At 40.0% G+C, this 70,958-nt stretch overlaps 1 protein-coding gene and 1 pseudogene across 1 annotated transcript; both read right to left on the reverse strand.

The window, feature by feature from the left end:
* Positions 1 to 15,765: 15,765 nt before the first annotated feature.
* On the reverse strand, positions 15,766 to 16,350 carry LOC100349973 (protein LSM12 pseudogene; annotated as a pseudogene).
* A 6,171-nt stretch (positions 16,351 to 22,521) lies between these two features.
* LOC100350461 (vomeronasal type-2 receptor 116-like) lies at positions 22,522 to 50,943 on the reverse strand. The gene is made up of 7 exons (XM_089315565.1): positions 50,877 to 50,943; positions 45,658 to 45,821; positions 38,178 to 38,368; positions 33,804 to 34,095; positions 32,195 to 32,581; positions 26,322 to 26,445; positions 22,522 to 23,435 (listed from the first exon to the last, which is right to left on the reverse strand). The coding sequence occupies exons 1-7, from the start codon at positions 50,941 to 50,943 to the stop codon at positions 22,522 to 22,524; spliced, it is 2,139 nt and encodes a 712-aa protein (XP_089171691.1).
* Between the last annotated feature and the right edge of the window lie 20,015 nt (positions 50,944 to 70,958).

The following is a 70,958-nucleotide window of genomic DNA, read 5'->3' on the forward strand; positions in this document are numbered from 1 at the left end:
AACTTCTGCCCCATCCCAGAACTCATGGCATCACCTGAGGCTATGCACCTGCCACTCTCCACTGTGGGAAAAACAGCTTTGGAAAAACATGCTTTGGACTCTATTTTGTCCCTGGAGCATTGTGGGATATAGCTCTGTAAACCTGTGTGCATAGGGGCCAAGCATTGTTAGGTCAGTCGCCTGTTTTTGGGATTTGGTAATTGTAGAAAAATTAGTGTTGGAATTAAAAAAAAAACACAATCAGTTTCACTATTTCACATGATTCTTCATAGAGAAGACCAAAGGTCACATTCACCACTGATGACCCTATGTGTATAATAGAAAGTCTCTTCATGGCTGTGCCTAATGTCTCTCCCAGGCCTGCAGTATTCAAATGGAGAAATGGGATTCATGATTTGCCAATGAGTATGCATATCCAGAGAAGGGCAGAAGTTCATCCCCAAACCGACCCCTCCACAAAGTTAATCCACTTACACATCTTCTTGTGTAATCTGCTTGAGTCCATAGTGCATCAAAATACAGTAATGATTCTCACCATATATGATTAAGCATTTCAGAATGTGTACAGGAAAATATGTAGCATCTATGTGTTTGTGTGTGTGCCTCTGTCTGCTTAATTTGCTTTTTTCTTCATGTTCCTATCATTCTCTCCACTGCTGATACCACCTTCCATGTCTAATAGACACTGGCTGAGGACATGTGTGAGAAACTTCATATTTTATGCATACATGTGAAGTGAGAATTAAATGCATATTTCAAAGTTTCACACTTCAACTCCTCTCACCTTCCTCTGTTTCTAATTCTTCATGAAGCCACACTTTCTTGAATGCAGTAGGCCGTTCTATCATCTCTTCACTGGTGACCAAGGCTTGGTCATGTGCACTCTTTCAGGGAAACTCTCCAATTTTAACCAACAACCCAAGACCCAGAGGAAAATCCACACACTGTGGATATCATCGTGTTCCAAATGGTGCCTTGGTCATGGAATGATATGTCATCCCAAGCACTGTTTGCAAATTGGATTTCCATTGGAAGTCACTGAAGCTGTAGGACAGGCATAATTGGAAAGAGAGAGCAGTGCAATGAGTGGTGAGAGGTGCATGTGTACTCAAAAGTCCTATTCTCAAGGTTTCTTTTTGGTTGAAGTGTAGTTTTTTTTTTTTTTTTTTTTTTTTTTTTTTTTTTTTTTTTGTATATTTGAGGCCACCATTTCATGAGTTTAAATTGTGAGAAATTGATTGTTCATGCACCCTTGCAACAAACTGGGAATTGTTTTAACTCAATCAAGAAAAGTGTATGGGCCAGTGCTGCGACTCAATAGGCTAATCCTCTGCCTGAGGTGCCAGCACCCCGGGTTCTAGTCCCAGTCAGGGTGTGGGATTCTGTGCTGGTTGCTCCTCTTCCAGTCCAGCTCTCTGTTGTGGCCTGGGAGGGAAGTGGAGGATGGCCCAGGTCCTTGGGCCCTGCACCTGCATGGGAGACCAGGGAAAGCACCTGGCTCCTGGCTTCGGATCAGTGCAGTGCGCAGGCCTCAGCAGCCATTGGGGGGTGAACCAACGGAAAAGGAAGACCTTTCTCTCTGTCTCTCTTTCTCTCTCACTGTCTACTCTTCCTGTCCAAAGAAAAAAGTGTATGAAGTAAATGCAAGGGTGGTTAGGGTATGAGTTGTTGTAGAGTCCATTCCACAAAGCTTTGGTTGCAACTTTATGGAAGCTAATTTAGTACTTCAATAACATAAGCAAAACATGGATGGAGATATTAATATTAATTTGTGTAGCTCACACAAGTGTGAACATACAGGATTAGGTTTTTTAAAATAATTTCATTTTAGTTCAGAATTGAAATTCAAGATGTTTTTTGTTCAACAATTACAAATAAATCCAGGGATTTTTTTCAGATTTCACAATTCCTGTTTATAGACACCTTGTATTACCTGGTAGGCTCAAAGTTACAAAAATGTAAAAATGCAATTTTATGTATACATATCATATTATATAGATTATTTTCTGTCTCTATCATTGGACTATTTATTGAGTGTGATTTTCTTTGATATTATGGGAATCTGGGTATGACCAAAAAGAAAACTTCCAAGTCTTCTGACTATATTGAAATTATCTATACTGTGAATTAACCCTTTTCTTCTGGATCACATGATGCCTGATGTAGGATATATTAGGAATATATCATTTGAATCCTTTGACAAATTCACTTCTTTTCTAAGGACTAAATAAGAACACAGAGTATTTGAAATAATATTATTATAAGTGCAAATAGACATTAGATGGTGAAATAAACTTTCTGAGGTTAAATTTTACATCTGGGTATTTGCATTTTCCCTAGACTTTAATTCATTTAATTAATTATATAATAATTATATAATAATATGTATATTATATATTATATTATAATGTATATATTATATAGTATACATAATATATATTAATTATATAATATATAATATATATTATATTAATTCAATAGAAGCATATATAATCTATAGAAGCATTGATCTTCTATAGAATTTTCTTTAAGATATTATTATATAAATATATTTATTATTTATTATTTATACAATATATAAATATATAAATATTGTATAATTAGTATGTATTATATTAATATCAATGTATTAATTAATGCATTATATAATTAATGTAATATTAATATAATATATAATAATTATATAATATATATTATTATATTATTATATGAATATGTAAATAATTATATAAATATAGAGATATAATAATAAATTAATTATATATAAATAAAATTAAATATATTTCTTAAATATATTCTACACATAAGCGATGGATTCAAATAATAAAGGTATAAATTTCATAAAAATCCATCTATAACTCCTGGAAAAAAAGGCATCCAGATATTGTAGTGATATTGCTTTCAAGATGAGCATGAGCATGTCTTCTACATATATGCACATACTACATAGTGATGTGAATAATCTTGTCATTGTACACATTGTGGAAAAATGCTTCTGCACATTGGGAAGATGTAGATCGTGGCAGCACCGTGGGGCATTGTTGTGGGTGAGGCAGTCCCCATGCTGTTCTACATCATTGTGAGCACAGATAAGATCACATTTCACATGCCCAGTGCTTTAGGAAGAGTGACTCCCCACTCATAGCATGAAAGAAAAAATGCACCATCACCGAGGCTGTGTATGTTTTACAATTCCAACTGAGGAAGACATGAACATTGGATGTAGCATCATCAGGACAGTGGTCTTTCCCTTATTTTCTCCTCTTGTTTTTGGGGAGCACAACCCCCTCTCTCAGCAACTACTGTTATATGTTCACTCCATGACTAATGTAAATCTTTACTGCATTAATGTCTTACAACTTTGGGGTTCATGTGTCACCACAGCATAACCTGAGTTACCTTTTGAAAAACAATCAATTTCTAGCCCAGAACCCTCCAAAGCTACTGTATTCTGTGTTTGGCAGTTATATGTCCTGACTGTGGCATGTTTGAAATGGTTCTTCCATTAAGAATCTCTGAGCTGCTAATGCAGACCATTGGAGTCAGCAGAAATGGCCCATGTAGTTGGATTCCTAACACCTACATTGGAGACTTCTATTGAGTGCCTGGCTCTTGGTTTCTTACCAGAGCCAGATGGGCTTCTGCCATTGATGTGTGCTTTTAGTGAGAAAACAGCAGATAGGAGCTCTCTGTCTTTCTCTCCCTGTTTCTCTGCCTCTCAAACAAAACAGTAAGAGGTTGTAATGGGAATGTTCACTGGGTGTGCTTTGATGAAATCTGCTTTTGTGGAAGAGATTGTGGCAGGCTTGGGCTTGGGCAGATGAGTGTGTGAATTCCAGTGTAACTGTAACTGAGCCTTAAATGCTCTTTGGGAAATCTTCAGGACTAGCACGGCCCTCAGCTTCATCTGAAGTGGAAACCAGATGTCCAGGTCTTTACCTCTACACATCGAACAGCCCTTGGTCCCTGGATGCCTTCTAAGAGAGTCTTGTCTTAGGACAAGACATTTTTGTGTGCTGTAAATATTGCTTATGAACCACAGTTCTGTGATTAGTCAATAGCCAATATTCACAGAAGGTGCAAATAGGTATATTATCCCCAGACAGGAATAAGAATGGGGTCTCTCAGGTTGCACTGCTTCCTACCTGTATTACTTCTTCCACTTGTCAATATTCTCAGAATCCAGCCAACTCTCTGGGATATGTTTTATGCCATGGTAGGATACCCATCCTTGGCTTCTACATTTCCCTTTCATCAGATGCAAGAGAATGGTGTGGGTGGAGATTCACATATGGCTCTTTAGAATTAGGAATCCATTTGCCGTTGGGGTTTTTAGAGTTCCAACGTGTTCTGGTCTAGGCAGAAACTGCTGACAGGGTTCCAGCAACGACAGCAAGTGCTTTGTATTGTGTATGGCAGTTATAGTTAGGGGAAGTAAATGCTCTTTGTAAAGAAAATGCAAAACATTCCTAAGGATGAATTGGTCCATGACAAAGGTATTGAGATTTGGAATCACATGGATAGATTGGGGCGGTATTGGCGGTCCTTATTGATCTCCTGGATGGCAAAATAAAAGGCCAACATGTTTGGGCAGTTCTTCCCTAACCACCTAAATGAAGTAGCAGATTTAGAGAGAAGGGTGATAGCCTGTCTTTCAGTGCAGTTTCACAGCCAAACCCTGAGGTAGCCAAGTCTGGATTCAGGGTGTTAGTGATGCTTCAGGGTCCCTGGAGGATCGTGGAATGTCCCTCTGACTTCTCGGAGGCAAACTGTGTCCGTGCACCACTTCATCTTCATGAGCCCTTTGGGAAAGCTTTGGTAGACTCCCATGTGATAGGTCATTTTTGCGTAAGAACAGAAACCAAGGTTCATCTCTGTTTCCTGTAAGTTCTGGAATAGTTTGAATAGAACCTTGTTTGCCACTTGTTCATATATGTGAGAGTATTATCATCTCTGACCATATTCACCAGTGTGATTTTCCCAGCCTTTTTGATAACTTTCTACTCTTGTATATCAACTCTTGTCAAATAGGTTTATTAAGTTATATTTTCAGTGAAACAAATGCATCCAATTCAGGACTTCTGGTATCAGAGAATTTACAGTGTTTACTTTGCTTCTATTGATTGATTTCCTGGATACTGAATTTACCTTTGTCTTTTCACATTTGGCAATTGAACGTTCTCTGTATTTTCCCACATTTCCTGCCTGAAAATATGAGTTCTTGGAATTTAAGATGGGTTTATGTTATTGTGAATAAGAAAACAGTTGTTCTGTTTTCTCACTATGAGTTGTTTTGCTCAGCTTTCCTTGGAATTCTGGACTTTACCTTATTTCCTACATTTTATCCACAATTTGAATGTCAGGAAAATTGTTACTTGTTAATTATATGGGAAGAAATATATTTATCCAATCATTTCTTCAGTTGGAATACATTATTTTTTAGTTTTTAATATTGAATTAACTAATAAAGTGCCATTTCAGTTTTGTTCCTTCATATGAAGTATTTTCAGTTTCAAGTTTGCAGTGTTTCATCTTTAGTATAAAGGTACTTTTCTATTTTGTCACACTGTGTTGTATGTATTATCTTTACACATGAATTTAAAATTTTCTCCTGTGGTCTAAAAGGTGTTGCTTTCCCATACACCCCTGACTAAAATTGGATTTCTGATCACAGAGAGTATTCACCTGTGGGACACTAATAGATCTGGTACAAAAATTACTTTGCGGATGTCTTCTATTGAGTCATTTTATGTATTTTTTAGACAAGTTTTATTTAATAAATATAAATTTCCAAAGTACAACTTTTGGATTATAGTGGTTTTTCCACCATAACCACCCTCCCACTCACAAACCATCCCATCTCCTACTCCCTCTCCCATCACATTCTTCATTAAGATTCATTTTATTTTATTTTATTGACAGGGAGAGTTAATGAGAGAGAGAGAGAGAGAGAGAGAGAGGTCTTCGTTTTCCGTTGGTTCACCCCCCAAATGGCTGGCATGCTGTGCCAATCTGAAGCCAGGAGCCAGGTGCTTCCTGCTGGTCTCCCATGTGGGTGCAAGGCCCAAGCACTTGGGCCATCCTCCACTGCCTTCGTGGGCCACAGCAGAGAGCTGGACTGGGAAAGAAGGAATCAGGACAGAACCGCCACCCCAACCAGGACTAGACCCCGGGGTGCCAGCACCACAGGTGGAGGATTAGCCTAGTGAGTCACAGCACTGGCCCAGATTCATTTTAAATTATTTTTATATACAGAAGATCAGCTTAGTATATACTACATAAAGATTTCAACAGTTTGCACCCACACAGGCACACAAAATACAAAGTACTATTTTAGTACTAGTTTTACCATTAATTCTCGTAGTACAACACATTAAGGACAGAAATTCTACATGGGGAGCAAGTGCACAGTGACTCCTGTTGTTGATTTAGCAATTGGCACTCTTATTTATGACGTGAGTGATCACCCAAGGCTCTTGTCGTGAGCTGCCAAGGCAATGGAAGCCTCTTGAGTTCAAAAACCCTGACCTTATTTAGACAAGGCCATAATCAAAGTGGAAGTTCTCTCCTCCCTTCAGAGAAAGGTACCTTCTTCTTTGATGGCTCGTTCTTTTCACTGGAATCTCACTCACAGAAATCTTTCATTTGGGTCATTTTTTGCCAAGGTGTCTTGGCTTTCCATGCCTGAGAAACTCTCCTGGGCTTTTTAGCCAGATCTGAATGAGTTAAGGGCTGATTCTGAGGCCAGAGTGCTGTTTAGAGCATTTGCCATTATATGAGTTTGCTGTGTATCCTGTTTCCCATGTTGGATCATATCTATTAAGTTCTGTACTATGACAAAGTTAGTAGAAAACTTGAAGACTGATGAATATATACTTGTAAAATTCCCATCTTATTATAAGCAACTGGAAATATACTAATGCAAAAAGTCTGAGTAAATGTTATGAGAAAAGTGTATTTCACACTGATACAGGGTATAACCTGTGTAAAACATTGAAATATTGGGCAGGGAATGAAGCTCATCACAAAGGGTGACAAAGTGAAATAGAGATTCTTGTCTTCCCATAAGAACTGAATGTCAGACATAAGATGGAACTGTGATAAGCAAGGCAGCAACATTGAATGAGGTAGTGCACGCATCAGAATAGATAGGCACCTCTCTAGACAGATCTGGACACTGGAAGTCATGGTCCTGTGTTCCAACAGTCTCTTCCAGGCCAAGGCCCCCAGAACTGTATCAGGGGATGTGCTTATGGGGTAGGCACAAAAATCTTGGTGCTTGTCCTCTGCCTTTGAAAGGCCTGGGAGCAAATGCAAAAGTCTATGGAAAGCAAAACAAGGGTGGGGACTTCAGATTTCATGATCTTCTTTCCTCCTATACATTTCAGAATTGTCAATAGGGACAGAACATGCGCAGGCACAAACATACACTGACATGCAGTCACAGTTGTACCTAACACATACACACAACCTTGAGCTTACAAGATTTCTGGCTTGAACATAAGAGTCTGGTTGTGTCTCTTTCTGTAGACTTTCTCTGTGGACATTTAGTTTGGCAGCTACTGACATATTTTCCAGTGAAGTGTGCAAGGGAAGCAGAAGTAGGCAGAGAAAAATCAGAGATGATGGCATGTCAAAATCTCCCCAACATAGAGTCAGAGACCAGAGTCTCAGCTGAAATGGGGATAACATGGGGTAGATGCTACCTGCAGTCCACCCTCTACAGGGAGAGCTGATCTCTGTGTAGGGCACAGCCAAATCCCAGGATTTCTGTGTCCTCAGCCTATAGAATATGCATGACAGTCTAGTGAACCAGCCAAAAACACAGCTAAAAGACAAAGAGAGACATTTCTAAGTCACAGTACTGAGACCTTGCCTTTTTGTCACTGTGGTGAGAACAGGTCTGACCTCTTAGTCATTTTATTGCTTTCTCCCTCTCTGTCCCAGGAACTCATGGAAGCACCCTGCGCTGATGCTCTGCACCTATCACCTACATTTTGTTGAAAAAACTGTTTAGAAAAATATATATTTTGACTGGCTCTCCTCCCTGCCCTCTATAATTTCATCATGATTCAATAAGTGTTTAGGGACCACAGAACCCTCAGAAAGAAGCAAGCAGCTCTGCAAACTGTGTGCACAGAGCTCCTAAGGCTGTTGTTTCAGTAGAATGTTCATGGTATTTGCATAGTTTGAAAGAATTGATAATGTAATCAACAAATACCCAATTATAGCATTCCATATGAAGCCTTATCAAGAAGATGAAGTGAGAACATCAAGGTGCACCCCAGGAACTCTATCCACTATTGTCTCCTATCACTTCCAGGTTTACACTACCCTGCTGGATTTATAAACGGCAGAGCACGTTCCAGATAAAGGTACACTTTCATCTTTCTCACCTGCCCCTGCACAGAATTAATCCACTCACTCATTATCCTGATTCTTTATTGATGGTCAGTATTCTTCACTGCAAAATTTAGCAGGTTATCTTAAATTTTAAGCAAACTAGAAATTTCTAATGTTTTAACTGGGAGAAAATGCATCTCCTTAATGTTTTGAATGCTCACTTGAGTGTCCTTTTAAAGAATAGCTGTAGTTTTTCTGATTATTGTAGTAGCTGTGTAAATGTGAAGAGTTTGGGATGAGTGTACTCATCAGCAAAGCACTTAAACTGCTAGAGTATTTTTTCATCATTTACTACTATTAAACATCATAACCAAGTTTCAGAAAACATGTATTTTTAAAAATTGATATAAATAATTAAATGAATATGAAATAGATGTTTAAGAAAATAGTCATTAAAAAGCAACATAAGGAAAAAGTCATATGTTAAACATACTTTACTGGCTATAGCTTTGTAAGTTATATGTGCCCAGAAATTTAACTCCACATATTTATATTTAAGTATTTTGTTATTTGTATAGTAGGGTCTTGCTTCTTCAGTATCTCCACTATTTTCAAAAACTTTTCCTTTGATTGTCACTTATTTTGGGGAGTGTCTTTTTTCCCTAAGTTTCAGAAAGTTGACTAAACATGAGTAAATAAAGGCTAAAAATTTTTACTAAAATAAACATATATATTCACTACAGTTTCCTAAGAACCACTCTGCACTCAGAAGAGCTGAAGGTACCTAGCCAAACATATATTTTTACAAGAATGCTCAGAACAATCTGTTCATAACACTGAAAGTGTGGAGACAACAGAAATAGACATTTGTGAATGAATAAATTGAGTGTGGGAAATCCGTAATAATGTTATACAGCTATAAAAATAACGAAGGATACCTACTATAAATTGGATGAATTGAAAATGCAATGCCATCTAAAAGAATTTAGATCTAAGAGGTCATATGTTATCTCATTCCATTGCTAGGAACTGTCCAGAATAGGTAAACCCATAGCAACTAAAAGAGATGAATGGTTGCATGAACCACATTCATGGAAGCTTGCAAGCAGCTGCTTGGTGGAGAAATGCTTTGAAAATGGATGATGTAAAGGGCTTCAATCTACACAGACATGAAAATTGCAAAAACTTGTGAATATATTTTATGCAAAATCATTGTAGAATGTGATTGTGGAAGTATTATAATACCACTTTCTTATACAATACTTCATTGATTCATATTGGGTATATGAATTTCAGCAAAATAGAAACATCATTCTTTTTTTGTTAATAAACTTCATACTTTATTGATATTTCCTCAGTTGTAACCAAGTATCATTTTCTTTTTTTTTTTTTTTTTTGGTGATTATTGGGCTTTTTTTATAACTTTTACTCAATGCATATAGATTTCCAAAGTACAGCTTATGGATTACATTGGCTTCCCCCGCCAATGACTTCCCTACCACCCGCAATCCTCCCCTTTCCCGTTCTCTCTCCCCTTCCATTCATATCAAAATTCATTTTCAATTTTCTATATATACAGAAGATGACTTCAGTATACATTAAGTAAAGATTTCAACAGTTTGCACCCACACAGAAACATAAAATGAAAAATACTGTTTGAGTACTCATTATAGTATTAAATCTCAATGTACAGCACATTAAGGACAGAGATCCTACATGAGGAGTAAGTGCACAGTGACTCCTGTTGTTGACTTCACAAATTGACACTCTTGTTTATGGCCTCAGTAATCACCCTAGCCTCTTGTCATGACCTGCCAAGGCTATGGAAGCCCCCTGAGTTCACTTACTCTGATCACATTTAGACAAGGCCATGGTCAAAGTGGAAGTTCTCTCCTCCCTTCAGAGAAAGGTACCTCCTTCTTTGATGACCTGTCCTTTCCACTGGGATCTCACTCACAGAGATCTTTCATTTAGGTCCTTTTTTTCCAGAGTGTCTTGGCTTTCCATGCCTGAGATACTCTCATGGGCCTTTCAGCTGGATCCGCACGCCTTTAGGGCTGATTCTGAGGCCAGAGTGCTGTTTAGGACATATGCCATTCTATGAGTCTGCTGTGTAACTCGCTTCACATGTTGGATTGTTCTCTCCCTTTTTTATTCTATCAGTTTGTATTAGCAGGCACCAGACTTGTTTATGTGATCCCTTTGACTCTTAGTCCTTTCATTATGATCAATTGTGAACTGAAATTGATCACTTGGATTAGTGAGATGGCATTGGCACATGCCACCTTGATGGGATTGGATTGGAGTCCCCTGGTATGTTTCTAACTCTACCGTTTGAGGTAATTCAGCTTGAGCATGTCCCAAATTGTACATCTATCCCTTCCCTCTCTTATTCCCACTCTTATATTTCACAGGGATCACATTTCAGTTAAATTTCAACACTTAAGAATAACTGTGTATTAATTACAGAATTAAACCAGTCATATTAAGTAGAACAGACAAAAAGATACTAAGAGGGATAACTTATTAAGTTGTTCATTAACAGTCAGGGCTATGCTGATTAAGTCACCGTTTCTCATAGTGTCCATTTCACTTCAACAGGTTTCCTTTTTGGTGTTCAGTGAGTTGTCACCGATCAGGGAGAACATATGATATTTGTCCCTTTGGGACTGGCTTATTTCACTCAGCATGATGTGTTCCAGATTCCTCCATTTTGTTGCAAATGACTGGATTTCATTGGTTTTTTTTTTACTGCGGAATAGTATTCTAAAGAGCACATATCCCATAATTTCTTTATCCAGTCTACCATTGATGGGCATTTAGGTTGGTTCCAGGTCTTGGCTATTGTGAATTGAGCTGCAATAAACATTAGGGTGCAGACCGCTTTTTTGTTTGTCAATTTAAATTCCTTTGGGTAAATTCCAAGGAGTGGGATGGCTGGGTCGAATGGTAGGGGAATCTTCAGGTTTTTGAGGAATCCCCTGTCTGACTTGCATAGTGGCTTGACCAGTTTGCATTCCCACCAACAGTGGGTTAGTGTCCCTTTTTCCCCACATCCTCGCCAGCATCTGTTGTTGGTAGATTTCTGTATGTGAGCCATTCTCACCGGGGTGAGGTGAAACCTCATTGTGGTTTTGATTTGCATTTCCCTGATTGCTAGTGATCTTGAACATTTTTTCATGTGCCTGTTGGCCATTTGGATTTCCTCTTTTGAAAAATGTCTATTGAGGTCCTTGGCCCATCTCTTAAGTGGGTTGTTTGTTTTGATGTTGTGGAGTTTCTTGATTTCTTTGTAGATTCTGGTTATTAACCCTTTATCTGTTGCATAATTTGCAAATAGTTTTTCCCATTCTGTCAGTTGTCTCTTCACTCTCCTGACTGTTTCTTTTGCAGTACAGAAACTTCTCAATTTGATGCAATCCCAATAGTTGATTTTGGCTTTGACTGCCTGTGCCTCCCCAGTCTTTTCCAGAAACTCTTTGCCTGTGCCAATATCTTGAAGGGTTTCTCCAATGTTCTCTAATAACTTGATGGTGTCAGGTCATAGATTTAGGTCTTAATCCATGTTGAGTGGCTTTTTGTGTAAGGTGTAAGGTAGGGGTCTTGCTTCATGCTTCTGCACGTGGAAATCCAGTTTTCCCAGCACCATTTATTGAATAGACTGTCCTTGCTCCAGGAATTAGTTTTAGATCCTTGATCAAATATGAGTTGGCTGTAGATGTTTGGGTTGATTTCTGGTGTTTCAATTCTGTTCCATTGGTCTATCCATCTGTTTCTGTACCAGTACCATGCTGTTTTGATTACAACTGCCCTATAGTATGTCCTGAAATCTGGTATTGTGATGCCTCCGGCTTCCTTTTAGTTGTACAAGATTGCTTTAGCTATTCGAGGTCTCTAGTGCCTCCATATGAATTTCAGCATCATTTTTTCTAGATCTGAGAAGAATGTCTTTTGTATCTTCATTGGGATTGCATTGAATCTATAGATAGAAACATCATTCTTTCCTGTGTGAAACTGGAATAAGAACTCTAAGCAATCCCAAAGAGAAAGTAGTCAAACGATAGGGGACACAATTATAGAATCATTCCTATGTAACCACGAAAACTACCTACATATGTGATAAAGATACCGTTTCAAAAGAGTTAGGCTGTAATTATTTAATAAGAGGTTTATGAACAATACAATGTCCAAAGAGAAGACTGCTCAAGGACAAGTTGACTCTTCTATTTGGGAAAGAAATTCTACTTATTTTTTTTTAACTTTTATTTAATGAATATAAATTTCAAAGTACAGCTTATGGATTACAATGGCTTCTCCCCCATAACTCCCCTCCCACCCACAACCCTTCCCTTTCCCGCTCCCTCTCCTCTTCCATTCATATCAAGATTCATTTTCAATTCTCTTTATATACAGAAGATCACTTTAGCATATATTAAGTAAAGATTTCAACAGTTTGTACCCACGTAGAAACACAAAGTGAAAAATACTCTTTGAGTACTAGTTATAGCATTGAATTGCAATTACAGCACATTAAGGACAGAGATCCTACATGAGGAGTAAGTGCACAGTGACTCCTGTTGTTGACTAAACAAGTTGACACTCTTGTTTATGGCATCAGTAATCACCCTAGGCTCTTGTCATGAGCTGCCAAGGCTATGGAAGCCTTTTGAGTCACCGACTCTTATCATATTTAGACAAGGTCCTCATCAAAATGGAAGTTATCTCCTCCCTTCAGAGAAAGGTACCTCCTTCTTTGATGACCTGTTCTTTTTTTTTTTTTTTTGACAGAGTGGACAGGGAGAGAGAGAGACAGAAAGAAAGGTCTTCCTTTGCCGTTGGTTCACCCTCCAATGGCCGCCGTGGCTGGCGTGCTGTGGCCGGTGCACCATGCTCATCCGAAGGCAGGAGCCAGGTGCTTCTTCTGGTCTCCCAAGGGGTGCAGGGCCCAAGCACTTTGGCCATCCTCCACTGCACTCCCGGGCCATAGCAGAGAGCTGGCCTGGAAAAGGGGCAACGGGGACAGAATCCGGCATCCCAACTGGGACTAGCACCTGGATGCTGGTGCTGCTAGGTTGAGGATTAGCCTGTGGAGCCTCATCACTGGGCAACCTGTTCTTTCCACTGGGATCTCACTCGCGGAGTTCTTTCATTTAGGTCATTTTTTTTTTGCCATAGTATCTTGGCTTTACATGCCTGAAATACTCTCATAATCTTTTCAGCAGGATCCGCATGCCTTAAGGGCTGATTCTGAAGTCAGAGTGCTGTTTCTACTTCTGCCATTCTATGAGTCTGCTGTGTATCTCGCTTCCCATGTTGTATCATCCTCTCCCTTTTTTATTCTATCAGTTAGTATTCGCAGACACTAGTCTTGTTTATGTGATCCCTTTGGCTCTTAGTCCTATCATTATGGTCAATTGTGAACAGAAATTCATCTCTGGGTCTAGTGAGGTGGCATTGGTACATGCCACCTTGATGGGATTGAATTGGAATCACCTGGTATGTTTCTAACTCTACCAGTTGGGGCAAGTCAGCTTGAGCATGTCCCAAATTGCACATCTCTTCCCTCTCATATTCCTGCTCTTATATTTAACAGTGATCACTTTTCATTAAGTTTAAACACTTAAGAATAACTGTGTATTGATTACATTATTCAACCAAAAGTATTAAGTAGAACAAACCAAAAATATACTAAGAGGGATAACGTATTACGTTGTTCATTAACAGGGCAAAGACTGATCAAGTCACCGTTTCTCATAGCGTTCATTTCACTTTAACAGGTTTCCTTTTTCGTGCTCAGTTAGTTGTCACCGATCAGGGAGAACATATGGTATTTGTCCCTTTGGGACTGGCTTATTTCACTCAGCATAATGTTTTACAAATTCCTAACAGGGATCACTTTTCAGTTAAAATTATAACACCGAAGAATAATTGTGTGTTAATTACAGAGTTCACCAATAGTACTTGAACCAAAAAATACTAAAATGGATAATGTATTATATTGTACATCAACAGTCGGGAATATGGCTGATCAGGTCACCATTTCTCATAGAGTCCATTTCACTTCAACATGTTTCCTGTTTGGTGCTCAGTTAGTTGTCACCGATCAGGGAGAACATATGATATTTGTCCCTCTGCTTCTGGCTTAATTCACTGAGCATAATGTTTTCCATATTCCTTCATTTTGTTGCAAATGACCGGATTTCATTGTTTTTGACTGCTATGTAGTATTCTATGGAGTACGTGTCCCATTATTTCTTTATCCATTTTACTGTTGATGGGCATTTAGGCTGATTCCAGGTCTTAGCTATTGTGAATTGAGCTGCAATAAACATTAAGGTGCAGACGGCTTTTTTGTTTGCCAATTTAATTTCCTTTGGTTAAATTCCAAGGTTTGGAAAGCTGGGTTGTATGCTAGGGTTTTACTCATGTTTCTGAGGAGTCCCCTGTCTGACTTGCATAGTGACTTTACCAGTTTGCATTCCCACCAACAGTGGGTTAGTGTCCCTTTTTCCCCACATCCTCGCCTGCATGTGTTGTTGGAAGATTTCTGTATGTGATCCAATCTCACCGGAGTGTTGTGAAATCTCATTGTGGTTTTGCTTTGATTTTCCCTGTTTGCTAGTGATCCTGAACATTTTTCCATGTGCCTGTTAGCCATTTGGATTTCCTCTGTTGAAAAATGTCTATTGAGGTCCTTGGCCCATCTCTCAAGTGATCTGTAGTAGCACCTTGACAGTAGGCAATCCATTTTGTAGCACTTGAGACTCCATTCTGGGAAAGCACCCCTCCCCCACACTGTGAGACTCTGGTCTGAAACTATGATCTCAAATATTCGGACAATAGCAGTACACTACATCACCCTTGGAAGAGCACAAAAACCCCCTAGCATGATTGCTCAAGCTTGAAAGTAGAAAGGTTGCACCTGGGTTAATGATAAATATGTGATTTGTCTATGTCTTACCTATAATTTGGATTAATGTCAAGATCATAATTGATAATTGTACGATTGTAACTAGTATTGTCAAGATTATAATGGATATTAATTTCACTTAGGACTTTTTTTATGTTGACCCCAGTAACTATGTACTCTCTTTTGATTTTAGCAACCGTGTATCCCCCCTCCTGATTCTGTGGTTTTTGCCTTTATAAACCCTGTGCTTTAGTTCCTCGGGGCTCCTTTGTTCTTGCACGTTCAGAGAGCCCCAGCATGCTGGATCAATAAACCCTTAACCCTTTGCTGATTGCATGAGAGAGTCTCTTGGAGTCATTCTTGGGGGTGGCGGACATTTTTTTAAACTCTAACAGACCCTCTGTTAACAAGAGCCAACAGGAAATACAGGATCCCTTCCCTCCCGGCCTGCCTTGGCCGAAGCCACCACCCTGCGGGGCTGGATGCTGGAAGAGTCCTGGGTGTGTGTGGACTCAGGACAGGGCAGCCTCCTTCTGTGGTTGCTGGGCTTGTGAATGCTGCAGGATCTTTTGGCTTTCCACGTCTCTTAAATTCTTTTCAACTATTTTGCGTACATGGCTCAGTGCACTCCCCTCTTTGCCTTTACAGTTTTCCACTTGATATGGGGGTGTAATAACAACTTCTTCCATAGCTACAATGTTTTTTTCTTGCCACTTACAGTCTTTATTGGTCTTGTGGATGGTCTGGAAGAGCTGCTGGCCCTCTAGGGAGACACCAGCACTGATGGCATAGGCCTGGCTCAGCTTCTTGTCCTTCTCCGTCCACGCTTTGCTGGCAAGCTTACTGATATTGAGTGAAGCTAAGGGAGGAGGGGTTTCTGTGCGGTCGTTCATAATTTCCACTTCTGAAACATACTGTAAGTTTATGAGCAAGATGTCTGTGTGGTTGGGCTTTCCGCTGGAAGAGGGACATTTTAAAGCCAGCATTTTGGACTGGTAGTCGAAGGCTACCACCTCGCCCTGCAACCGCTGCTCCTGGCATGTCTGGCACGACACCTGGCTCCCATCGCTGAAGTACTCGTACCAAGGAGCTGCCATCTTGGGAGAGCAGCCGCAGCCAGCCTGAAGTAAGCATTCTAAACATTAAGGAAATGTATTTCCCCTGTTGAATCATAGAAACTTTGGATTTGTTTAAAATCTATTAAGAAAACCTGCTTATCTAAATAATTTTTAGATGTCAATTTATAGAAAGAGGGACTGCAATACTCAGGTAAGTTTAATTGGAGAGAAAGAATACCCTTGGACCTGGGATGCAGTCAGGTCCTCACACATCCTGGGGAAGAAACTCAGAATCATGCACAAGGACGATTCAAATCCTGGCATCAGGAGAGACAATTCACAGATGCCCATCTCCACGCATCCTTTATAATCTATTTCCCAGTCACAGGCACAGAGCATCAGGGCAGGGTGCTTTCCTGATTTCCTGGGATGGAGAGGGATAAAGCAATAAAATGACCAGAGGTCTGACCTTTCCTGACAACAGAGACACAAAGGCGAGTTCTTGGCAAAGTGACTGACTTAGAAATGTCTCAATTTGGCTACTAGCTGTGTCTTTGAATCACTAGACTGTCACACACATTAAATAGGCTGAGGACACAGCTATTCTGGGACTTGATTGTGCCCTACACATAGACCAGTTCTCCCTGCAGAGGGCTGACCCTGCAGACAGTATCTACCCCATGTTCTCCCTATTTCAGCTGACACTCTGGTCTCTGACTCAATGCTGGAGATATCTTGACATGTCATCATCTCTGATTTTTCTCTACCTACAGCTTTACCACTTGCATACTTCAGTGGATCTGAAGGTCAGCAGCTGCCAAAATTCTCTGAAGATAAATGTCTACAAAGATGGTCTGTAGAAAGAGGTACAACTCGATGCTTATATTCAAGCCAGAAAATACAGTGTCAGCATTTTGGCAAATTGAAGATCGTGTGTATGTGTTAGGTATCATTGTGACTGCATGTGAGTGTATTTTTGTGCCTGTGTGTTCTGTCCCTATTGGTAATTCTGAAAAATGTATTGGAGGAAGGCATACCAATGAAATCAGAGGTCCTCACCCTTGTTGTGCTTCCATAGAATTTCCCATTTGCTCTCCAGCCTTTTAGAAGCAGAGGGCAGGTATCAAGATTTTTGTGTCCACCCCATGAGCACATCCCTTTGATCCAACTCTTGGGGTCTTGGCATGGGTGAGACTGTTGGGACCCAGAACCACTACTGCCACTGTCCAGATCTGCCTGGAGAGGTGCTATCTATTCTGATATATGCACTACCTCATTAAATGTTGTTGCCTTTCTCATCATTGTTCCATCTAATGCCTGACAATCTAGAACCTCTATTTCACTTTGTTACACTTTGGAATGAGCTTCTTTCACTGCCCAATATTTCCCTGTTTACCAAGGTTGTAGCTTGTATCATTGTGTTGATGTTTTCCTCATAACACTTAGGCCTACTTTTTGTATTAGTATATTTCTGTTTGCTCTTAATAAGACAGGATTTTAATGAGTGTATATTCTTCAGTCTTCAGGTTTTCTACTAACTTTATGCATGGTATAGAATAGCTGACAACTTCCCATTTGGGGAAAGCAGATTAAGTTATTCAATATTCAGCTGATAGCAAGTGCTAAAAGTAACCCTGGGGTGAACAAATATATCCTCCATAATAAAAAAGTGTATCACTGAGGTAAAATGATTAAAGAAAAATTTAATTCATCACTCCTATCATTAAAATAAATATAATGACACATTGGAAGACTCCGTTGCATAATTATTTTTTTTGACAGGCAGAGTTAGACAGTGAGAGAGAGAGACAGAGAGAAAGGTCTTCCTTTTTCCATTGGTTCACTCCCCAAGCGGCCGCAATGGTCAGCACGTTGTGGCCAGTATGCTGCACCAATCTGAAGCCAGGAGCCAGGTGCTTCACCCTGGTCTCCCATGTGGTTGCAGGGCCCAAGGACATGGTCCATCCCCCACTGCACTCCTGGGCCACAGCAGAGAGCTGGACTGGAAGAGGAGCAACTGGGACAGAATCCGGTGCCCCAACTGGGACTAGAACCTGGGGTGCTGGCACTGCAGGCAGAGGATTAGCCTAGTGAGCCGTGGCACCAGCCCATAGCATAATTTTGGTACCACATTTATTTAGTGTCCAACAAGTAATTTCTCCTTGTGAACAGAACACCAATTTTGGTTCAGGTGTGTATGGGAAAGCAATATTTGTTTAGAACACAGAAAAAAATTTTTAATAGATATGTAATGATACTATGTGCAACATAATATGACAAAATAGGAAAGTATCTTTATGCTAAAAAGGAAACACTGTCATCTTGATACTGTAAAAATTTTCATATGATGGAGCAAAAGTGCTATGGCACTTTATTATTTAATTCAACACTGAAAACTAAGAATCAATGTACTCCAACTGAAAAATGATTGGATAAATGTATTTCTCCCTGCATAGTGAACAAGTAACAGTTTACTTGACATTCAAATTATGGATGAAATGTAGGAAATTAGAAAAGTCCAGATTTCCAAGGAAAGGGGAACAAAGAAATTCATAGAGAGAAAACAGAACATCTGTTCTCTTCTTCACAATAACATAAACACATTTTAAATTGCAAAAATTCATATTTTTGCCTAAGAAATATGGCAATCTATAGTGAAGGTTCCATTGTAAAATGTGAAAAGACATAGATAAACTCAGTACCCAGGAAATCAATAAATGAAGATGAAGTGAACATTGTGAATTATCTGACTGCTTGAAGCCCTGAATTGGATGCATTAATTTCACTGAAAATCTAAATTTGGGGCTGGCACTGTGGCATAGCGGGTAAAGCCAATGCCTGCAGTGCTGGCATCCCAAAAGATTGCTGGTTCAAGTCCCAGTTGCTCCACTTCTGATCCAGCTCTCTGCTATGGCCTGGCAAAGCAGTGGAAGAAGGTCCAAGTCCTTGGGCCCCTGCACCTGCATGGGAGATCTGGAAGAAGCTCCTGACTACTGGCTTCTGATAGGTGTAGCTCTGGCTGTTGTGGCTAATAGAGGAGTGGACCAGTGGATTGAAGACCTCTCTCTCTCTCTCTCTCTCCCTTTCTGTCCTTCATTCTCTGTGTAACTCTTTCAAATTAATAAACAGATCTTAAAAAAAAGAAAATCTAACTTAAGAATCCTAATTTGAAAAGAGTTGATATATTCGAGTATAAAATCTTCAAAGAGCCTACAAAAAAGAACATAATTAGCTAGTTTTAGAAAATATTTCCTTTTTTAAAAATTAATATAAAATAAATAAATGAATTATGAAATGGATATTTAAGAAATATTCATTAAAAAGCAAGCCATTAAGAAATGTCATGAAGAAGTCATATGATAGAAAATACTACTATACTGACTATACTTTTATAAGTTATATTAGTCTAAAATTTTAACACTCAACATATTTATATCTAAGTATTTCATATATTTGGATAATAGAAAGTTTTGTTTCTTCAGTATCTTCATTACTTTCTAAAACTTTTCACTTGTAAGTCAATTATTTTGGGGTGTGTGTTTTTAATTGCTTTCAGTTTTAGATACTTGTCTAAAACATGAATAAATAAAAACCAAAAGTTTTTACTGAAATAAACATATATATTCACTGCATTTTTCTCAGAACCATTGGAAATACGCTGTGCACTCAGAAGAGCTGAAGGTGCGTACCAAATATATATTTTTACAAGAATGCTCAGAAGAATCTGTTCATAACATGAAAGTTTGCAGACAACCCAAATCATCATCTTTGAATGATTGAATACGTTGAATGTGGAAAAGCCATAAGATTGAATCTTATACAGCTATAAAAATAATGAAGGGTACCTGCTATAATTGGGTGAATCAAAAATGTAATGCCATGGGAAAGAAGCTAGATCTAAGAGGTCTCATATTATCTCACTCCATTGCCAGCAACTGTCCAGAGTAGGTAAACACATAGCAACTAAAGGAGATGAATGGTTGCATAAACAACGTTCATGGAAACTTGAAAGTGGCTGCTTAATGCAGAAAGGCTTTGATTACAGGGTGATGCAAAAGGCTCAATCTACAGACATGATTATTGCTCAAACTTTTGAACATACTTTATAGAAAATCAATGTAGAATTTGAATGTGAAAGTACTGTAATACCACATCCTTGTCAAATACTACAGTGGTTCTTACTGGGTATGTGAATTTCACCTCAATAATAGCATCATTGTCTCCTGGAATAAGAACTCTAAGCAAAGGCCAAAATGATAGCAGTCCAATGGTAGATGAGACAGTTATAGAATCACTCCTATGTATTCATGAAAAACACCTCCAGATGTGGTAAAAATAAAAATGCCATTTCCAAATAGCTAGAAAATACTTAGTAACTAAGATGTTTGTGAACAATACAGTGTTCAAAGAGAAGAATGCTCATGGTCTAGTTGACTCTTGTATTTGGAAACAAACTCCACTTTATAACCACAAAATGACAAATTCTCCATGACATTTAGAGAAACAACATAAAGCAGTTATAACTGAGACATGTTTTCAAATATGAACATAAAAAACTTAATACTTTATCCCTTTTAGTGTTTTTTGTTCAACTTAATGCTATAGGTTGAACTCTTTAATTAACACAAAATTATTCTTAGGTGTTTAAATTTAACTGAAAAGTGATCCCTGTTAAATATAAGAGTGGGAATAAGAGAGGCAGGAGATGTACAACTGGGACATGCTCAAGCTGACTTGCCCCAAATGGTAGAGTTAGAAACGTGCCAGGGAATTCCAATTCAATCCCATCAAGGTGGCATGTACCAATGCCATCTCACTAGTCCAAGTGGTCAGTTTCCGTTCACAATGGATCAAATTGAAAGGATTAAGAGTCAAAGGGATCACATAAACAAGACTAGTGTCTGCTAATACTAACTGATATCATCAAAAAGTGAGAGATTGATCCAACATGGGAACCAGGATACACAGCAGACTCATAGAATGGCAGATGTCCTAAACAGCACTCTGGCCTCAGAATCAGCCCTTAAGACATTTGGTTCTGGCTGAAGAGACCATGAGAGTATTTTAGGCATGAAAGCCAAGACACTCTGGCAAAAAAAAGACCTAAATGAAAGATCTCTGTGAATGAGATCCCAGTGGAAAGAATGGGCCATCAAAGAAGGAGGTACCTTTCTCTGAATGGAGGAGAGAACTTCCACTTTGACTATGATCTTGTCTAAATAAGATTGAATTGGTGAACTCAAAAGGCTTCCATATCCTTGGCAGCTCATGACAAGTGCCTAGGGTGAATACTGACTCCATAAATAAGAGTGTGAATTGTTAAGACAACAATAAGTCACTCTGCACTTACTCCTCATGTAGAATCTCTGTCCTTAATGTGTTGTACACTGTGAATTAATGTTATAACTAGTACTCAAACTGTACTTTATACTTTGTGTTTCTGTGTGGGTGCAAACTGTTGCAATCTTTACTTATTATATACTAAATTGATCTTCTGTATATAAAGATAACTGAAAATGCATCTTGATGTGAAAGGAATGGGAGAGGTGCTGGGGATTGGAGGGTTGTGGATGTGAGGGAAGTTATGGGGGGAAAAGCCACTGTAATCCAAAAGCTGTACTTTGGAAATTTCTATTAATTAAAGAAAAGTTAAAACAACAAATAAGAACATATATGGTATCTAAAGTAATAAACAAAGATGAAATTAATTACTCTGCATATTTTCAGGGATAGCCCTATCATATGAAATGTAATTGCTATTTATATGTTGATGCTCAGCTTTGTTTCGGTTTTAAACAGTGATTCCTTTTAGTTTATATGAAAATATTTCTAGCCTGCTTTGCATTTTTGAGAGGGAGAGAGAGAAGCAGAGAGAAAGAGAGAGATGGTTGAGAGTCCAACCTTTCACTACTTCACGTCTCATTTCCCATAGTGGTTTATCTTGGATTGAGTCCAGAAGCCAGGAGCCAGGAAAAAAATTGACAGGGACACAAAGTGTTTAATATCGTAGCAATCTGATATCAGGGGTCAGAACCAAATCACAAACCTAGCTACTGTCATGTGGGACAAGATTAATTAATTGCTAGGCCAAATACCTAAACAGAAATGTTTTTTTTAGTTTTGCTTATTTTACAATGTTGGAAATCTACTACCAATTTGGTTTTTGTTTACAAAATTTGAAAATGTAGAGAAACCATTGAGAAAAATATTTTAGGGTCTCCTACAAGTGCATTGGTTCCTTAAAGCTTTCAAAGAATTTTTATCAGGTTTTATGAGAATAACATAGCACTTGGGGGCAAAGATGCAGCCGAGGAGCCCTGCACTGGAGGCCAAAATGGAGAAGACTTCCACGGCCACCATGACCTTCCCCTTGGTGCTGTGGTAGACAGGCAGGAAGGTCACCCAGACACTGCAGAACACCAGCATGCTGAACGTCAGAAACTTGGCTTCATTGAATGTGTCAGGCAGATTCCTGGCTAGGAAAGCCACAATGAAGCTGGCCAGGGCCAAGGAACCCAGGTAGCCCAGGACACAGTAGAAGGCAGTGACTGAGCCCTTATTGCACACCAGGATGATGTAGTCGTGCTCAGAATGTTTATCTACCTCAATAAAGGGAGGAGAGGTTCCCAACCAGATGCCACAGAGAACCAGTTGGATCATGGAGCAGATGGGAATGATGAAGTTAGAAGTGCCTGATACCAATAACCGCCTTATCGTTCTTCCAGGTTTCAGAGCTTTGAAGGCCAGAATCACAGTGATGGTCTTGGCAAGCACAGCGGAAACAGCTATTGTGAACACAAGGCCAAATGCTATTTGCTGGAGGAGGCAAGTGGCTGTGTTGGGACGGCCAAGGAAGAGTAAGGAGCAGAGGAAGCACAGGAGGAGGGCGATGAGCAGGATGTAGCTGAGGGTCCTGTTATTGGCCTTGACGATGGGAGTGTCTCGGTGCTTCACAAAGACCCAGAGGACGGCAGCTGTTAGGACAGAGAAACACAGAGCCATGCAGGCCAGGGCCATCCCCAGGAATTCCTCAAAGGCTAAGAAGGTCACCAGCTTGGGGAGGCAGCGGTTTCTCTCCATGTTTGGGTACTCGTGATCTGCACATGGGATGCACTGCTCTGCATCTGTGGGGAAAAGGAAGAGTCTGTGTTTCCATTTCACAATTTTCTCCTTTTTCCCTGTTAAGGAAAAAGCTCACCTTTGCAATTTCATGGTGAATTCAGCCTGGGGTGATGTATACCAAGAAACACTAAAGTATTTCTGTGCACCTAACCAAGGCAGAATGTTCATCTGCAGGTGAAGGAAACTCATTCAAACTAGCTCCTTAGCACATGGGGATCTGCGTTCTCATCCTATCTGTCAGAGATTTTTTTCAGTGTTTAATTTCTAAACAATGAGGAATTTTCTATATTTCATATGGGCTTGGATTCTTCCCAGCCCTCCTCTCTACAGTCCTCAGTGTCATCTCTAGATAAATCCTTTGTTCACATGGGTTAGAATATTTGTCTGGGATCATCAGGTTTAAGGATTTTCCTCCTTATCCTCAAATGGAAATGACCTATATAAATGATCTTTCATTCCTGGGACCTCCATTCCTAATTTCCTACATGGATTCATCTTGTCCATGTTTCCATATAAATGTTGTGATACTGAGGTTGAATAGATGGGAATTGTAGCTGATTGTCATTCTGTGGTTCTATGGAAATAAGTGGTATTTTCATCATGTTACTCAAAGACAACTAGGCATTCTTCTTAACTTGAAATTATGGCTTGTTCACCATTATAGCTCATGTGAACAGCATGTTGGACACCACATTGTCTCACTTGAAATAATGCACTTCTACTGCTACAGCATGAAAGAAGTCATTAAGAACAGGCCAGTTGGAAAATATGTCTTTCTTTCAATCAAATTTCAATTGTACAAACCAAAATAGGGTTGGTGTTGTCGCATGGTAGGTAAAGCCACCAACTGCAATGCCAGATCCCTTATGGACATTGTTTTGTGTTTAAGTTGATGAATTTCCAATCCAGCTCCCTGCTAATCACCTAGAAAGAGCAGCAGAAAATTCCACAAGCACTTGTGACCCCAACACCCATGTGGGAGACCCAAAAGGAAGCTCCTGGCTCCCAGTACCTGCTGGCCCATCCCAGGCCATTGTTCCATCTGAGGAGTGAACAATTAGATTCTCTCTCTCTCTCTCTCTCTCTCGTTCACTGATTCTCTGATTTTCAAATAAAATAATCTTTTTTAAAAAGAAAGAAAATGGTGGGCCGGCGCTGTGGCTCACTAGGCTAACCCTCCACCGAATGGCGCTGGCACACCGGGTTCTAGTCCCGGTCAGGGCGCCGGATTCTGTCCTGGTTGCCCCTCTTCCAGGCCAGCTCTCTGCTATGGCCCGGGAGTGCAGTGGAGGATGGCCCAGGTGCTTGGGCCCTGCACCCCATGGGAGACCAGGAGAAGTACCTGGCTCCTGCCATCGGATCAGCGCGGTGCGTAGGCCGCTGCGTGTCAGCCTCGGCGGCCATTGGAGGGTGAACCAACAGCAAAGGAAGACCTTTCTCTCTGTCTCTCACTGTCCACTCTGGCTGTAAAAAAAAGAAAGAAAGAAAGAAAATGGTGTTAGTTGAGCTATACTTGCAGTAAGAGTCCTACTCTGTTTTTATCCTTGGTTCTCATGCAAGAGTACAAGCTTCAGGGAGTGGAGTTGTGATATAGTGGTTAAAGCCACTGCCTGCAATGATGGCATCTGAACAGGTGCCTGCTCATGTCTTGACTGCTGCACTTCCAAACGATCTCCATGCCAATGTGCCTAGGAAACCAGCAGAGCAAGGCCCAAATGCTTGGGCCTCTGCAAGACCTGGAAGAAGCTCCTGGTTTCTGACTTTGGCCTGGCCCAGTCTAAGCCATTGGAGCTATCTGGAGAGTGAATCTACCTGATGGAAGATCCTCACTGCATCCTCTCTCCCTCTCTATTATGCTCTCCCCCTCTCTTCAACTCTGACTTTCAAACAAATAAATAAATTATTTTGTAAAAAAAAATAGAATATAAATATTTGCAAAAATTTAGAGGAATTTTCTCCTACAATTCTTTTCAATGTGTTCCCTTTCCTTTTCATAGAATCTGTAGGTACATCTGGCACCTATCTTGGAGATACACCAGGAATATATAGGCAAGTGTATATTGTACAATGGGTCAGTGCATGATACTTTAGTTTTCTTTCTTTCACTAAATTACTGCATGTTGAATATTTTCACTGAAACTTGAAGTCATTTTTCTGTTTTCTTCATACTGGAAACTCTGTATAGAATGTTTGAAGATACTGAAATCAAAATATCTCTAGAGCTAAGATGATGTGAATTGAAACATTATTTTGGAAGAATTCAAATTATTATAAACATATTTATTATACATTGAACAGTGGAACTATTTACCAATGAGTCTTAGTACACTTTTACATTTCTCAAACATTTGGCTTTGATATATAATTTGATATTTGTGTCTATATTTCAGCTTATTTTTTCTCTTCTTCTTGTATATCCATAAAGGACAAGTGGTGTCATTCATTCTGTGTACTGAACAGCATGCACCATGTCAAAGATGTAGCACAGAAAGTAATACAATATTCCCATCACAATTCATGTGGATTAGCTCCCTGTTTTTCAGTTGTCTATGAAAAAGTTTTGAATTCAAGACTTCTAGATAACCATACAGAGCCTTAACAAATACAAATATTATATTTCTTGTTTAGATTTCAGATTGAGAGAGTCTCATTCAGTGCTGGATCGAAAAGAAGGACACCAGATCGAATCAGTGTCACAGTTGAGCTTGAGATGATTAGCACCTCCAGAAAACAGCTTACACATAATGAGATGGCAATAGTGAGCATACAACAAGGGTATGGAAATAGTGAGTGAAAACTATTATCTCATCGCAAATATTCTTGGTTTCCTTTTTATCAAGAAATAGTTAAGATGGTAGAGTTCTCAAGGTAAGTTATATGTATTCTACCTGTATGATTGGAAATGTCTCTCTCTGGACAAACAATGCAAGTATAGCAGCAGACATGTTTTCCTTCCTGTGGCATTTTCCTGAATCCTGGACCACACCTTTGGCTACACAAAGACTGAGGAGTCTGATGGGGAAAGAGAAGTGATGGTCATTGCTTTACATGACATTAGGCACTGTGATAGGATGTCTCTAATTGCCTTTTCACCCCAAGGTCATCACTATGTCTTCCTCAGGCTGTATCTTATTGATTTTATTTAGACATCCAATTGGAGTTTCTAAGATGCTCATTCCAGGTTTGTCAACTGCCTACCAAATATTATGAGGCCACCTGATGGGTTTAATTTTGCTCATCACTGGATCTATGCTTCTGGGCATTTGTCTCTTTATTGAATTGCTTCCTCTGAAATCTTTTCAGTTTAGCTTTGTATGTGGTAATTCTTCTAGAATGTGTATGTCTGAGACTATTTTACACGCCTCTTTCTTTGATTGAGTAGAAGATTTTACATGCCAGAAAAATATTCAAAAAGCCTGATGACTAGATACACTTCTGATAGTAACTACTGAGAAAAAGACAAGCCCACAAAGAAAAGGTGAACAAATGTAATAATCCATTGATTGTGCATCTATCTACTTCTGGACTTCTATACCCAGGGAGGGCATCAATTCCTGATACTGCCAATGCATTTGTTATATAACACACGATAGTTATAAAAATTACCCGCAAAACTGTCTGGGGTATTTCAACAGCACAATGATGATAAAATTTTTGATCACAGCTGTGAGGTGGTATTCAGAAAAAAAAAAAAAACTGAACTGATTAGCACCCACAATGACAAAGGAAAATCAGAAATTTTTCTACAAATGGTCAATTCATAATTTACTGTGTTCGTACTGCATCAAAACATAATAATGACTCACTAAATGATGAAAATATCACTATCTTTATAAATATACATGTAATACATGAAGTTTTTTGCATTATATAAATAAAAAGTTGAAATAAAATTTTAGAATTTGTAGTGACATACATTTAGTAATTTTATGTCTAAGTATTGATCTCTATCTCTATTTCTTAACATTCTTTCTAGTCACTCAACCTAGGAATGCATTAACATGCCCAGAGAAAAACAACAATATCTAATCCAAACATGCACTTCTAATACACACTGGTTCATATATGTGTAAGGAACACCATATCTTTTGAAGCCAATATGTGAATTGAGAATTGAATGCTTATGTAAATTCTCACACATAATATCCTCCCATACTTTCATCAAGCCCTCTGTATGTATCCAATATTCCCATGGATCCACACCTCCTTGAATGCAACTGGCCATTCTATCATCTCTTCATTGAGGACCAAGTCTTCACCACGTGCACACTCAGGGGAAAACTCCCCGATTTTAATCAGCAAACGAAATCCAGCAGGAAAATTCACAATGTTGTGGATATCATAGTGTGGCATATGGTGTCTCGTTTCATGGAAGGAAACATCCTCCCCAGCACTGTTGGTAAATTGGATTTTCCTCAGAAGTGGATGAAGCTGGAGGGGAGGCACAATTGGAAAGAGGGAGAACATTCAGATTAGAGGTGGAGGTGCACACGACTTAACAATCCTTCTTTTCCCTCCTGTCTATCCTCAGGGTTTCTATTGGGCGGAGGCTGTTTTTTCTGACTGATCAAAATATCATGGGTTTGGGGCTGGCGCCATGGCTCACTTGGTTAATCCTCCACCTGCAGTGTCAGCATCCAATACAGGCACTGGGTTCTAGTGCCAGTTGCTCCTCTTCCAGTCCAGCTCTCTGCTGTGGCCCGGGAAAGCAGTGGAGGAGGCCCAAGTACTTGGGCTTCTGCATCCTCATGGGAGACCGGGAAGAATCACCTGGCTCTTGGCTTTGGATCTATGCAGTGCTGGCCATAGCGGCCATTTGGAGAGTGAACCAATGGAAGGAAGAGCTTTCTCTCTGTCTGTCTCCTCACTGTCTATAATTCTACCTGTGAAATACATAATAAAAATCATGGGTTCAAGTGTGCGGAATTCTGCCTCCCCCCTATTAAAGTGATGGGGAGCATCTGATTCTTTTTTTTTTTTTTTTGACAGGCAGAGTGGACAGTGAGAGAGAGAGAGAGACAGAGAGAAAGGTCTTCCTTTGCCATTGGTTCACCCTCCAATGGCCGCCGCGGCTGGCATGCTGCGGCCGGCACACCACGCTGATCCGATGGCAGGAGCCAGGAGCCAGGTGCTTTTCCTGGTCTCCCATGGGGTGCAGGGCCCAAGCACCTGGGCCATCCTCCACTGCACTCCCTGGCCACAGTAGAGAGCTGGCCTGGAAGAGGGGTAACCGGGACAGAATCCGGCGCCCTCACCGGGACTAGAACCCAGTGTGCCGGCGCCGCTAGGCGGAGGATTAGCCTAGTGAGCCACGGCTCCAGCCGGGGAGCATCTGATTCTAAACAGAGAAATCACAGGATGAGTCCCACAGGGTTGCTGACCATGAAAGATTTGTTATTGGTTTAGGAAAGCTCATCTTAGTTCTTCCACATGAGAATAGCATGACTTTTTTTTTATAGCATGACTTTATATGCAAAATATCTTGATTATTGTGAGTGCACTTGTGTGCACTTTTAAAATTTTGACCCTGTCTCCCCACCAAAAGGTGAAATTCTCTCTTTAGCAAAAAAAATAGATTCACATGGATACCATTATGCATAGTGAAATATACCAGTTCCTTAAATAGAATATATAAGTGTGTTTTCGTGATGGGTACTATATAATATAGAATAGAAGAAAAAAAAACACAATATATAAAAATGAAACTGACATCTCAGGCTTTGATTTGTGTTTATCGCCCTTGTGTAAATTCCTTGGAGCAGTTATCTTTCTACTTTTCATTTGAGGAACATTATGATTAGTGAGGAATTAACTCTGTGATTTAAAGTAAATTGAAATTACGTTGTTGCAAAAATTAAAAGGAAAAAAGGAATGGAAGAAGGGGGGACTGAGAAGGGAAAGGAAGAAAGGATGGTTATCTTCTTAAAATTGTATCAATGAAATACATGAAATCTGTTCTTTTATATCAGTAAATTTTGTTTTAATTTAACAACATTTGGGCTGATCTTGTGGTGCAGCAGGTCAAGCCACTTTCCACAATTCCCAGCACCCCTGTGAGTGCCGATGGAAACCCCAACTGCTCTACTCCTGATTCAGCTTTCTGCTAATGTGCCTGGGAAAGCAGCACTTGAGGTTCCAAGTGCTTGGGCCCCTGCACTCATGTAGGAGAGCAACTGATGCTCCTGCATCCTGGCTTGACCTGGCCTAATCCTGGTACATGCAGCCATTGTGGAGTGAATCAGCAGATGCTAGATCTCTCCTCTTTTCTCTGCCTCTCTCTTTCTCATAGTAATTCTGATTTTGAAATAATTTTTTAAAAGTTTAAGAAAACTGAAAATAATATCAGTTGAATTAAATTCAATGAATTGGAAATCCAAGCATAATTTTTCTAAATAAACATTTCCCCAAATCTGCTTGTACATCTCTGGCTGCCGCTGGTAGTTCTTAACTTACAAAAATGTGTATGCTGTGTATGTGTAGTTTATTTGTATAACATTTTTTTACCTCAGTAGAGTTTATTGTTCCATGGCTTTTATTTCTCTCTTTGCACTTTGACTATTTTTTGTTGAGAATACAGCTACCTTTTGAGATTATAGGGAATATTTATAACCAAATAGATTTTTAGCTGCTGTGGGATACATGATAGTCCATATTTCCTAGCTTTGCAATCCTTCCAAACAAAAGAGTAGTTTTAATCATTTCCTTCTTCCAAGTCTTTGTAATGAGCTTTATTAAGGTATTTTATAGCATTTCATCCTACAGTGAATAACATTATTCTTCTATGATCTGTCATTATTGAGTATGAATTGAAAATTTTACATGGAGCTAAATTGATTCCCAAGAAAAAGACAGTTCTTCAACAAGTGGTGTTGGGAAATTTGGATTTCCACATCTAGAGATATGAAATCAGACTGCTACCTTACACCCTATACAAATATCAATTTAAAATTTATCAAGGATTTAAGCTTTAAACCAAAACCATCAAATTACAAGAGGAAAACATTGGGGAAACACTGCAAGATATTTACCTAGGCAACAATTTCTTGGATAAAATCCAAGAAATAAAGGCAATAAAGGCAACAATATACATTAAGCTAAGTAACTTCTGCTCAGCAAAAGACACACTCATCCAAGTGAAGACACTACTTACAGAATGGGGGAAAATATTTGCAAAACATGGATCCAATAAAGTATTAATGTCCAGATTGTATAAGGAGTTCAAAAAACTTAACAACGACGTAACCAACAATCTAGTTAAGAAGTGAACTAAAGATATGAACAGGCATTTTTCAAAGGATGAAATACAAATGGTCAAGAGAAACATGAAAAGATGCTCAGGACCAGTAACCATCAGGGAAGTGCCAATAAAAACTGAAGTGAGATTTCACTTGCCCACTTTGAATGAATATTATCCAAAATTGGAAAAATAAATTCTGCTGAGGGTCTGGAAAAAAATACCCCAATACATTTTATGGGAATGATTGTAAGCTGGTACAACCATAATGGAAGACAGGAGAGGAATTTTTCAGAAAACCAATACTAGTTCTACCACATGGCCCAGTAGTCTCACACCTGAGAATGTATTCAAAGGAAATGACATCAACACATGAAAGAGTCGCCTGCACTCAGAATTCTATAGCAGCTCAATGTGCAATACCTTGGAAGTGCAACCATCTAGATGTCCATCAACTGATGACTGGGTGAAGGAATTGTGATATATATTTGAATATTACTCAGACATGATTCAGAATGAAATCTTGACATTTAAAACTGGAGGTCATTACAGTAAATTATATAAGCCTGAACTACAAAAATATCATGTTTCTCTTATTTGTCCTAGTTAATACATAGAGTATAAAATTCTGTGGTGTCAGATCATTGGCTATGTAATTTTAATATTGCTTCACTGGATCATATCTTGTTAATGACAATATGCTCCTCTTTCACATGTAAAAAAAGAAATTGAGTGGGGGGGGATACGGAGCTCATTTGGGCACTAGAAATACTATGTTGTATATTTGGGTGTTGGTTATCAGTGTGATCAGATGACCAAAACTATTTATCTGTAGACTTAAGTGCATTTCTAAGTATGTATACTGTTTTTAAATATTTTCAACAAGTTCCATAGCAGGAAATGTTTTTTAAGTGTTCGATAGCAGATAAAAATTCCTCCACACACAGATAACAATTAAAGGTGTATCTATGCCTGGTGTGGTGTGAAAGAGCCCACTAATCATCATGCCAATCTCAGCATGAAAACACGGTCATGTGGTACTACAATAGAAATACCCGAGAATGCCATCAGAAGTGCAATGCATATCCTGTTTTGAGAGACATTTACCTGCCATGGAAGAATCCTAGGTTGAGATGCGTCTCCTGGAGAACTCTTTTCTATTTGTTCTGAAAGCATCTTATGGAGGGCATGGGCCACTGCATACACAGCATTGTAGATGAAATAGCTGGAGTCAGATATGGTCAGCATGTCAATGCGTCCTGGGAAAAACTCAAAGGAAGCATTTGGTGGGCAGACTCCAATTGTTCCACAAAGTGACCCAAGAGGTAAGCAGTGAAAAGCATGAAGCCATAGTTGACTGAGGAAGAAATCTTCTGGGTAGTGGGAAGGGTCCACTGTCTTGACAAAATGGTTGAGGCCAGGGATTTCTTCCTTGTGGTGTGAAAATGAGAAGCCTCCATGAAAAGAGTGCAGCATGTGGTCTGTCTCCTTCACAACTATCTCCCACTTTGTAGCCATGATCCACACCTTCCCCAGGGTTAAATAGTATTTGCTTAGAAATTCCACGACATAGAGGCCCCTCACATCACCATATAGAATATGCACATTTGCTGATGCAATTTGGATCCCCTCTAGGAAAGAGATTTCACTTTCTTCATACCTTGACTTAGTGTCAGGGAGCTTTACTGAATAGGCCAAGCAGACACCTTTCTTTACCATCTCAGCTTCAATATCTTGTAGGAACTGCTCTCCTTTCATGTCATTAGATACAAAGATCGCCACCCAAATCCAGCCAAAATGTAGTAGCAAGGAGAGCATTCCACAGGCCAGAGAGCTGTCACTAGTGGCCATCTGATAGAGCGATGGAAACTTGTCTCTCTCACTTAGCATGGGATCAAAAGGACCATATGTGATCTGAATGGAAAGAAAACCATGATGATCTGAGGTTTGTGGGTAGAGAAGACCACATTCTATCATCTGGGTTCAGATAAATCCATGCTTCAATGCTTATTGCTTTCAGGATGAGAATGGATATCCTCACTCACAGCATGCAAAAATGTGTAAGATACCTGTAAATCTTCATATTCATTTGAGGGAAGAAGAGTGCATGGATTTTGGACCAGGACATTGGTCCTTCGCACTTCTCACCCCATGTCGTATGTGGAAAATTTCCCCCTGAAACTGGTGTTATATGTTACCTCTGAGACAATTTTTACTGTGTTGATTTCTTGATAGTTTGAATTTCATTAATTTTGCTTGCATAACCTAAGTTGCCTTGAAGAATACACTCACCTATGATCTCAGAGTTTTGTTAAAATTGCTTTTCACAAAGAATTTTTCTATACCGTTCCTGTCTGCGCTTGCTGGTGATTTGTGTAGATTGCTACTTGTTTGAAGTGGGTCTCCTTTAAAAGTCCTGGGAATGTGAATGCAGACCCTTGGTAGAAGATTAATTGGCTTATGTAATTGGGTTCCTGACACCTACTTGGGAGATTTGAATTGAGTCCCAGGCCCCTCGGTTTTCGAAGGACAATCAGCACCAGCACCATAGTCAGTATTTGGTGATTAAACTAGTGAAGGGGTGTACACTGTCTACCTACGTCTTTGTTTCTCCATCCATGAAACACACACTAAGATTGAAATGTCTGAGTAGAACATGGAAAGTGGACTGGAGGCCCTGTGAAGGAATCTGCTGAATGTCAGGAAGGAAGGACTGAGCGTAGGGAGAGAGTGAAATATCTAAATCTAGCTCAGCCCCAAACACTCTTTGATGATCTTTGGAACTGCCATTGTCCTAAGTGGGTTCCAAATGGACAGTACTGTCCTAGGTCTTTATATATGCATATCTAACATGCAGTCATCCTAGGATATCTCTTTGCTGTGTGTATTTTCTCTGAAAGTCAACAATCAACATTCCCAGCAGGTGGGGATGGATACATTGGCCCTAGATGTGGATCTGGGCTGAGGCTCTCACCTTCCACTGCTCCTTCCCTTTCTCACAATCCAAGAAATTCCCCAAAGTCTGTTTCAACTAATACTTGATTATGTCACTTGGCTTCCACAGGACCTTGCCTTAGATGTCACAGGTCTGGTGGGAGATGGAAGCATTTCTCACAAGAATTCACAACCCATTTACCTGTGGGGTTTTGTATAGCTCCAACATTGTCCCAATTTCAGCTGAAAATGCTGATGTGGTTCCAGCAATTATGGCAACCGTCTTGCCTTGTGTCTGGCAGGTGTAGTTAGGGATGAGATGGTGCTTTCCAGTCAGCCAGTGCAGAGTGCTCCTCAGGGTGAACTGGCCACTGGTAACAGAATTGTAGAGTTGGAAACCCAGGGTCAGGTTGGGGAGGAGCTGGGGGTCCTTATTGATCTCCTGGATAGCAAAGCGGAAGGCCAGCACGTATTGGTAGTTCTTCCACAGCCACCTAAAGAGAGGAGCAACATCAGGGAGATGGGTGAGGCCAAGGAATTCAGAGCAACACCACAGCCATGCCGTGAAGCAGCAATGGTCAGACTCAGACTGTTACTGAGTGGTGTCTCAGCTCTGGCAACTGGAGGAGATGTGAGTGAGGTTCCAAGGGCTCTAGGAAATTGTGGGATTCCCCTTTGGACTCCTCTGAAGCAAATTTTGTAATGATCACACTCACCTTCTTGAGCCCTTAAGGAAAGCCTTGATGTGTCCCAACATGGGATTTCACTTCTACTTAGGGTGGAACCCAACAGGCAAACATCTCTATTTTCAGTACCTTCTGAAATAGTTGAATACCATCTGACTTATCAGTCATTTTATCATTTGGGAACATCTCTAATCTATTCACCAAAGCCATTTTCATGAGCCCTTTCTGTAATTTTCCTGTATCATCATTCACAGAAGCAATTTTGTTCAAATATATTTGCCTTGAAAAAGAGCATTTTTTTCAGAATGTGAAATTTCAGAATATTTACAATGTTCACCTTAGTTTTATACACTGTTTTCCACATCACTGAATTCTATTTTATCATTTCATTTTTTTATTCTTTAACATTTTCTGCATGACTTATGCAGAATTATAATTTGTTTGTATTAGTAATGGCTCTCAAATGTTACCTGAACAAGAGTGTAGATGTTTTGTTTTCACACAGTGGATAGCTTTTTGACTCTTCTTTGAAATTTTTCATTACTTCTATATTTCAAATGTAATTTGAGTGTCAATAAAATACATATTTGTCAATAGATTATGTGGGATTAAATAAATTTATGCGGTTATCTGCTGTTTAGGTGCATTGATTCATGTGTTTGAATGTTGAAGTTGTTAGATTGTCATTTCAAGATGATTTACATTCATGCACTATGTCTACATATTTTGCAAATGGCAGTGTTTGATTTTAGGGCAAGTGCATTTTTCTCAAGTTTCACACAATTTTGTATTATTCTTACAGAATTTGAAACTTTGCTTTTTTACCTAAAAATAGTCAAATTTTGTTCCATTCAGTAAATGGTTGATTTCAAAAGCTTTTTATATAGAAACAGTGTTTACTTACAATACACTAAGTAGAACCATCAAAAAATATGCTACTGAAAACTGTTCCATACTTAGTTTAACTTATCTGAATGAAAAATAAGAGCATTACATTTTGAAACATTTTGAAGTGTTTCTTACTTTTATCATTTTGCTTAATTGCAATTGATTCCCCTATAAGGTGATTTTTATTCACTCATAGCACTTGCTGTCAGCTGCAAGCTGATGAGTTTACTTCTTCTTTCACCATATAGAAGGCTGCCAGGTCTTAAGTTAAGTCTCTGCACATTAATTTCAAGACTCTTGGAGGCTGATCAGGAGGTGAGATCAATAGAGTGAATACAAAATGTCTGTTTCTCACTCTCTGCAGTAGTGGAGAGAAAGCAGAAAATGGAAAGGGAAGGTTGCAAAAAGCAAAAGAAGGGAAGGAACTCAGCTTTCATTGATTCATTGATTTGCATTCCTGCCGCTTCTGTATATGATTTTTTTTTTCAAAATTCTTAAGTGCAATCAACCACTCACAGATAGAAGGAAACACTCTCTCACAGTCTGAACCACAATTGACACATAAATCAATGTTGGACTTACCTGTATGTCTCCATTTTATCCATTGGCCTGGATAAAAAAGATAACCGGATCGTGTTTGATTCTGGTTCCAGGAAGTAAAGGGGGAAAAACCCACCCAGTACCAGGACTCCATCTCTGTAGACACTTGGTCTCATGGAATTATAACAGTTCCTGGGAGGTATGTCCTGTGAACTGTATGAGGAATTCAGGAGTATGTTGAGAAAAATCACAGAAAACAACATGTCAAGTGAACCCAACATAAAGTTAAAGGCTGAAGTCTTTGCTGATATTAAGAGAAAATTGTTTTGATTATGTCTGTTGCCTCAACCCCTGTAGGGAGACCAGATTTTTATGTAGGGCACAACTGATGCTAGTATTTCTGTATGCCCTCAAGCTGTAGACAATATGTGCTAACTACTGAGTCACACAGGGACACAACCAGAATCACAAGGAAGAAATATCAAAAGAGTCTCAGGGCTGAGGCCTTGCCATAATGTCCCTTTGATAAGAAGAGCTCTGGCTTTTATATATTTTATTGCTTCATTTCTGTCCCACCCAGGAACTCATGGCATCACCCTGCCCTGAGGCTATGCACCTGCCACTCTCCATTATGGGGAAAAACAGCTTTGGAAAACATGCTTTGGACTCTCATTGCTCCCTAGGGCATTGCTGGGACAGAGCTCTGTAAAGTTTCGTGCACAGGGGCCAAGAGTTGTTAGGCCAGTCAACTGTTTTGAGGCATTTGGCAACTGTAGAAAGAATTAACATTGGAATTAAAAAAACACACTCAGTTTCATCATTCCACATGACCATTCATCAAGAAGGTGAAAGGTCACATTTGCCACTGATGACCATATGTGCACCCCAAAAGTCTCTTCATGGCTCTAATATCTCTCAGCCCATAGTACTTTAACAGAGAAACGGGCTTCATGAATTGCTAATAAGTCAACACACCCAGAGAAGGGCAGTAGGTCATCCCTGAACTTACCATTATACATCATCTTGTGTAAACTAATTGTGTTCATAGTGCACCAAAATACAGTAAAGATTCATACTTCATCTCTTCTCACCCCCCTGTGTTTCTGGTTCTTCTTACGGAACGACACCTCCTTAAATGCAGTAGGCCATTCTGTTATCTCTGCACTGATGACCAAGCTTTGGTCATGTGCACTCTTGCAGAGAAACTCCAGTTTTAGCCAACTACCCAAGACCCAGAGGAAAATCCACACACTCTGGATATCATGGTTTCCACGAGGCATCTTGATCATGGAAGGATATACCATCCCAAACACTGTTTGTAAATTGGATTTTCCTTGGAAGTGCTGAAGCTGTACGACAGTCATAACTGGAAACAGAGAGAGCACTCAATGAGATGCAGGGGATGCAAGTGTACTCAGCAGTCCTTATTTTCCCTCAATCTCCCTATCTTCAAGGTTTCTTTTTGGTAGAAGCTGAGTTTTTGTGTTTGTAGTTTGGTAGCCACTGTGACATGAGCTCAAATGGTGAAAAACATTTGTCCATGCACCCTTACAACAAATTGGTGATTGATTTAACTCGATCAATAAATGTATGAGATAGTTGCAAGAGTGGCAATGGTTGGATGCATCTTTATGGAAGCTAATTGTAGTTCTTCAATAACATAAGCAAAACATGGATGGATAGGTTACTGTGATTTTTGTGTAGGTTTTTTAAAAATTGTTTTTAAGTTGAATAAATGAAATTCAAGGTTAATTTTTGATTCAACAAATACAAGTCGATCCACAGATCATCAGAGTTCACAATTTCTGTTTAAAGACACCTTGTGTTATCTGGTAGGTCAAAACTTACAAAAATGTATACAGTTTATAAATGCAATTGTATGTATATTTACTTATATTATTTTACATTTCTACCCTTGGACTATTTAATGAGAGTGTGATTTTCTTTGATATTATGAGAATCTGGGTATGACCAAAAATAAAACTTCCAAATCTTCTGACTATATTTAAATTATTTATAGTTTGATCTAACTCTTGCTTTCTGGGTCATATGATTTCTAATTTAGGATATATGAGGAATATATCTTTGGAATCCCTTGAAAAATTCACTTGTTTTCTAAGGACTGTCTATAAGTAGGGACACAGACATTTTCAAGTCCTATTACTATAAATAAAACTAGAAATTAGAGGGTGAAATAAATTTCTGAGGTTAATTTTTACATATGGTCATTTGCCTTTTCCTAGACTTTAATTTTTCCAACTAGCTTAATTAATGAGTTTGTGCTATGTACATGCATATACGAGTCCTAAATATATTGTACATGTTAGTGATGTATTCAGATAATAAAGGGATAAAATCCAGACAAATACATCTATAATGTGTGAAGAAAAGGCTTCCCCAGTAACTAGTGTTATTGTTTTCAAGAGGAGCATCAGTTTCCTCTGCAAATGTGCGCTTATTACATGATGATGTAGAGTCTTGTCAATGTACAGATTGTGGAAAAATACTTCTTCACAGGGGTACAGTGTGGATCATGGCAACAACATGGAACATTGTTGTGGATGAGGCCATCCCCATGCTGCAGTCCTTTGTTCTGAGTACAGATAAGATCACATTTCACATGCCCCTTTGCTTTAAGGAGAGTTACTCCTTGCTAAGAGCATGGAAGAAAACATGCAAGATTCCCACAGGCTGTATAAGTTTTGCGATTCCAACTGAGAAGGCATGAACTTTGCACATAGCATCATCAGGACAGTGGTCTTTCCCTCATCTTTTCTCCATGTCTCTGGGAGCACAACCCCCCCCTCTTTTTTTTTGACAGGAAGAGTGGACAGTAAAGGAGAGAGAGAGAGACAGAGAGAAAGGTTTTCCTTTGCTGTTGGTTCACCCTCCAAAGGCCGCCACAGCCGGTGCATCGTGCTGATCTGAAGCCAGGAGCCAGGTGCTTCTCCTGGTCTCCCATGCAGGTGCAGGGCCCAAGGACTTGGGCCATCCTCCACTGCACTCCCTGGCCACAGAAGAGAGCTGGCCTGGAAGAGGGCCAACCAGGACAGAATCCGGCACCCCAATCAGGACTAGAACCCAGTGTGCCAGTGCCACAGGCAGAGGATTAGCCTATTGAGCCACGGCGCTGGACACAACCCCCTCTCTTAAGAAACCACTGTTATATGTTCACTCTGAAACTAATGTAAATCTTTACTGCTTTGATCTCTCACAATTTTGGGGTTCATATTTTACCATAGCATAACCTGAGTTACCTTGGAAATACAATCAATTTCCAGCCCAGAATCCTCCAAAGCTACTGTGTTCTATGTTTGGCAGTGATATGTGTGAAAGAATCTGGGATGGGTGTACTCATTAGCAAAGCCCTTAGAACACTTGAGTATTTTATCATCATTCAGTATTATTAAAGAACATAATTACCTATTCTTAAAAATATTTCTTTTTTAAAAATTAATATAAAATAAATGAATTATGAAATGGATATTTAAGAAAATATTCATTAAAAAGCAAACCATTAAGAAATGTCGTCATGAAGTCATATCACGTGAAATACTACTATACTGGCTTTACCTGTATAAGTTATATTTGCCTAGAATTTCAACACTGAACATATTTATATCTAAGCATTTTGTATATTTGAGTAGTAGATGATGCATTGCAGATGGAAGGCTCCAAATGGTGAATAGGGAAGGAGCTCACAGACAGTTTGGGAAAAGATAGTTTAATCAAAGTGGAGATACTGTAGTCTCAGGGAAGAGTTAGGGAATAAACTGAGAGGAAACTCTTCTGGAATTAGTGGGACATGGTGGACCTACATGGAGGGCACAGGCGCCCAGGGCTTGGGACCCCAGCCACCTCATCTATGCACCAGCACTGGAAAGGGAGATGAGGCGAAACCACAGTAGCCTGAGACACTGGTGGAAAAGTGGCAGGGAGAGCCTAGAGGGACTGAGGCTTGAAGCCCCATGGAAGAAAGTGCACTGCCTAACTAGAGGAGAGAAAAAAATAAAAGGGACTGGTACAGACACTATTCTTTCTCTCCACTCACCTTACAGAGCCGTGTGAGAGAATAGAGCAGGTGCCATTTTGGACATACGTAACAGCTGTGACAGCTCAGGGCCACGCCCCTCTCAGCCAAATAGAAAAACTTGACTCTGGTTGGGAGTAATAACAGGAGACTAAGACCTAGTGACTATATGGAGCTTATTAATTGCAACTGTGAAAGAAATAAACTGAGTGTTTGTGGGAGAAATCATGGTGTGGCTGAGACTTGAGTAGTCTCATTGGGAGATGCCACAAACTTGGGCAACTTTGGCTATGTGGTGAGAGACATTGCAGGGGAATCTGAGCTTACACTGAGGACTGCACAGATCCTGTGTGTGGTCCTTGGGACAGAGCAGACAAATATTATACCCACTGGGGCTAGCGCCCAGGCACTGATTGCCATCAAGGAGAAGAACTCAGCTGAGTGGAATTATTTCCCTTTTGAGTAAAAAAAGGGAGAGAAGATTTACCACGCCAAACCTGGGTGTGTCACCTTTGATACACCCTTAACCCTGCAGAACTGAACAGAGCTCTCTGGCCACACCCAACACAAGCCTCTAGAGACTCACCAAAAACAGACAGTACACTTAATCGAGTCATTGTATGACCACAAAAGCCACAAGAGTGAGGAAAAAAAGAAGAAACCAAAGATATCTCCACAATGCCAAAAAACAAATTCTGAAATCAAGGAAACAAGAACAAGGAAAACATCATGACATTCCTAAATGAACAAGATTATGAAGACGATGAGATAGAAGAAATGCAAGATATGAATTTTAAAAATTTTATAATAGAACATCTTGAAGTTATCAAAAACAAATGCATGAACTACAGAAGTCCATACTGTAAGTACAGTATTTCACTAAAATGGCCTTCTAATAGTTTCTCTCTCCATGCTTCAGGAACTCCTAGAATCCGAATGTTGGGTTTTTTAATAGTATCCTGTAGATTCCCAACAATATTTTTTAGATTTCTAATTACTCTTCTTGTCTTTGGTTTGGCTGTATACTTTCCTGTGCTCTGTCTTCTAAGTCTGATATTCTGTCTTCTATCTCACTGATTCTGTTTTAATGCTCTCCAATGTGTTTGTCATTTGTTCTATTGAATTCTTCATTTCATTTTGATGTCTCTTCAATATCTCAATTTCATGTTCTATTAAATTCCTCATTTCATTTTGATTCCTCCTTAAGATTTCATTTTCAGGAGAGAGATTTTTCTGTACTTCCAGTATGGATTTCGGTAGTTCATGCATTTGTTTTTGATAACTTCTATATGTTCTTATCATAAATTTTTTTGAAATTCGTATCTTGCATTTCTTCTATCTCATCGTCTTCATAATCTTGTATTGGAGTTTCATGTCCATTTGGGAGCATCATAATGTCTTCCTTGTTCTTGTTTCCTCTGTTTCTGCATTTGTTTTTTGGCATTGTATAAATATTCTTTGGTTTCTTCTTTTTTTCCCTCGCTGTGGTGGCTTTTCTGGTTATGCTATGACTCTAGATTAAGTGGACTGTCTGCTTTTGGTGAATCTCTAGAGGCTTGTGGTAGGTGTGGCCAGAGAGCTCTGTTCAGTTTTTCAGGGTTAAAGGTGTGCCAAATGTGACACACCCATGTTTGGCATGGTAAAACCTCTCTCTCTCTCTCTCTCTCTCTCTCTCTCTCTCTCTATTTTCAGAAGGGAAATAATTCTGCTCAGCTTACCTCTTCTCCTTGATGACAATCAATACTTGAGCGCTAGCTCCAACGGGTATAATATTCATCTGCTCTGTCCCAAAAACCTCACAAAGGATCTGTGCAGTCCTCTGTGTAATCAGATTCCCCTGCAATGTCTCCCACCGGGTTGCCGAGGTTACTGAGTTTTTGGCTTCTCCCACTGAGAGTACTCACATCTCAGGCACACTGTGAATTCTCCCACACACCCTCAGTTTTGTTTTTTTTTTTTTTTTCACAGTCCCAGTTCATAAGCTCCACATAGTCACTGGATCTTAGTCTCCTGTCATTTCTCCCCACCAGAGTCAGGTTTTTCTGCTTGGCTGAGGGTGGGCACAGCCCTGAGCTGGCACAGCTTTTATGTATGTCCAAAATGGTGCCAGCTGTATTTTTCCCTGCCTTTTTAAGGTAAGTGGAGAGAATCGTGTCTGTACTTGTCCCTTTTATTTACTTATTTTCTCTCCTCTAGTTAGGCTGGTGAACTTTCCCCCATGGGGCTTCAAGCCTCCTCCCCTCTAGGCACTTCCTGCTGCTTTTCTGCCAGTGTCTCAGGCTACTGTGGTTTCGCCTCATCTCCCTTTCCAGTGCTGGTGCATAGATGAGGTGGCTGGGGTCCCAAGCCCTGGGTGCCTGTGCCCTCCATGTAGGTCCACCGTGTCCCACTAGTTCTGGAAGAGTTTTCTCTCAGTTTTTTCCCCTGAGTTTTCTCTCAGTTTTTTTCCCTGAGACTATAGTATCTCCACTTTTATTAAACTATCTTTTCTGGGACTATCAGTGTGCTTCCTCCCTATTCCACCATCTTAGAGTTTTCTGAAAAGCTTTCCTCGTAATACTCCTTTTGCTGTATCCCATAAATTTTGATAGGTTGTATTGTTATTTTCATTTGTTTTTAGAGATTTTTTGATTTCTTCTACGGCACACTGGTCATTCAGAATCATGTTGTTCATTCTCCATGTTTGCATATGATACAGAGGTTCTTGAGTTTTTGATTTTGAGCTTCATTGCATTGTGGTCCGAGAAGATGCATGGTATAATTTCACTTTTTTGAATATGCTGAGGCTACCTTTATGACTTAGCAGATGGTCTATCATAGAGAGAGTTCTGTGCACCAGGCAGAAATATGCACACTCTGTATCTGTGGGGTAGAAGGCTCTGTAGATATCTACTAGGTCTATTTGGTGTATAGTGTCAATTATCTCTGTTGTTTGCTTGTTGGTTTTCTGTCTGGTTGATCTGTCCATTGCTAAAAGTGGGGTATTAAAGTCCCCTGTTATTATTGTATTTGAGTCTATATCTCCCTTTAAATCCCTTAATAATTCTTTCAAATAGCCAGACACCCTGCTCAGAGTGTGCATCTAACTCAATAAATGGAGGAGAGGTTCGCAACCAGATGCCACATAGAGCCAGTTGGATCAAGGAGCAGATGGGAATGATGAAGTCAAAAGCTGATACCAGCAATCACCTCATTGTTCTTCCAGGTTTTCAGAAGACCAGAATCACAGAGATGGTGTTGGCCAGCATGGTGGAAATGGTCACTGTTTTGAGAAGCACAGAGCCATGCAGGCCAGAGACATCCCCAGGTATTCCTCAAAGGCTAAGAAGATCACCAGCCTGGGGAGGCAGTGACTTCTCGCCGGGTTTGAGTACTCGTGATCTGCACATGGATGCACTGTTCTGCATCTGAAGGGGCAAAAGACTCCATGTTTCTTTGTTTGAAATTCTTCATATTTCCCTGTTGAGCAAAATTGTGGCCATCTGGGGTGTGAAACAGCAGATGGATTCTTTCTCCTCCTCTCTCTGTCTCTCCATCTCTCTCTGTAACTCTGCCTTTCAAATAAAGAAATCTTAAAATTTAGAGGGAAACACAAGAGACTCAAATAGCTAAAGAAATACTGAACAATAGAAATTAAGCTGAAGACCCCACAATACCACATTTCAAGATATACTACAGAGAAACTAAAATCAAAACAGCCTAATATTGTCATATTAATATGTATGTAGATCAATGGAACAGAACGGAAACCCCAGAAATTAATCTGTATAAACACAATGAACTAATCTTTGACAAACAAGCTAAAAATCAATCTCTGGAGAAAGGACATTGGTGTTTAGAAAATTCTCTCTCTCTCTCTCTCTCTCTCTCTTCCCTTCCTCTCTCCCTCTCTCACTCAATGGGAGTTAGATGTTCTGGAGTTCTATGGCACAGTCAGGTAGCTACAGGTAATGTCAACGCTGTGTACATTTCACTATAAAAAGAAAAACATATCCATTAGCTGCATTTATTTTATTCACTCAACTGCTACAGGAGCAAATATGCTCAATCTAAGAGTATGATGACTTCTACAAACTTTCATTTTCTATAGACATCAACGTAGAATATGTGTAAGTAAGACTACATTATGTATAGTCAAGAAGTGAAATTAAAGTTTGATATTTATTTCAGAGGTTCACAATTTCGTCTCAGAAGGATATCAGGTCCATCTGTGTGTAACCCTATTGAAATGTAAGCACACCTCCTTGAAGTCGGTAGGCCATTATATCATTTCTTCATTGAGGACCAAGCATTGGTCAGTGCACTCTTCTAGGAAAACTCTGCAATTTTAACCATCAACCCAAGACCCACAGGAAAATTCACAATGTTATGGATATCATAGTGCACCGTATGGTGTCTTGATTCATGGAAGGATATATCATGTGCAGAACTATTGGTAAACTGTATTTTCTGGGCTGGTGCTGTGGCACAGCAGGTTAACACCTTGGCCTGAAGTACCGGCATTCCATATGGCTGCCAGTTTGAGACCTGGCTGCTCCACTTACTATCCAGCTCTCTGCTTTGGCTTGAGAAAGCAGTGGAAGATGGCCCAATTCCTTGGGCCCCTGCACCCACACAGGAGACCCAAAAGAAGCTCCTGGATCTTTGATTTGGATTGGCATAGCTCTGGCTGTTGTGGCCAATTGGGGAGTGAATTATCAAATGGAAGACATATCTCTCTCTCTCTCTCTCTCTGCCTCTCCTCTCTCTGTGTAACTCTGACTTTCAAATAAACAAATAAATCTTTAAAACAACCTGGATGTTCTTCAGGAATTTATGAAGCTGGAGGAAAGTTAATTATTATTTTCTATATCTGCATATTTACCTTTTCCTAGATATTAGGTTTATTTAATTTATTCAACAAATTAGATTAATTTATTTATCCAAGGAACATTCAAACAAGGGCACATAAACATGTGCACTCTTGGAGGAAAACTCTGCAATTTTAATCATCAACCCAAGAACCACAGGAAAATTCACAATGTTGTGGATATCATAGTGTGCCATATGGTGTCTTGATTCATGGAGATACATCATCCCCAGCACTATTGATAAACTCGATTTTCTTCCAGATTGGATGAAGCTGGAGGAAAGCTATAATTATTAACTTCTAAATATACATATTTAGCTTTCCTAGATATTAGGTTTATTTAATTTATTCAACAAATTTGATTAACTCATTTATGCCTGGTACATTCAAACAAGGGCTAATAAACATATTCTGTATACAGGGAATGGCTCCAGAGAAGCTAGGATGAAAAATCTATCTGTACCTCAGGAGGCATATCTTATGCTTAGGTGTATCGGGAGTGGTCTCATATTCAACAATGGACCCACAGTTCCTGCTGCCTGATAGTTGCAGATTTTGTAATAGTGGTTATGCTAATGCAAGTTCATTTATCAGAGTCATTTTAAAATATAACTTAGAACCCATTTCACTTTTCACCAAAACTGTCTCAAGGAGGATTGCTCTACAACATTCTAGATTAAATAGCAGCTGTCAGATGTAGTCATTCTGTCCATATATTCTGTTTTTGAGAAAATTCCAAAAACAGATATAGATGTGATTTTTTAAATATTACCATGTTTTCTCATGATTTGAGTTAGAATATATCATAGTTTTCATGCTACATTATGATTTATCTTTTCCAAAATAATACCTAATTTAAGGGAACAAATTTGAGATTTTCAACAGAATTATCCCCAACAAGAAGGCAATTACAGGCTTTCCAATAGCCCATGTCAAGGAGCTCATCTTCCATTCTGACAGATCTTACTGATCAAGTAAAGAAAACAGCATCATATGTTGACCGTAATAAAGCACCTATGTATATCATCAGGTGTTCAAAGCCATGCTTTTTGAAGAGACTTACCTGCCTAGGAAGGAGCAGGGTCTGGTTGGCAGCCTGTAAAGATGTCTTTTTCATTTTCTCCAGAAGGATTTCATGGAGGGCATGTGCTAATGAATGCACAGCATTGTAGATGAGGTAGCTGGTGTCAGATATGGTCATCATATCAACATTTCCTGGCAGAAACTCTACGAAAGTATTGAGAGGGCAGACTCCAATTTTTCCACAAAAGGACCCAACAGGTAAACAGCCAAAAATGTGAAACCACAGTTTATTGAAGTAAAAGTCTTCTTGGTACCTGGAGGGGGTCACTGTCTTGAGAAAGTGTTTGAGGCCAGGGATTTCCCTTCTGTGGTGTGAAAATTAGAAGTCTCTATGGAAAGAGTGCAGCATGTGGTTCGTCTCATACACAACAATATCTGTCTTTGCTACCATAATCCACACCTTCCCCAGGGTTAGAAAGAAATCTCTCATTATGTCCACAGTCATGAGATTCTTGACATCACCATAGAGCATGTGTATCTTTGCAGATGAAATGGTAATCCTAGTCATAATATTATATCAGTGGTACATACATACTCTCTTTTTTGACAGGCAGAGTGGACAGTGAGAGAGAGAGACAGAGAGAAAGGTTTTCCTTTGCCATTGGTTCACCCTCCAATGGCCATCGCGGCCGGCATGCTGCAGCTGGCTCACCACGCTGATCCAATGGCAGAAGCCAGGTACTTATCCTGGTCTCCCATGGGGTGCAGGGCCCAAGTACTTGGGCCATCCTCCACTGCACTCCTGGTCCACAGCAGAGAGCTGGCCTGGAAGAGGGGCAACCGGGACAGAATCCGGTGTCCCGACCGGAACTAGAACCGGGTGTGCAGGCGCCGCAAGGCGGAGGATTAGCCTAGTGAGCCACGGCGCCGGCCACATACATACTCTTAGTAGCAGTGAGACCTGTGTGATTTCTGGAGCAGAGTTCCAACCTCCAGTAAATCCCACCCTCCATGAAATTTAATATTTGAGAGAGAAATCAATCTTTACTGCATGGATCTCTTGATAATTTGGAACTTATTTATTACCCGGGCATAACTTAGGTTGTTTTAAAGAAGACAATCCTTTACCATCTCTGATTTTCTTCAAAATGAATTTTCAAGCACAAAATTCATATCAGCTAATGTACTTGACAGTAATGACATCATTGCTGCTAGTGTGAAGGGCAGCCCTCTGTGAATAATATTCCTTGAGATGAGAAGCCAACATTTAGGATACTAGATCATATGCTAATGTCCCACAGGGAGGTTTCTAGGTCTGGTTCTGGGCTCTGGTTCCTGATTCTACCTTCCTGCTAATGCACACCTGGGAGACAGCAGGTGATGGCTCCAGTAGTTAGGTACCTGCCACCCATTTTTATCTGAATTGAGTTCCTGGCTCCCATCTTTTGGGCTGATTCAAATTTGAAGAGATGCTCTCTCCATCCCCCTTTCCCTCCTTCTGTCCCTCCCTCTCCTTCTTATCCCATACAAATATTATATTTTAATTTTTAATCTAGGAGACACAGAGTTGTAAGCATGAACATTCACTGGGAGATCTGTGATACGATCCACTATGGTTGTTGAGAATAAGGCATAGAGCACAGGTGAACCACAACACAACTGTGACTTAGACTTATTGCTCCTTGGAGGTCTTCAGAACTGGCCCTCAGTTTTGTCTCAGATGGAACTCAATGCTCAGCAGATTGATAACTGCATCCATCTGACAACCATTGGCCTCTGGATACCTCCTAAGAGAGTGGAAAGGGAAAGTTTTCTGTGCTGTGGTATTTCCAGTAAGGCACAAGGCTGTGAATAGTCAGCTGTCACTACTCCCAGTCGGTGGCAAGATGGCTGCCTAGATCTACACAGGAATCTGGTGGAGGCTCTAAGCTTCCACTGCTCCTTCCCTTTCTTCCTTCTCCTTCCCCCGTTAATAGTCTCACAACACGGGAAAACCCCTGGGATCTGCTCTGTATCACTGTGCGACTGTGAGGTCAATATCCACATTCCACTAGCACCAGAAGTGGGAAAGGCTCCAACATTTCTTTCCAGAATTCATGGCCTATTCATCTGGGGGATCTTGTAGAGCTCCAAAAAGGTTCTTTGCTCTCATTGAAAAATGTAGACTTGGTCCCTGCAATTATGGCAACTGAATAGTTCTGTGTCTGGCAGGTGTAGTAAGGGATGAAATGATGCTCTCTGGTCAGCCAGTGCAGAATGCTCCACAGGGTAGACTGATCACTGTCAAAGGAATTGTAGAGATAGAAACCCAAGGACAGATTGGGGAGTAGCTGAGATTCCTTATTGATCTCCTGGATGGCAAAATGGAAGGCCAGCACATATTGGTAGTTCTTCCACAGCCACCTAAAGAGAGGGGCAGCATCAGGGAGAAGGGTCAGACCATGGAATTCAGAACAACTCCTCAGTCAGACTCAGGCTGCCACTTAGTGATGTGCCAGCCCTGGCACAGGGAACCAGGGTAGGTAACATTATCAGGGACATGGAAGATCTGGGGATGTCTCTTTGACTCCTGTGAAGCAAAGTGTTTCCAAACCACTGTGAGGGATGTTCAGGCTTTGTAACTGAGGTGAAGTAGAATACCCCTGTTTCCTGGACAGATATTTGAAGGTCCTACAAATAGTAGGGTGCATCTCTATGTATGGACCAGACAGCAAGATGTTGCCCTCTAGTGGTGTGAAAAAGTTATGCACACACATAGCCTCATGGACTTTTCTGGAAAGGACTTGGTGCATCCAGTGTGCAATCCAGTTTCTGCTCAGAGGCAGACACAAACATTCAGGCATTTCTGTTTCCCATAAGGTTTTGAATATTTTAAATAACCACCCGACCTGCCAGTTTTTCCAGCTTTGGGATGCATTTGTCTCCTTATCCATATTCACCTGAGGAAATTTTTGGGCCCTTTGTATATTTTCCACTTTAATATGTCAACCCTTATGAAAGCAGCTTTGTTAAAATATATTTTCTTTGAAAGATGAGCATTCCCTTCAGGACTTATGTCTTATTGTGATAGAATCCAAGCTAGTCCCTCAAGTGTCTTTATTTTCAGTGTTGGTAATGAATTATCCGCTCTTCATTTACATTTTGCACCTGAATATTTTCTGCTGTTTATAAGTAGCTTAGCCATCTAAATTAGTTCTTGGAATTTAAAAATAACTCCCACTGGCAGCACCGTGGCTCACTACGCTAATCCTCTGCCTGTGGTGCCGGCACATTGGGTTCTAGTCCCGGTTGGGGCGCCAGATTCTGTCCCAGTTGCTCCTCTTCCAGTCTAGCTCTCTGTTGTGGCCCAGGAAGGCAGTGGAGGATGGCCCAAGTGCTTGGGCCCTGAACCTGCATGGGAGACCGGAAGAAAGCACCTGGCTCTTGGCTTCAGATCAGCACAGTACGGCTGCCATAGCGGCCATTTGGGGGTTGAACCCAAAAGAAGACCTTTCTGTCTCTCTCTCTCTCACTGTCTAACTCTGCCTGTCCAAAAAAATAAAATAACTCCCACATATCATTTCTATATGGGAATTAGTGTCATTTTCTCATTTTTTTCTTCTTCCATTGGCATTATTCTCTTCTTTTCTGACTACTCAAGTTTCCTCCATAATTTGAACATAAAAATGCTTCCTTGTTAATAAATAACAATCTTAGTGCATTAAATCACTTAGTTTTTTCCCGTGATTCTTTTGTTCTAATTAATTACATAAAATTTTATTTTGTGTTAAATCTTTAAATAATTTTGAAATATTCTTAATGAGATATCAAGACAGAACTGAAAACTGCTGCCCATTTTAGATTACCCAGGTCTAGGCATTGAAGATTCTAGGATGTGACAAGCACATGATGGCTGGCCCCTTATGCACAGAATGAGGGTGGAGAGATACTTCCCTAGCTGCAGGACAGAAGGCAGAGTGCACCTCCAGCTTTGGTACCTGGAATAAAGGCTCTCACTCTGAAGGTAGGGATTCCTTCATCTTCAGATCACATTCCACCTCCACATCTGTCACTCAATGCACAGTCATAACTGTCACTTAACCAAGAAATTCACACACATGAACGACCTCCCACAAAAATGTCTCATTCAAGTTTTGGCTAGAAATGGAGTCACTAAAAGAGATTAGGACACCAAAATGAAACAGTGAGAGGGATAGGTTATGTGAAGGCACAGGTTAGGCAAATTGCAAGGCTGCAATTCTGCCCCCAAAGTGAGGAGACCCACCATGAGCTCCCTCTTATGCAAGGTGACCTGCTGTGGGGACAGGTGTTAAATTCCAAAAGAAACTCACAAGGACAGACTGACTCCAATTAAACAACTTGTGTTCCTCACCCTGTTCTGAACACATGAGCATGTGGATCTCTTAAATGTCTGAGAAGCTTGCACCACTGTTGTGACCAACAAGGTGTTAAACCCCCTTGTTAAGCAGCAAAGTAGCAACCCAGTTACTAGAAGCATGCACAAATGAGGTGTGCAAATCCCAGAATTCATGCAGTTTCTGTATTGTTCCTGGAAAAGAACCATCAGCATCCTAGTGAAAAAAACATTGACTCGTTAGGAAACATGATTTATTTCCCTTTTTATTTTGATGATCAGGAACACCAACGCTTCCTCTCTGGTAGAACTGAGTTATTGATTGATGGTGGGACAGAGTCCATTTAGAGTGGTGGTTCTCAGGGTTTCATGGTTTCTAGTTCAGGCACATCTCAACTATGCCCTTGTTGACTGTGATATCCAGCTTGAGCCTCTTGGGAACTAACCATGACCTTATGCCTGGTTATCAGTGTATCAGGACAACTTGAACCATCTCCATGGACTCCAGCAGGACTCATCTGTGGGTCCCAACAGTCTTAACCATTCCAATACCCCAAAGGTTGGATCAGAGGGATGTGTCCAAATTGGTAGGTTTAAATATGTTGACACCTCTCTTCTGTTCTGAGGGACCAGGGGGGCAAACAGAAAAAAGGAAATGACTGCTGTGGAAGGGAAAAGAATTGAAGAGAACTCAACTTTCACTGGACTGCATTTCTGACACTTCTCTGTATACTTCTCAAAATTGCCAATAAGGATAGGACACACACGGGCACAAGCATGTACTCACACTCAGTCACAACCTTGAACTTACTGAGATGCTGACACTATATGCCGTGGCTTGACTGTAAAAGATAATTGGATCATCTCACATTCTAATTCCATGTAGTAAAGTGGGAGGAACCCACCCAGCTCCAAATCTTCATCTCTGTGGACATCTATCTTCAGATAAACGTGGCAGCTGCTGACCGACATGTTCAATGAAGTGTGTAAAGGGTGTGGGAGTAGGAAGAGAAAAATCAGAAATGGTGACATCCAGTATCTCCCCAGCATAGAGTCAGAGACCAGAGTCTCAGCTGAAATGGGAAGAACATGGGCAGATACTGCCTGCAGGGTCAGCCCTCTGCAGGCAGAACTTGTCTCTATGTAGGGCACAGCCAAGTCTTGGGATTGCTGTGTCCTCAGCCTATATAATGTGCATGACAGTGTGATGATCCAGACAAGGACACGGCTAGAAGCCAAAGGGAGATATTTCTAAGTCAGTCACAGTACAGAGACCTAGATTTTGTGTCACTGTGGTCAGAGCAGATCAGACCTCTGAGTCTTTTTATTCTTTTATCTGTGTCCATTCTGGAAACACAAGGAAGCATTCTGCAAGGAAGCTCTGCACCTATCACCCTCCATTCCGTGGAAAAATCACTTTGGAAAACAACACGATTATTCTTAGTCATTTAAATGTAACTTAAAAGTGATCCCTGTTAAATATAAGAATGGGAATAAGGGAGTGTGAAGATGTATAGTTCTGCACATGCTCATTTGGACTTACACCTCATAGTAGAGCTAGAAACGTGCCAGGGGATTCCAATTCAATCCCATTAAGGTGGCAAGTACCAATGCCATCTTACTTGTTCAAGTGATCAGTTTAAGTTCATAATTGATCAAAAAGATGGGATTAAGTGTCAAAGGGGCCAAATAAATAAGGCCAGTGTCTGCAAATAATAAATTGATAGAATTAAAAAGGAGGGAACAATGCAACATGGGAAGTGGGAAACAGAGCAAACTCTTAGAATGGCAGATGTCTTTAAACAGCACTCTGGCCTCAGAATCGGCCCTTAGGGCATTCAGATCTGACTAAAAAGCCCATGAGAGTATTTGAGGCATGGAAAGCCAAGACACTCTGTCAAAAAATGACCTAAATGAAAGATCTCTGTGAGTGAGATCCCAGTGGAAAGAACAGGTCATCACAGAATGCAGTACCTTTTTCTGAAGGGAGGAGAGAACTTCTACTTTGATTATGGCCTTGTGTAAACAAGATCGGAGTTGGTGAACTCAAGAGGCTTCCATAGCCTTGGCAGTTCATAACAAGAACTTTGGGTGATTACTGATATCATAAATAAGAGTGTCAATTGTTAAATCAACAATGGGGGTCACTGTGCACCTGCTCCCCATGTAGGACCTCTGTCCTTAACGTGTTGTACTATGTGAATTAATGGTAAAACTACTACCCAAACTGTACTCTATACTTTGTGTGTCTTTGTGAGTGCAGTCTGTTGAAATCTTCACTTAGTATATACTAAGTTAATCTTCTGTATATAAAGATAATTAAAAATGAATCATGATGAAAAATGGGATGGGAGAGGGTGTGGGAGATGGGAGGGCTGCAGGCAGCAGGAAGGTTATGGGGGGAAGCAGCTATAATTCAAAAGTTGCACTTTGGAAATTTGTATTTATTAAATAAAAGTTTAAAAAAAAGAAAAGACGTCTTTGTCCCTCCAACCTGTCCTCTATGATTTCATCATGGTCGATCAGGGCTTTGGGGACCACCCCAGGTTTACACAGCAGACCTGTAAACCTGTGTGTACAAGGGACCAAGAGTGGTTATTTCGATAGTTTGCTTGGGAGGATTTGGCATCTTTAGAAAGAGTTGGTGTTCAGATAAACAAAACAGCAAGTTGCATCATTACATGTGTTTCTCTAGAAAGAAGTGAAGGGCTGGTGTCATTCATTGATGTCTCTGTGTACACCCCAGCCATTGTCTTCATTACTGCATCTTAATATCTCTCTCAGACCTACAGTACTCTGCTAGGAACATGAGTTTCTAATTGCTAAATAAATAGGTACATCCAGAGAACTGTAGGAGCTCATCTCCCTGCATCTACCACTCCAAACAATTAATCCACTTCCCCAACACACTTCTCAAATTCAGTATTCTGCACCAGCAACCTTGAATCAACATCCCATGGCAAATGGCAAGTCACAGGAACTGTGATAAGTGACATATCCTGTGACAAGTGACAGGAACTGTATTCTTTATTAAACATTGATTTCCTGATCATATCTATGTTTCCTCACATTTCATATAAAACATCTCAGTAGAATTTTCTTAAATACTTTTAATTGTTTTTTTTTTAATTTATTAGACAGGTAGAGTTACAGACCCTCAGAGAGAGAGACAGAAAGGTCCTCCTTCTGTTGGTTCACTCCCCAAATGGCCACCATGGATGGCACTGCACCAATCCAAAGCCAGAAGCCAGGTGCTTCTTCGTGATCTCCCATGTGGGTGTAGGGGCCCAAGCACTTGGGCCATCCTCCACTGCCCTCCCGGGCCACAGCAGAGAGCTAGACTGGAAGAGGAGCAACCAGGACTAGAACCTGGTGCCCATATGGGATGCTGGTGCTGCAGGCGGAGGAGTAGCCACGTGAGCCACGGCGCCGGCCCCCTTAAATACTTTTATATGATTATTTAAAATGTAACAATTTATGGTTCCATGAGAATGACTTGCAACTGCATACATTGAGGATTGGCTCCATCCAACTATTTATCTTGTCCATTACCTCACATCCTTTTCATTTTTATGTGTGACCACGCTTAAAGGGTGGTGTCCAAGCACTTTGCGATAGATAATATGGTCTCAGAATGTTTCCTATGGTATGTCAAATATATGTAAACCTATAGAAAGTGAAGGAAAGGGGCCGGCCCTGTGGTGTACAGGGTAAAGCCAACACTTGCAGTGCTGGCATCCCACATGGGGGCTGGTCAGCATCCTATCTGCTCCACTTCTGATCCAGCTCTCTGCTATGGCCTGGGAAAGCAGTAGAAGATGTACCAAGTGCTTGGACCCTGCACCCACGTGGAAGACCTGGAAGAAGCTCCTGGCTCCTGGCTTGGGATCGGCCAGTTTCAGCCATGGCAGCCATTTGGGGAGTGAACCAACAGAGGGAAGACCTCTATCTCTTTCTCTGCCTCTGCCTCTCTGTCAGGCTGCCTTTCAAATAAATAAATACAAATTTAAAAAATTTTAAAAAGGAAACTGAAGGATATGATGGTTGCCTGCCCTGTGGTCTGGGGACTTGCTGTTGACTGCTTAGTGAAGAGACTGACTATGGGATAGGGAAGTGGTTTTGGATCTACATAGCAATGTTGTTTTCACAAATCTGTAAACACACTGTATACAATGTGAGTGTACAGTATGAGTATGGATGTGCTTCAGTTCCACTGAGATTTTCAGTTTAAAGTGATTCACATTGGCTATGCGAATTATATGTCAATAGAAACAGCATTCTCTCCAAGTGGAATTATAGAAAAAACTCTAAGCAAGGTCAAAAATAAACAGCAGTCAATGGATAGATTTAGCCCTATGTATTTAATTACAGAATCATTTGTATGTATTCATGAAAACTACATATAAGTGTGATAATGATACCATCTTATTTTTATTTTTTGGGGATGATTATAGATAAGTTTGTTAGTTAAATACTGATTCTACAGCTATTTCACCTGAAGATTGTGTTAGCAGCTTTGTGGGTTCAGGAAATCCTAGGAAGGTGACCTTCAGGAAGAAAGCATTGTAAATTATGATTAAAACAGATTCTTGACATAAGCATATTCTCTGTTACAGTATGTAGGAATTTGGGGTAGGGGCTGGGTGTTAGAGTAGAAAATAGTAACCCACAGTCATCTACTGTGCTGTTGATAAGAACAAGCACCAAGAAGTCTTTGAAGTACCATCATGCATAATTGGAAAATGATTATTATTCAAGAGATTGTGTACAATACAGTATCCATTTCAGGATAATAGCTTCATAAATTGACTCTGGTACTGGGAAGGAAACCCCACTTAAATTATGAAATAGCAAACTCAAATGACCCAGAGAAAACTGAACACAAAGCATATGTAGTTTAGATATCATATCAAGTATGAGTGATTGTAGTGTAGGTAAATTGATTAAGAAAATAGATAATAATTCAATATTCCAAAATTCAGGGATAGTTGCTCAATATAAAATGACATTATTGCTTGTATCCTTGCTAGGCAGCTGAAGATAGCTTCACACAATTACTCTTTTTCTTTTATTTCCAACATTCCCTAGTCATGTTTATTTCCTAATAAGTCTATGAAGAGAGAGAAAAATCTCAGAGCCAGCATCATGGCTCACTTGGTTAATCCCCCGCCTGTGACACCGGCATCACATATGGATGCCGGGTTCTAGTCCCAGTTGCTCCTCTTCCAGTCTAGCTCTCTGTTGTGGCCCAGGAGGGCAGTGGAGGATGGCCCAAGAGTTTGGGATCCTCCACCGTCATGGGAGATCAGGAAGAAGCACCTGGCTCCTGGCATCAGTTCGGCGCAGTGCTGGCCGTAGCGACCATTTAGGGGAGTGAGCCAACAGAAGGAAGATCTTTCAGTCTCTCTTTCTCTCACTGTCTGTGACTCTACCAGTCAAATAAAATAAATAAATAAAATAAAAAAGAAATCACCTATTAAAAAAAAGTGAGAGAAAAATCTCCCACTTAGTTGGGGCTGGGCTTGGGACAGAACCAGGTGCCAAGAAATAAATCCAAGTCTTGCACATAGATGACAGGAAACCAATGCTTGATCTGTCACCACTGCCTCCCAGTGTCTGAATCTGAGAAGTTGGGGTCAGGAGCTGGAGCCAGGGATTGAACTCAGAAACTCCATTGAGGACATGGTCATAATCACTAGGCTAAAATGCCTGCTATCCATTTTGTTATAAAACAGAGAAATCAGTTGGGGTGCTAGGTTTCCATAGCATTTGCTACTTATAGAACCAGAGTTCTGAGATGAGTAGCTCTGAGAGATCATGCGACAGCAGAAACTTCTGTGTGGGATATCACTAAAGATGTAAGCACAGTCACAGTGAGCATGGCTATAGCCAGAACAAGTGAATCCATTGCTCTCTCCCAGAGATAAGGAAGGATATGTACCTTGATCTAATCTATTCCTCTTCTTCACCATACAGTCATCAAGTACTGATTTTAAAATGATGTCAGGGGGTGCCTCTGTGGCACAGTGGTTTAATGCCCTGGCCTGAAGCACTGGCATCCCATATGGGTGCCAGTTTGAGACCCAGCTGCTCCACTTCTGATCCAGCTCTCTGCCATGGTTTGGGAAATAAGTAGAAGATGGCCTAAATCCTTGGGCCCCTGCACCCATTTGGGAGACCCAGAAGAAGCCCCTGGTTTCTGGCTTCAGATCATCACAGCTCCGTCCATTGCAGCTATCTGGGGAGTGAGCCATTCGATGGAAGACCTCTCTCTCTCTCTCTCTCTCTCTCTCTCTCTCTTTCTCTCTGACTCAGACTTTCAAATAAATAAATAAGTCTTAAAAATGATGTCAGCCATTGTCATAGACAAAGATTTCTTGTAAAAGACCCTAGAGGCATAGGCAATAAAAGCCAAAATCGACAAATGGGATTACATCAGATCGAGAAACTTCTGCACTGTGAAAGAAGCAATCAGCAAAATGAAAAGACAACTGACAGAATGGGAGAAATTATTTGCAAACTATGCAACTGATAAAGGATTAATAACCAGAATGCATAAAGAGCTCAAGAAATTTAACAACAACAAAACAAACAACCCAGTTTAGAAGTGGCAAAGGACCCGAGACATTTTTCAAAAGATGAAATCAAATGGCCAACTGACACATGAAAAAAAATGCTCAGGATCACTAGCCATCAGGGAAATGAAAACCAAAACCACAGTGAGGGTTCATCTCACCCCAGTTAGGATGGCTTTCATACAGAAATCAACAAAAAACAGATGCTGGTGAGATGTGTGGAAAAAGGTACCCTAATCCACTGTTTGTGGGAATGGGAGCTGGTAAGGCTGCTATATAAGAGAGTGTGGAGCACCAGTTTATATCAGTAACAATGTGGAAAAAAATGAATGTCCTGCTGTGGACTATTAGATAAAATGAATATGGTAGACAGAAAGACAAATACCACAAATTCTCCCTTAAATGTGGGAGCTAATTTTAAAATAATCACAATATGAAAATTTAATAAAGCACTTGGAGATGTGATGCCATTGAACAGCCCTTTTCTCAATTGTTGAGGAACGGTTTGTTTTTTCATACTACTTGTTGAACTCTTACTTAGTATAGAATTAACCTTATGTGTATAAAGTTAATTGAAAATATATCTTAGTAAAAATAAGAATGGGAATTGGGTAGGAGGGAGGAAGAAGTGTAGGAGTGTGGGTGGAAGGGCAGGTAGGGTGGGAAAAATCACAATGTTCCTAACGTTATATTTCTGCAATGCATGAAGTTTTGACACCTTAATTAAAAAGGTTCTGGGGAAATAAAAGAAAAATTCATTTTGGCTGTGAAAAAAAACAGAAATTTTAGGAGAGAAATATGTCTGTGTGTACCATTTGGGCTGCAAATACAGTGTTTTTGCAATACTTTGTTTTAAATCTTTGTTGAATGAATTATTAAGAACTATACAGTACTCTAGCATTAATATTCTATGGCAATTTTAAAATTTTCAGTATATGAGGGAAGTTGAACATCTTTTCATTGGATTATTGTTTATAGCCCCTGCCTATTTTCCTACAGTACTATGGTCTTTTTGCTTGGTGCTTGTTGAGCCCTTTATTTAGTGGAGCATTAAGCCTTTGAGTCAAATGCAAACTAAAACTATGTTATCTAAAAAATAACAATAAAATATTAGGTTGAACAAAAACAATGAAAGAGAATAAAATTGTAAAACAAAATGACAAAAATCATCAGTAAGATGGAGTTTTAAAAAGGAATTAATAAAGCCTGCTGCAATGTGGATGGGTTTGAAGCCAGACTCTTATGCCACATATTGACTGCTGCCACTTGTCAGAATTATTCAAAAAGGTAAACTCTTAGAAACTGAAGGAGATGATTGCTTCCATGATATGAGTTTGAAAGTGATTTCTTACTGCATAATACAATTTTTACGGTGATGAAAATCACTTCACTCCACATAGAGAAGACTATTGCACGAATGTGTGAACATACTGTGCACAATCTGCATGTTCAATATGAATGTGCATGCACTTAAATGCTTTTGACTTGTCCAGTTTAAAATTGGTTTATCTTTGCTATGAGAATTTCACATTAATCCAGCCTTGTGTCCCATGTGCAACTGGAAAAAGAAAACTTAAAACAAAGACAAAACAAAAGCCAATACATTGACAGAAGAACGTACAGTTACTAAGTCAGTGCCATGTGTAAATGAATATCCCATATATGTGTGATAAAAGCACCATTTCAAAAATCTCAGCAATGAGCATTTATTAAGATATTTTTGGGCAACACAATATCTCAACCACAGCCACAAAACACGTGTCCTCACACGGGGAAAACCTCAGTGCTGCCACCGCCACTGGTTATGGGCAGACCCCAACCCCACAAAACCCTTGTGGGAACATGGCAGCGGAACTTTTAAAGGGGACCCCCAGGAGGGTGAGCAGCCCGCAGTGGCAGAGAGCGGGGATGGGGGCCATACTGGGGCCATGGGGGCGAGGCACAATATCTCTACAGAAGAACACTGTATGACCAAGTGCCTCCTGTGTCTGGAAAATAAATCTCATTTAAATGACAATGTAAACAAAGAAATGATAAGCACTCAATAGCCAGAGAAAACAGAATGTAAAGCATGTATAATTAGATGTCTTAGCAAATATGAATGCTTACATTGTCTGTATATTGATAAATAAATAGAAAGTAATTCAGTCTTAACCATTTCAGGGCTAGCCTTTTAAAATAAAGTAGCATTGTTGTTGGAGCCCTGATGGGCATTTACACCATAATTTATTTTCACTCAGTATAAAATTTTTCTCTAAATTCCATAACAAACTCTGAGATGGAGAGAAACAGAAGGTTAGTGACAGATAGAGACCTCCCATTCAATGCCTCACACCTCTACACCCCCAATGCCTGTGCCTGGGCTGAGGCTACAACCAATAACAGGGAGTCAAACCCTAAATTTTCACAAGGGTGGCCAGGATCAAGTTAATGTGAAGATTCACCACTTCCTTCCAGGGTCCCAGGAGTCAGAAGTCCAGGTCAGGAGCCAAAGCCAGAGCCAAAAATAGATGCCATGCATGCATTCAGATTGCTAGGCTAAATGTCCAATCCACAAGTAGATTTTAAAGGAAATAGCAATTTTAGCCCTTCATATTTCAGGAATGATATTTCAGAGTAGATTGTTGGGTCTAAACTCCAAATATTTGATAGCAAAACAAGTGGAAAATTTTAGAATCCTTTACAACTTGCTTTTTTTCTTTAAGTCTTTCAAATTGTTCTCAGGTCTTAAAAGAATAACATAGCATTTGGGGACAAATATGCAGCCTAGGAGCCCTGCACTGGATGCCAAGATGGAGAAGACCTCCACGGCCACCATGACCTTCTGCTTCGTGCTGTGGTAGACAGGCAGGAAAGTCACCCAGACACTGCAGAACACCAGCATGCTGAATTTCAGGAACTTGGCTTCATTGAACGTGTCTGACAGATTCCTGGCTAGGAAAGCCACAGTGAAGCTGGTCAGGGCCAGCTCCCATGAATTACCACAGACTAGACCACTCTAGACCCATAGATACTGATGACATTGGTTATAGCTGAAGAGATCACTTAGAGGTTTCAATTCTGGGATCACTGAGAAGCAAAACCCAAGTAACCACACAACTGACCTCCTACATTGCATCTAAACAAAAAAGTTTTCAAACTGAAGTTACTCCACAAAGAAAGAGGAACTGTTCCACCACATTTACAGATGTCAGTGTAGGAACACAGTAAAGATGCCTAGAAGCATGAGAGCTCCAAAAGGATGAAACAGTTCTCCATTAATAGATACTGAATTGAAGGAGATAAATGAACAAATAAAAATAAATCCAAAATAATGATCCTTAGGAATCTCAATGAGATATCAGGGAACACAGATGGTCAATTCAAAACAATTAAGGAAACAATATATGATATTAAACATGTCATAAGCAAACAGAAGAAATCATTAGAAAGAATTAAACAGAAATTTTGGAGTTGAGAAATTACACCAATGAAATAAAAATACAATGAACAAAAATAAAATTGGACAAGTAGGAAAAAAAAATTGCTGACCTTGAGATCAAGATTTTGCCATCATCCTATCAGGCAAAAATAAAGAGAGAGAAGTTAAAAAAAAAAAGATAGCCTAGGGAATGTATGGGATATCATTAAGTAAACAAATGTTTGTGTTACAGGAATAATCATAGGAATAGCCATTGAGAACTTCTTAAATGAAATAATTGAGATATTATTTGAAATACACACACACACACACACACACACACACACATATATATATAAGAAATAATTATTGAAAATTTCCCCAGTCTTGTATTTTATATGAGCAACCACATACAGGAAGTTCAAAGGACCTCAACAACTTTCAACGAATGAAGACTTTCTACAAGGAATGTTGTAGCCAAATTGTCAAAAGTTAAATGACAGAGGCCGGCACCACGGCTCAACAGGCTAATCCTCCACATAGCAGGGCCGGCACACCAGGTTCAAGTCCCAGTCAGGGTGCCAGATTCTGTCCCGGTTGCCCCTCTTCCAGGCAAGCTCTCTGCTATGGCCTGGGAGGGCAGTGGAGGATGGCCCAAGTGCTTGGGCCCTGCACCCGCATGGGAGACCAGGAGAAGCACCTGGCTCCTGCCTTTGGATCAGTGTGGTGCGCCGGCCGCAGTGCGCCGGCCACGGTGGCCATTGGAGGGTGAACCAACGGCAAAGGAAGACCTTTCTCTCTGTCTCTTTCTTTCACTGTCCACTCTGCCTGTCGAAAAAAAAAAAGTTAAATGACAAAATCCCAAAGACAGTGAAACACAGACATCAAGTTTCACTTAGATTAGTAGCAGACTTCTCAGCAAAAACCTCTTGACCAGAAGAGAATAGGATGATATGTTCAGGTCTTGAGAAACAAAATTTCAACCAAAAATGCTTTATCCAGTGACCTACCTTTTAAAAGTGAATCAGAAATAAAATCATTCCCAGACAAGCTAAACTGAGAACATTCATCATTACCAGACAAAGAATCCTGAAGGGAGACCTACATTAGAATTAAAGGATCAGGGCCGATGCTGTGGCCCAGTGGGTTATTGCCTTGGGTTGAAGAGCCGGCATGCCATATGGGCACTGGTTCTGGAGTAGGCTGCTGCTCTTCTGATCCAGCTCTCTGCTATGGCCTGGAATAGCAATGGAGAATGGCCGAAGTCCTTGGGCCTATGCACCCATGTGGGAGACCTGGAGGAATCTCCTGGCTTCTGGCTTTGGATAGGTGCAGCTCCAGACATTGCAGCCATTGGGGAGTGAACCAGCAGATGGAGGACCTCTCTCTATGTCTCTGCTTCTCTCTGTAACTCTGTGTTTCAAATAAGTAAAATAAATCTTTAAAAAAGACTCAAGAATCTAATCATAACAATCATCATGAAAACACAATGACAATACAAAATTCAGTAACATTGCAAATTCATAAAAGAGAAAGATAAGAAAATCCACCATTATGACAGAAAGCTACCAAAACACAAAGATGAATGAAAAGAAAGGCATAATGAAACATAGATTATGTAAGACAAGAAGTAAGCCATCAACAAAATTGCAGTAGTGAGTTCTCATCTCTCACATTAGCCTTGAAGGTAAATGGAATATATTACCCAGTCAAAAGATATAGCCTAACTGAATGAATAAGAAACTATACTAAACTCTACATTGCCCATAATAAATTCACCTCACAAGTAAAGATACACATAAACTGAAAGTAAAGGGATGCGAAAGATACAATGTTTCACTCTTTCAAAGACCACCAGGGCTTAATCAGAGAGACCTTGTCCATCAAGCAGGCACAAAAATGTTGGTGTCTCTCCTAGGTCTCTGAAGGAGTAGGGAAGCAAGTAGAAGCAGAAAGATAGTGGAAGAAAAAACAACCATTCTGTGCAGAATTCTCAGAAATCTCATTAGTGATTGGACACAGGGAGGCACAAGCATACACTCACATGTAGTCATAACAACACATAAGACTTACACACAGCCTTAAGCTTACCAAGATGCCACCACATTATACCCAGGCTTGAGTAAAAAGGATAACCGGATCATGTCTCTTTCTGGTTCCATGTACAGGGAAAAAACATTCCCAGCACTAGGTCTCCATTTCTGGACACTTGGCTTCAGATACTCATGGCAGTTCTCAACAATCCTGTCCTGTGAATTAGATAAAGCCATGTCACTGTCTCCCCAAACTATAGTGAGAGCCCTGAGTCTCAGCTGAGAGGAGGAGACACAGGGCTGGATCAGGTCTGAGGGCTCATCAATCAGCAGTGACAGTGGAGCTCTGTGTAGAGCACAGCTGACTCCAGGTATTGACGTGTGCCCTCTGCCTGTAGGAACCTGTGTGCCAGTCTGGTGAGCTAGACCAGAGCACAGCTAAAAGCAGAATGCAGAGTTCAAAGCAAGTCACAGTGCTGAGACCTGGCTCTGAGTGTCCTGTAATCAGAGCTGCTCTGGGTTCCCTGTATTTTCAATGCTTCCCATTTGTCTCATCCAGAAACTCAGGGGATCCACCTGCTGGAGGCTCTGCACCTGTTGTCCTGCATTATGGGGGAAAACCATTTGGAAAAACATGTTTTGCACTTGTCTACCTCCTTTGCCTCTAGGGTTGCATCATAGTCCAACAAGGCTTTGGCAATCATAGCATCCTGGTACAGCAGCTCTGTTCAATAGTATGCACAGTGGCCAAGGGTTTTGTGAATAGACATCTGTGAGGAATTTGGCAGGGTTAGAAAAAGTTGGTGTTGGAATAACCAAAACACCCAGCTGCATCTTCCCACATGATGCTGTAGACATTAGGTGAAGGGCTGACATCAGTCACAGATGACTTCTGACACCACAGGAATGCTCATCATTATCGTGCCTAATGTCACTCCCAGGGCCACGGTATCCTGCTGCCAAAAAAGGGCTTCCTTATTAATAAATGAATAAGCCACATTCCAGAGAGAGGAAGTAGTTCATCTCCCAATCTTACTCCTCTCCCACAGCTGAGCTCCTACCCATCAGCCTGATTCCCTCCACAAAGAGAACACTAGAATCACCAAGCTCTCAACATGTTGTTTCAATGTGACAACTGAGAGAAACTGTGTTGGTTTTCAACCACTTATTTTCTGTGTTCCATATTTATTTCCCCCCCCCCTTTTCAGAAAAAATTTTACATGTGTATTTTCATTTTGAAATTCATAATTTTAAATTATGTAGATGTATGTCTACCAGAGAATGATTTGATACCTGTACACAATGTTGAGTGGTATAATACAACTGTTTTGTGTCTCAGCTTTATTTCATTGCCTTATTTTTTCTTGTGCTGACCACACTTAAAGGTCTATTGTGTCAACACTTTCAAGTATACAACATGTTGTTCACTGTGTTATCTCAGCTTTATTTCATTGCCTTATTTTTTCTTGTGCTGACCACACTTAAAGGTCTATTGTGTCAACACTTTCAAGTATACAACATGTTGTTCACTGTGTTATCTCATGATATGTGACAGTTCACTTGAAATGCTTGGTCTTGCCTAATTTTGACTGCTGTGATCAACGTGTTCATAGTTTCCCACCTCCTAGTGTTTCAATCACAAAGCTCTATTTAATTTTTTGAACTTTTATTTAGTAAATATAAATTTCCAAAGTACAGTTTATGGATTACAATGGCTTTTCCCCCCATAACTTCCCTCCCACCTGCAACCCTCCCATCTCCTGCTCCCTCTCCCATTCCATTCACAACAAGATTCATTTTCAATTATCTTTTTATATAGAAGATCAATTTAGCATATATTAAGTAAAGATTTCATCAGTTTGCACCCACACAGAGCATAAAGTGTAAAATACTGTTTCAGTACTAGTTATAGCATTAATTCACATTGCACAATACATTAAGGACAGAAATCCCATATGAGGAGTAAGTACACGGTGATTCTTGTTGACTTAACAATTTGACACACTTGTTTATGGCGTCAGAAATTTTCCTAGGCTCTAGTCATGAGTTTCCAAGGCTATGGAAGCCTCTTGAGTTCTCTGACTTCGATCTTATTCCAACAGGGTCATAGTCAAAGTGGAAGTTCTCTCCTCCCTTCAGAGAAAGGTACCTCCTTCTTTGATGACCTGTTCTTTCCACTGGGATCTCACTCACAGAGATCTTTCATTTAGGTCCTCTTTTTTTCCAGAGTGTCTTGGCTTTCCATGCCTCAAATACTCTCATGGGCTCTTCAGCCAGCTCCAAATGCCTTAAGGGCTGATTCTGAGGCCAGAGTGCTATTTAGGACATCTGCCATTCTATGAGTCTGCTGTGTATCCCACTTCGCATGTTGGATAATTCTCTCCCTTTTTTATTCTATCAGTTAGTATTCACAGACACTAGTCTTGTTTATGTGATCCCTTTGACTCTTAGACCTATCAGTATGATCAATTGTGACCTGGAATTGATCATTTTGACTAGTGAGATGGCATTGGTACATGAAACCTTGATGGTATTGTATTGGAATCCCCTGGCACATTTCTAACTCCACCATTTGGGGCAAGTCCAATTGAGCCTGTCACAATTTCAAAAAATATTTGCTTATTTGCTGGTTTGCTCCCCAGATGGCCACAACATCTGGAGCTGTGCTGATCTGATGCCAAGCACCAGGAGCTTCTTCCAGATTTCTTCTGGATCCCCAACATGGCTGCAGAAGTCCAAGGACTTGGCCATCTTCTACTGCTTTCCCATACCACAGCAGAGAGCTTGATTGGAAGTGGAGAAGCCAGGAGTTGAACCCATGACCATATGGGATGCTGGCACTGCAGTTGGGAGCTTTATGAGCTATTCCACAGTGACAGCCCCAAAAGCTCTCTTTCTGAAGTTGACTTTGGACACCAGTCCTAGGAATGAGGAAAGGATACATTCTTTTTTTGCACATGATGTATGCCATGCATCCGAATGACCTCGACACTCATCCACGTTGTCAAATAAGATTTTCCTTATTGTTAAGACTGAATAATATTGCATTTTATATACAGACCACATCGTCTTTATACATTTATCTATTGATGGACACTTACGTTGATTCCACACTTGGAATTTTTGAATAATGTTGCAATGAACATGGGAGTGCAGATGTCTCTTTCACATGCAAATTCCACATCCTTCAGATATATAATTACAGGTAGCACTGGGACTGCTGGGTAATATGAAGGTGCTATTTTTCATCATACAATTTTCATTATATTAATACTAATTTACCTTTCTATCTTCATCCTTGTTAACATTTATTTCTTCTATGTTTTTTAAAGATTTATTTTATTTATTTGAAAGTCAAAGTTACAGAAAGAGAGGAAGGAGAAAGAACAAGGAGACAGACAGAGAGAGAGAGAGAGAGAGAGAGAGAGATCTTCCATCCACTGGTTCACTCCTCCTAATGGCTACAACAGCTAGTGCTGGACCAAGTTAAAGCCAAGAGCCAGGAGCTTCTTCCAGTTCTCCCATGTGTGTTCAGGGGCTCGAGAACTTGGAACATCTTCTATGGTTTCCCAGGTCATTAGCAGGCAGGTGTATTAGCAGTGGAGTAGTCAGGTCTGAAACTATCACCTGTATGGGATACCAGCATCACAGGCAGTGGCTTTACCTGATATGCTAAATTGCCTGCCCCCTTTTATGTTTTTTTTTTTTTTAATAACTCTTCTAACAGGTGTGTGGTGATATCTCTTTATAGCATCAGTTTGTAACTCTCTGGTAATTAGTGGTGATGAGCATTTATTCATTTTTTATTTAATGAATGCATTTTTCCTAGATACTACTTTAGGAATATAGTAGTTCTTTCCCCCTTACTCCCCTCGCAAATCCCACCTCACCTCCCTCTCCCTCTCCCATCTCTGTCTTTATTATGGTGTATTTTTTAGCATGACTTTATATACAGAGGACCAACTCCATGCTAAGCATAGACTTCAACAATTTGCACCCATGCACATACACAACATATAGAGTACTGTTTGGGGAGAAAATGTGCAGTTGGTTCTCATATTAAAATTCATTAGGGACAGAGGTCCTTCGTGGGGAGCAAGTCCACAGTGACTACTATTTTTCCTTTAAAAAGTAACGCTCTTTTTTTGACATCAGTGATTGATCATCTGAGGCTCTTGCCATGGGCTGCCAAGGCTATGGAAACCTTTCGTGACCATAGACCCCATCAGTATTTGGGCACAGTCATAAGCAAAGTGGATGTTCTCTCCTCCCTTCAGAGAAGAGTGTATCCTTCTTTGATGACCCTTTCTTTCCTCTGAGGTATCATGGAGATCCTCCATGTATGATGTTTTTTGCCACTGTTTTGGCTTTCCAGATCATTTATTAATTTACCTGTTCATTGTGGGTCTTCTTTTTGAGAAATCTCTATTCAAGTCCTTTGCAAACATTCAGTTGGGTTATTTTTTTCTTACTATTAACTTTTTGAGTGCCCTTTATGTTTTAACTATAATCTTTTATCTGATTTACACTTTCTTTTTTTATATTTAAATTTTGGAAAATTTTAATTATTATTACTTTTTAAAACAGCACAGTGAAATTTATTGTTGCAGCCAGCAAAACATCCCTTTTTAAAATTCCACAGAGCAATGCAAGTTAAAAAACTTCACTCATCAAATAAATGATATTTTAGACAAGGACTTGCTAAAGAAACCTCATCACAACAACTTTTTAGGGCATGATCACTTTAAATCCATGGGAGCAACAGTCATTCCATCTCTCTTTATTTCAGCAAGAAATCAATGTCTGCCTGTTACATCAAAAGAAAAAAAATCATGATTTGTTTTCTAAATGTATCACCTGAGTCAAGGAAACATGTTATGACTTCTTGTTGTAGGAAAAATAGCTTGCAGCTTATAGGAGACACTTGGTTGATGTTCATTAATTAGTTTTTTTAAAAGATTTATTTATTTGAAAGACAGAGTTACAGAGAGATATAGATCCAGAGAGAGAAAGAGAGAGAGAGAGAGGTCTTCCATCTGCTGGTTCACTCCCCAAATGACTGCAAATGCTAGAGCTGAGCTGATCTGAAGCAAGGATCTTCTTCCAGGTCTCCCACGTGTGTACAGAGGCTAAGGGAGTTGAGCCAACTTCCACTGCTTGCCCAGGCCATAGCAGAGAGCTGGATCAAAAGTGGAGCAGGGGGAATCAAACCGGCATCCATATGGGATGAAGGCACTGCAGGCAGCAGCTTTACCTGCTATGCCACAGCTCTGGCCCCCCATTAATAAGTTTTTAACAGATTCAATGTGCTTTGTAGATACAATTCTAAAAACAAACTGATATTCCCTTTCTTCCTCCCTTAATTTCTCCTCCTCTCTCTTACCCACCTTCTTTCTCCCTCCCTCTTTCTTTAGTTTCTGAGATAACATATTTACATTACTGTAAAAAGGCTTAATACTTTGCCAAATAAGATGGCGGAATAGTGAGGGCACACCGACATCCGAGAAAAGATAGTATAATAAAAGTGGAGTTACGGTAGCCTCAGGAAAAGGATCAGGAAAAAACTCTTCCGGATCTAGTGGCTGTGACTTGGAGAACCTAAGGGGAGAGCAAGGTCACCCACCTCGTGGAAGCTGAGTCGCGGGAACTGCCAGGGCCGCCTAACCCACCGGAACCTCCGGAGCTGCAGAGTCTGCACGCCAGCACTGGAAGGGGAGGTGAGACAAAAACCTCTCGGTAACCCGAGACATTGGTGGGGAAAGGCAGAAAAAGCCTACAGAAAATGAGGCCTGAAACCCCATTGGGGAAAGTTCACCAGGCTGGCTGGAGGAGAGAAAAAAATGAATAAATAAGGGGAACCTGCACGGACATTTAGCCTCTCTCTCCACTCACCTTACAAAGCCAAGCAAGACAAAGGGCAGGCGCCATTTTACATAAGTAAAGTGGTGCGTACCATTTTGCATATGTAAAGCGGGTGCCCCTCATTAGCCAAGCAGAAAAACCTGACTCTGGTAAGCAAACGAATACCCACAGGGGCCAGATTTCATACATCAACTACTCTCAATTCCATTCAGCTCTGTGGAATTACTTCCCAACTGAGTCAAAAAAAAAAAAAAAAGGAGAGAGTGAGAGCAAGAAAGAGAACAATCAGAGTGAATCACCTTTGGCACACCCTTAACCCTGTAGAACCAGAACTCTCTGGCCACACCCATCACAGCCTCTAAGGATCCATCAAAAGCAGACCGTCTTCTTACTCTAGAGTCACAGTATAATGAGAAAAAAAAAAAAAAAACAAAGAATATCTCCAATATGCCAAACAACAAACGCAAAAACCGAGGTATCAAGAACAAGGAAGACACTATGACGCCCCCAAATGAAAGAGACACCCCAATTCAAGATTATGAAGATGATGAGATAGAAGAAATGCAAGAAGCAGATCTCAAAAAATTGATAAGAACATTAAGAAGTTCTCAAAAACAAATTCTCAAGCTACAGAAATCCTTAATGGACAAGATAGAAAATCTCTCTCATGAAAATGAAATATTAAGGAGGAAATAAAATGAAATGAAACAACTAGCAGAACATGAAACTATGATAGTGATGAGAAATCATAATGAAATGAAGAATTCAATAGATCAAATGATAAACACATTAGAGCACCTTAAAAACAGAATGGGTGAAGCAGAAGAGAGTATCGGACTTAGAAGACAGAGCACAGGAAAAGATACAGTCAGACCAAAGAAAAGAAGAGGAAATTAGAAATCTAAAAAATATTGTCAGGAATCTTCAGGATACTATTAAAAAAACCAACATTCAGGTTCTAGGAGTTCCTGAAGGCATGGAGAGGGAGAAAGGATTAGAAGGCCTTTTTAGTGAGATACTAGCAGAAAATTTCCCAGGTTTGGAGAAGGACAGAGACAAACCTAGTACAGGAAGCTCATAGAACCCCTAATAAACATGACCAAAAGAGATCCTCACCACGACATGTTGTAATTAAGCTCGCTGCAGTGAAACATAAAAAAAAAGATCCTAAAATGTGCAAGAGAGAAATGTCAGATTACTCTCAGAGGATCTCCAATCAGACTCACAGCTGACTTCTCATCAGAAACCCTACAAGCTAGGAGGGAATGGTGAGATATAGCCCAGGTACTAAGAGAGAAAAATTGCCAGCCCAGAATATTATATCCTGCAAAGCTCTCATTTGTGAATGAAGGTGAAATAAAGACCTTTCAGAGCAAACAGAAATTGAAAGAATTTGCCACCACTCGTCCAGCCCTTCAAAAGATGCTTAAAGATGTGTTACACACAGAAACACAGAAACATCAATATGAAAGAAAGTAAATGAAGGAAACCTCACGCCTAAAGATCACAGGAAGTTCAAAACATATATCAGAAAATATCTTTGGCAAATGGCAGAGCAAAGTTACTACTTATCAGTAGTCATATTGAACATTAAAGGCCTGAACTGTCTAGTTAAAAGACACCGATTGGCTGATTGGGTAAAGGAACAAAACCCATCTATTTGCTGCTTACAAGAAACACATCTTTCCAATAAAGATGCATACAGAGTGAAAGTGAAAGGCTGGAAAAAGATATACCATGCCAACAGAAATGAAAAAAGAGTGGGCATAGCCATCTTAATATCGGACAACATAAACTTTACCACAAAAACTGTTAGGAGAGACAAAGAGGGGCAGTATATAATGATCAAGGGATCAATTCAACAGGAAGATATAACCATCATCAATGTATATGCACCTAATTACATGGCACCGCTTTATTTAAAAGATTTGTTAAGGGACTTAAAGGGAGACTTAGACCCCAATACAATAGTACTGGGGGATTTCAGTACTCCACTCTCAGAAATAGACAGATCAACAGGATAGAAGATCAACAAGGAAACAGCACATTTAATTGACACTATTGCCCAAATGGATCTAACAGATATCTACAGAACTTTTCATCCTACACAGAAAGCATTTACATTCTTCTCAGCAGTACGTGGAAGCTTCTCTAGGATTGACCACATACTAGGCCATAAAGCAAGTCTCAGCAAATTCAAAAGAATTAGAATCATACCATGCAGCTTCTCACACTATAAAGGAATGACGTTGGAAATTAGCAACTCAGGAATCCCTAGAGCATATGCAAACACATGGAGATTGAGCAACATGCTCCTGAATAAACAATGGGTCATAGAAGAAATTAAAAGAGAAATCAAAAATTATCTGGAAGTAAATGAGGATAACAGCACAAAGTACCAAAACTTATAGGATACAGCAAAAGCAGTGTTAAGAGAAATGTTTATATCAATAGGTGCCTACATCAAGAAATTGGAAAGGCACCAAATAGATGACTTTCACTGTATCTCAAGGATCTAGAAAATCTGCAGCAAACCAGACCCAAATCTAGTAGGAGAAGAGAAATAATTAAATCAACAGGATTGAATCAAGAAAAACATTACAAAAAATCAGTCAAAGGAGGAGCTGGTTTTTTGAAAAAATGAACAAAATTCACACCCCATTGGCCCAACTAACTAAAAAAAGAAGAGAAAAGACCCAAATCAATAAAATCAGAGATAAAGGAAATGTAACAACTGACACCACAGAAATAAAAAGAATCATCAGAATTTTCTATAAACACCTGTATGCCAACAAACAGGGAAACCTATCAGAAATGGATAGATTCCTGGACACATGCAACCTACCTAAAATGAACCAGGAAGACATAGAAAACCTAAACAGACCCATAACTGAGACAGAAATTGATACAGTAATAAAGGCCCTCCCAACAAAGAAAAGCCCAGGACCAGATGGATTCACTGCTGAATTCTACCAGACATTTAAAGAAGAACTAACTCCAATTCTTTTCAAACTATTCAGAACAATCAAAAAGAGGGAATCCTCCCAAATTCTTTCTATGAAGCCAGCATCACCTTAATCCCTAAGCCAGAAAAATATGCAGCATTGAAAGAGAATT

The sequence above is a fragment of the Oryctolagus cuniculus genome, chromosome 16 (assembly GCF_051225735.1).
Source record: "Oryctolagus cuniculus isolate XC-2025 breed Fujian yellow rabbit chromosome 16, ASM5122573v1, whole genome shotgun sequence".
NCBI classification, from domain to species: Eukaryota; Metazoa; Chordata; class Mammalia; order Lagomorpha; family Leporidae; genus Oryctolagus; species Oryctolagus cuniculus.

What these genes read in the sequence shown, in the direction of transcription:
- LOC100350461 (XM_089315565.1), bottom strand. Translation starts at nt 50,943, where the DNA reads ATGTCGGTCAGCAGCTGCCACGTTTATCTGAAGATAGATGTCCACAGA. An exon ending in CCCTGCTCCTTCCTAGGCAG is followed by an intron (nt 38,369 to 45,657) that starts GTAAGTCTCTTC and finishes CCATGCTCTTAG; the next exon opens with CAAGGAGTAACTCTCCTTAA. An exon ending in AGACATTTCCAATCATACAG is followed by an intron (nt 23,436 to 26,321) that starts GTAGAATACATA and finishes TTTTCCCCACAG; the next exon opens with ATGCAGAGCAGTGCATCCCA.